Source organism: Manacus vitellinus, unplaced genomic scaffold (genome assembly GCF_001715985.3).
Source record: "Manacus vitellinus isolate BGI_N305 unplaced genomic scaffold, ASM171598v3 scaffold_5_pilon, whole genome shotgun sequence".
NCBI lineage: Eukaryota > Metazoa > Chordata > Aves > Passeriformes > Pipridae > Manacus > Manacus vitellinus.
In genome coordinates, this window is record NW_021940682.1 from 26,034,630 (window position 1) to 26,106,718 (window position 72,089).

The following is a 72,089-nucleotide window of genomic DNA, read 5'->3' on the forward strand; positions in this document are numbered from 1 at the left end:
ATTTATGGTACCTCCCTTTTACTGGACCCCGTGTTTGTTGGACTTTCTGTGAGAGGATTCACTTCCTTGAATAGAAAATTGATTCAACCATCATCATTATTTTTATGGTATGCTGAATTGTTGATTTCAGTAAAGAATCACACAGGAGCAAGAGAAGAGAGGGAAAGGAGCGATGTGCTAGAAGTGCAGAGGACACTCTCAACTGCCTTATTATCTGAATAAATATATTCTGTCATTTTCTTAGCTAAATATTGAGAGTGATATTCAAGTTTTTGGTGTTCTTTTTTTGTGACAAATAAAGAATTTCTACTGAAGTTTATATACCTGTGATAAGTATTTATCAACAGCAGCCATGGTAGGAATCAACTATGCAATGACTCCCCTTTTGTTTCTGAACAGGCTTCATAAAAGCGATGGGCAATAGAAACTGCTGATATGATGGACTACTTCTTCTGCAGAAATCAGTGCCAACTCCCATTATGAAAAAAAACACAGCCCAGGTAAAATCCCACTATATAGGTTACATTTGCATGGATACAAACATGAAAAAATATACACCAGATCTGTTTCTGTCTGTTATTTGAAGACTTAAGAGTAGGTGTTGGTCACAAAAAAAAGGAAAAGAAGGGAAAAGAATCTGGGAAAAATTTTCAGTTCATGAAATATAGGCTTATTCCATATATAATTTAGTGTAAATTCTTAGGAAAAGATATCAATGCCACATTTGATTTACATGTGATGGAAAATGAATATTCTAGGAATAAGGCTGACATTACTTTGTTCTTTTAAGGAGTTAAGGGAAAACAGATTGTAGTTTAAAATTTTTAAGGAGTGTATTCCTTCTTGTATTATAGTCCTCTTACAAACAATACAAAGTTAATTTTGCTAACAGGTGCCCTTCCCCCTCAAGAAAAATGATTCGTATTAAGTTTGTCTTCTTGTCTAAACATCCATAACATTACCAGTTCCTGCATAATACTGCATAAATTTACTGCATAAATGTGATAATATCCACAGTTACCAATAAATTCTATCAGTATTACATGAGCTCTTTTCAGTACCAGTTCTCTTATAATGGTATCTAAAAATGATTCCTTTATCACTTGTTAGTCTCCTATATTCTGTCAATTGGATATGCCTAATGGATCTAAAATGAAGGCAATAAATAAGAAATGTTCAAAGCTAGAATTACAATTACAAATGGTTTTATTTTAATAAAGTCATAAGATGCCCAGAAACCTCTGAGATTCCATGCTCTTTTAGAAATCATTTATCATCATAGAATGCTTCAAACTCGAAAGAGTACCAACGGCTTCCCTAATTTCAAAAGGATTCTAAACACTTCTTAAATAAAAATGGGGTTGTGCATTTTTAGTGGGGTTTTTTTTGCCAGTCATTTTGAACTTCTGATTTTTGCTGGACTTTCAGAGTGGTATGGAAGGATTGCTCTCACTTTATTTGTAGTCCATCCAAAGAGAACTCATGTCCTGGTTTTCCTGAATGAAAGGATGATCTGGAATCTTGAATTTCATTATGTATGAAAAGAACCTTCAACATTTTTAAATTCCCACCGTAATAAGGAATGTATATCTCATGTAGATATTTTTAGGAATCATTGTCTTATGCGGTAATTTTATTTATTAGTAAGTGAGTCAAATGAGAAATCACCTCCTTTTATTTTGAACTGTGATTGATTTCTGTGTGCTTTGAGCCAAGAAATTATCGACCATTTCATACTGTTAGCAGAATACAATACGTTAGATATGTTAATTTATGAATAAAAATCTAGATATGATGTGAAACAAACTAGAACCCTAGTCTTTATAATTCTCTTGTGCAATTACAAGATGATTGAAAAAAGACAGAGAAAAGCCCCACAATTTGTTCATAAAGATTATGGTTGTTAACCAAATTTGAGCTCTTGTTTTCTTACTCTGAAAACTCAAATGTTCATGGTTGTCTAATGGAAACTTTACCACTTTGCTTTTTGGAAATGTAGACCTTTAAATGACTCCAAAAGAGTAAGAGTTCAAAGCAGTTAATAATGCTGTAGTAATTACAACCTGGATTACTGAGCAAAAGAATGCAGTTTTACTAGGGTTGGCATCTTTGCAAGTGGGTTTCTTAGTGCCATCAGAAGAGAGTCTGGTGATTTTGTCCAACACCATTGCTCTACCTTTACACTGTCTTACTTTGATTTCTAACTTAAAATCCTGAATGACACCAAGATATTTGCTACTACTGTATAACACATTCATCTGGTCATCTCACCTGGATTAAATCTCTTTATTGGAAAAATTTTTAGAAATGTATATAAAAATAAGAAGGTCTGATCTAAAAAATATTGTAGTGCAAGAAAATATATGAAGTCTGTGGCAACTAGTGGTAAGGAAGTTAGTGTTCTCAGCCATCAGGATGAGCAAGGGGAACTAAGTAGCAGAAAGACTTTTATCTCAGAACAAAGGTTTCATCTAGTGAGTTTAAAAGGTCTGACTGAACATTCTGCCTTAATCACTTGAAATAAATGAGTTTCCCTTGATTGTTTCAACCTACCACTTTCAAAAAAGATCCATTTTGCATGGACCATTTCAGTCTGACATTCTGACATTAAATCTTGGCAATTGAATTTTTTGCATTTTTATCCTAAATCATTTAAATCCAAACTGTAAATGAAATGCCAGAACTAGGAATATAATAAGTATCTATTTCTCTAAATTGGGTAAAAGTTATTAATCAGTGAATAGAAAACTCTTGCATTTTACCTCCACCGTTCTTATGATGAAATTGTTTTAATGGTTTCCAAAAGAGCTACTCTACATTTTAGCTCAACTACATCTTATCTATGAATTTCCAGAGGTCTTGTCACCAGATTATCTTGCCTTGGACAAATTTCTGCAAGTAGTGAACACCTCCTGCCAATTAGTGGCTCTCTGGTTAGAATAATATTTCAGTCATCTGCTGAAGATATTATGACTGACATTTGGATACTGTCCCTACCTTGAATGTCAAAAAAGTTTTGGAAAACTGATGTCACACAAGTCAATAAAAAAATCTAAAATATAAGAAAGCCTGTGGAGGTCCAAAACTAATCAATCCCAGATCGGGGGTAGAAACTGGAGTATTTATTGAACACACAACATGCAATATAAGGGTCTTGGAGGCAGGACATGTTAATAAAGAGGACAGGTTATGCTAACTAGGGGACGGATTATACTAACTAGATGATTACACAATTCTCTGCTACAATTACACAAGTGGTTAATATTTTCCCGTAGAGAGGACCACACTGGGGGAGAGAACAAAAGGGTTTTTACATGTCTGACAACATCACCACAAAGTCTTTCCATATCTTGCTGAAGGAGACAGGACAATCAAACATAGCTAAATATTAATGGGTCTTGTGATGAAGCTCCTCAGAGTAAGGATTTTCTCCCAGCTCCTGCTGCCCATGGCCTGCTGCTTAATCTTATCAGTTCCTTTTCTGCTGGTATCTGAGTTTTGGATTGCAATAAAAGCCCAGCACAGAAGGACTTGAATAGTAGACCAGTGCACTGGCAGACATTCCTTTGTATGATCTGAGATACCGACCTGGATGCTTATCTTGGTGGTAGATATAGTTTTGACTTAGGGAGAATGTTTTCCAGCTGAGCACTATTCAAGTTGCCAGATGCCTGGGGCGAAAAAAACCTGCAAAGAACAGGTCAATTTTATAAACACACACAATAGAACATTTTTGCTGCATTCTGTGCAACCGCATAGCTGATGGAGTGTAATGTTCAGATTATTATGGTCAATATCCAATGTTCAGCAACAAACAACATGATCTGCTATCCTTCCTCTCTCCTAGTGTGATGCTCATCTATCCTTATAGTCTGCTTCTCTTACACAAGTCAGCTATAAATACTGTTGGCATCTTCCCTTGCTGATAGTACTCAAATCCTTTTTTTTCCATGATCACCGGACCCCATAAAATTTGTTTCTTAAAAGTTTCTGGGTAATTCTAATGCTAGTTAGCTTATAGCTGCTTTAAATATTTCATCAGGTTATGATCTGAAATGTCTAGTCAAATTAGACATCTTTGGATCTGTTGTTCCCCCATACAAAAGACAGGGGAACAGGGTATCTATATATTTTCTGTTGAACACTCCACAATTTGCTTTACTCCTAACCAATACTAGTTAAAAATTATGTATTGTAAAAGATTCAGCCTACCCAATATCAATTAGAAAAGCACGTTTGCTAGACTTAGTTAATTGAAAGTTTCCCAGCAGTATTACTCTGAGAAAATGATATATTTTCACTCTCAGTTCTTGTCAATTAGTTGGTCACAAAACAGTTCTTACTCACCATAAACTCTTTGAAGTTCAATTTACTAGGACAAGTTTCATTCAGCCCATTGCTTGTTCAAGTTTTAATCAGTTAAAAGTGCTGCTTATTATTTTTCTTGCCACAATGCATGATTATTTATAATGCATATTCATATTAGTTTGCATATCAGAGCGATCTGTTTGACTGATGCTTTGTCATCCTTTTACCAATATTTCACTTCTGTGAACAGCCAGTAAATTACATTAAACTATGTACATTTTCTGGTAGAATTATTTTGCAACAAAAAAAATGAAGCGTCCTCCCAGTGGTGCATAAAATGTTGCTGAAGTATTGGTGTATGGAGAAAAATTAAGTGTATAAAGTAACTGTGGCAAAGAGAGAAGTGGAAATAATATGGAACTAACCTATTAGCCAGGTGATTGATAACTTGACCAGGTGCCACATGAAGCACAGGTGGAGGCAGTAGTACCATACTGGAGATTCAAATACTTTACAATTTTATCCAGTACTAGATTTTTTCCACAATAGACAATACCCCTGCTTTTTTAATTGTAAATCTCACAAAAAGTCTTACCTATGCTTCATCCATGCACTTAGTTACCTATGTCTTTGAAAGGTGGACAGACTCTAGAATAATTGTTAAGATAATTGAGTAAATTAACTAGTCTTTCTCCAGGGCATAATTTAGGGTTGTTGAATCTTTATCATTCAGCAAGATTACTTTAGCAGAGAATTTAGCCCAGTCTTCAGTTTGTTGTTTCAGGAAGGGTGACAATATTGACACCTGCTCAGCCAGGAAATAATAGGTTAGTTAGTAATACACTGTAATCTCCACTGATACCCTTACAGTCTCCGCTTCCCTTCTCCAGTAACCTCTCTGTGGCAAGGATTTCCACTAACTTGTTGAAATTAGGATAAACAATTTCTTTGGGTACAGATGGTATGTAAGTGTGTTGAGAAAAGAATAAGAATGGCAACAAGGACTCTCAGGTTTCTTTGCTTAAGGTTTCACTTTAGAACCTTCACAGAGCTCCATTTTATTTTCTCACCCTTCCCACTTTATTTTCCTTATTTACTTACCACTGATGCAGACATTGGGTTTCATGAAACATATGCTAGGAATATTCCACATGCCCTTTTAACTGGAATATCTCTATTTCCAGACCTCTCACATCTGTCATAAGCTGAACCATCATCCTTTAGGCTGCACTTGCTACGAAGGTACCTTTTATATTGTGTCAATAAAACTTTGCAATGGGGTTCTAATAGCCCTCCCAGAAAAGTGGCACTACTTTGGCTGAGCTGCTAAGAAATCCATTAATTTCTTAGACACATTTTGCTGAGGTCTACAGACTGCAGCTTAGGAAGGGATGTGTAAGACAGCCTGTGTGCCCTTCTGATCTCAGTCCACCTGGCTCCAGACTGTTTCCTCATGTAACCTGAATGTCATTATCAGTTGAGCCAGTCGGCAGTGGCCTAAAAGAGCTGATATTTTTTTCCCTTTGTATTTGACCTGAGGAAATTCCTTGCCAAATAGGCCTCTATCCAAAGCCGTGGAAATTGTTTGAAATGTACTTGAAAACCAAGTTTTTACCACCTAGAAAAGACAGAGCTGTGATAGCAGATGCTCCCATCTACAGAGAATTCCAACAGTTAGGACCCTGTAAGATATCCATCAAATAGCAAAGGGACACATTGTAGCATCTTGTGGGATTTTCTTTTAAGGGCATAGAGCTCTTAAAACTGTGTTTGTACCAAAGATTTTGGACAGTCCTTTATTTCCTTATGACACATACAGGTTCTGAAAGCAGATAACTCCTGTTTGAGCTGCTGTTTCAGTTAGGTTCTGACTCTTACATAGAGATATTTTTATATTCTCCATGCTTGCCATGCACATGGGTGCTAATAACAATGAAATTCTGTCCAGAGTGATGCAGAAAACTAGGAAAGACCATGGACCAGAGACATGAGATGCGTGTTGAATGAGTGTGATTTCTCTATCAATTACATCCACATAAGGAAAGACATCATTATATCATTTGGTACTACTACTACTACTACTGCTGATAACCTAATCAGTCTTTACATGCAGGGAATAATTTTCTGATATCAACCTTTAATGTAAGTAGAAAATAGAAAAAGTAGTATTAGGTTGTAGTCTCCTAGTTGCACAGTAAATTACTAACTATCACAGAACCCACACAAACATACAGACTGGAAGCACTTTTCTGTCTATAGATCTGAGCAAATACCTCCACCATGTTCTGACTGCAAGCGAGTGGACTGTCAGTGGTCCCACTCTGGGGTGTAGGAAGCAGCAGTTGCTCAGTATGTTCCAACATGCATTTTTTCATTGCCTACACTTCAATCATTAAAAAGGTTTGTGTGTCTTCTTTATGTCTCTATTTCCTCTGGCTATATGTTTTGGTTTAATATGAGATATTATCTCTCCCTGCCTTTATTCCGTATATATTATGACATATACGTCATATATGTCATGACAGATTTGGTGCAAAAATGTGTGACTTTTCTGTGAAATACAGTAAAGCCTTTGTTTTTCAGCATGGCACCTTCTTGAATAGAAAGGTTAACTTTATTTAGATCTTATTAGTTCAGAAAATGTAGAGATGAGCATTCAGGTGGTATAATGGTACACTATATATTAAGTTTTTAATACTGAAACTTAATGGTTTGACAGCTTTTCTTCAACCAACAGATTCTTTCTATCACCCCAGTACTTTTTGAGTAGGGCTCATGTTATGTCTCTAGCTTTCTCATGGGCCTGTCACATATTCACATTTATCTTCCTGCTGTTTGGCTTTGACAATGGGATGCACTAAGCAGCAGGAAGTCAGTAGGAAGCAGAGCTGAGCTCATTTCTGCTGCATAGCCTGTTCCAATGATGGGCTGTTGTTTGCTTGTCATTTGGCAGGGATGGTGTAAACATGCTCACTCCAGTTGGAATCACCAGGTCATCTTGAAACCCATGTAAATGAGTGTTTAAAAAAAAATGGTGCTGTTCTTTGAAAAGATTGCATATCCAGCTGATAAAGATAAGAACATTTTAGCAATGCTCTTCAATTTCTACAAGGTACTTAAACTATTAAAGGATGACACATGTATAAACAAGGACTAAACAAAATAAATCTGTGACACATGAAATAGTGTTAGACTAAAAAACCATAACACCTTATGTGTTATAATTAATAAAGTAGAAGAAAATCTGAAATAAAAAAAAGTCTGCAGATGACAGATGGTGAGACTGTAAATTAGACTGGTGATATGTGATCAAAGATAAAAAATATGAAGTCTTTCTTCTCACAGTCTTTCACTAGGTCAGATATGAGCTGGACCGAGCAGAATCATAGCTGCTAGGAAGGAAAAAGAATAAGTATGGTTTTGTTTCTTACTATTTGTTCACTGGAAATATTCAAAATTCAAAAAGCTTATGTTAATTTTTTTTAAGTGGATGAATAGTATCTGTTTAAAAGATTTGTCTGAAGAAAATATTCAAATACTTACTTCTCATGGATGTCTTCAGCATTAGACATTTTAAAATACATTTTAGAATTAAAAAAAAAGACATGAATTTCAACACTACAAGTGATTTCTAGTAAAAAAAGGTATTCCAAAATATCAAAATGTATTTTTATTTTTACAGTAAATTAAACACATCAGTGAAATATGTTTATACTTTCAAAATACCTTAGTGGTATAAAATCAAAATTTTCCTAAATTTAAAATTAAGGGAATTATATATCTTTTCATACTTTAAAAAGAACATAACATTTATTTTCAGTGAAAAAAATATTCTTTTCAAGAACTACCTGCAATTAGTGATACATCAGATATATCTTACAAAGTGAAAGAAAGTTGTAAGTAGTAAACATGTTAGAAATTTCTTCATAGAAAAAAAGATTGTAATTTTCTTAAAATTAAAATTTTGTAGAAGGATAATTAATTTCTTTGAAGACCTTAATTTTGGGTCCTACAGATTAAACACCTGGTACTTACTTTGAGAAATTTTCTTCATTTTTTTTATATGCAATGATATTTTTTTTCTGTATAAAGACTGTCATAATGTGTTAAACACTTTTATAGTTTGACAAAAATTCCAAGGTCTTATAAAAAAAAGAAGATAGTATTTCTGGTATTTACCTAATATTCTGAACTAGTGAATTAACACACTTTAAAATAATTAGGTCAGAGTGACACTAATCTTATATGTTCTCCTTCAATGTTTTGCATTAAAGGATACATGTTACATCTGCTACATATGGAGCTTTGTCATTTTCTGAGATTTTCAAGGAGAAGAGAGATTTCTATTTAAAAAGAAAACACCATTCAAATTACAGTTTCCATTGACTAGCAATCCCATTATTTCTTAACATCCTGTAAACCTCATGTTAACTTTATATTGGCATCACTGTTTAAGTTACCAAGTCAAATTGTCCAATTTCCAAGTCAGTTATCGTTTATTTACATAGATGGTACTAGCAAATCACCTGTTCGGTAGGGCACACGACAGTGAAGTAAGTAGGGCTGTAAGGGACACTTAAAGAGTGTTCTTAAACACTCCATAATTTTTGTACAGGATTTTCATGGTTTCAGTTTGGGTAGAGTTAATTTCTTCTCAACAGCTGTTACAGTGCTGTGTTTTGAATTCAGCATGAGAATGATGTTGATAACACAGTGATATTTTGGTTTTTGCTCAGTCATGTTTATCTTAAGTCACCTTTTTTCTTGTCTCATGCTCTGCCAGTGAGGAGGTAGCAAAAGAAACTGGGAGTGAACATAGTTATTAAACTATTCTTATCTCAACCCACAAGTTTTTACTTTGATTCCCCTCCCCATTCCACCTAGGTTGGGGAGAGAGAGGAAGGAGGGCTGAGTGAGTGGCTGTGCAGGGCTTAATTTCCAACTGGGCTTAAACCACAACAGTGATCTATAATAGTGTTCACTTTCTTTACTGATAGATTAATTTTCTTACTGCCTAAATTAAATCCTTCTTGCTGTAATTGTTTGAACATTACTTGTTATTGTATTCAACTTAGACACACAAAACAGACAATTCCTTTATTTTCTCCAACAGCCTACCACACATTTGAAGACAACTCTCTCCTTTCTGGAGATGAATGCATTTTTGGACTGACATCTATGCTATTTGTCTATAGTGCTTTTGAGTACTAGACTTGTTTTCCCCACTTAAATAGACTCCTGTTATAAAACTGATGGTTGACTAAACACTTACATATGTCTTCTAATATTATTCATTACTCTACACACTTACAAAACAATTGACATATGAAATTAAATATACAAATTGTACTCATACCAGAACAGTTTAAATAAATGTTGCAGAATAATGCATGCATTTCAAATGTCCATTAGTAACAATATACCATTTTTAATTACACTATTATAATAGTTTACCTTTTTGAAATATAATTTATTACATTAGACAATATGACCTCAAGCTCAGTCAGCTGTATATCCATAATGAATATCTCTGCAAGTTGTAACAAACAGGTTTCTGAGCCCTTATATCTTACTGCAGTTATGTAATATTATAAATGTAAAAAAAAATGGATAATCACATCAACACTTATTCTGCATTATTAAAAAAAATACTTATATTTATTATATGCAGGTACCACATAGCTTTATTCTCCATCACAGTTTCACTATTCTTATTATTTGAGACATCTCTATCAATGTCTTTAAAGAGCTGCAAGACTTTTTTTAATATTTTTAGTCACTTTAGATCAAAGAAATTCTAAACTTTGGAGCAGAAACTAAATAATAGAAAAGGCAGATGATGAATAAACAAGTCTGAGAGGAATTTGAAGATTATGATTAGTCCAAACTTTTAAACTGCAAAACTGGAATGTAAATCTTGGGAGACCAAATTTCTTTGTAAGCTGCTCTACCTCAGAAACAGCAAAGCAACTAAATATGGGCTGTGTCTATACCTCGTTAAAGTCAACTGGAATCATTCCATTGACATCAATTGGCTTTATATAAGGTGAATTTAAACATCTCTCTCTTGAATTAGAGGAAGGAGATCAAATTGATGAAAGGACAAAAAAAACCTTACCGACTTTATTTTTTATTTCTGATAGCACTTGACATACATGAAGGAATAAATGACTTCTTACAGATAAATAGATAAGGAAAGAAAGATTTAAACATAATATATTTAGTGAGGAGAAAACTCTACCATGTCCTGATCTATCAAAGCACTGCTAACAATAATTCAAGAGGAGTCTGTGAGGTATGAAGCAACTTTAGATCTCCTAGATCTGTCAGACAAATCCTTTGTACTGAAAATGAAAATATGCTAAATGTTTCATGAAGCTGACTTGCAGTGTTCTCTATGCAAAGTCAAGTATTTGCCTGTTATAATCTTTCCTTCTGTCTCTAGAGAATAGATTTCCGAAAGGATTTATCAAAATATATGTTAAAGTATATATGATATCAATATACCAAATATGAGATTTGTATTCATATTTATAAATATTCTCTTATGTATAAATTTTAAGGATTTTTCCGTCTAGCAAAAAAATAGTCTAGATTAAGGCAGTACACATGAGTATATGTACTCTCCTTTATTTTTCCCTTCTCTCACCCTGTTAGATACGATGTCTGTAAAAGAACCAGAAATTACAGGGGATAATGTTATGGGTACTGTAAAAGTTATTTATTAATATAATAATTTCATTCTGTAATTTAGTAACTGACTGATGATATACTGTATAAAGAATAGGACTTTACTGCTCTTATTAAGACAATAAGAAAAACACAGAGGTATTTGGAAACACACAGAGGTATGCAAAACAGTGTCTTTGCATATAAAAAGATCAAAGTATAAAGTTACAGTAAATAGATGAAATCTGGTTGTTAAATTAGCTGATATCTTGTCTTTTACTACAAAACTTCTTTTCTAAATGTAGAACCTATCAGAATTAAAGGTTAACATAAATTCACCGAGTTGTTTTATAAAAAATTGTATAAATTTTAGGAGTTCTTGAGGAATGTCCTGCTTTCCCTTGCAAGGAGGCTGAACAGGATTCTGGAAAACTCAGAGCTTGAGAAGTTTCAGAGAAACAGGGGTATATGTAATAAATTTGTGTCTTCAATGTAAAAGCACTTGAAAGAATAAAGTTCCTGAGTTATGTCTATGGGTGAGTTAATGAGAGCTTACCTCCAAGTCCCTTCACTCTAGGAGTTGTAACAATAATAATATTTGCTTTCTTCAACTAAATATACCCTAGTTTCATATATAATATATTAGATATAATGTACCTCAATAGTGCAAAACACTATTGTACCTAAAGTAATTTAACCCCCCCCATACCTTCTCTAAAATCCTTGAAAATTCTATGAATAATGCTACTGTATTGACTTTTAGCTCCAGGAAAAACAAGGTGATCTGTAATTCTACCTGAATTAAGAATTTCAGTGGTTGAAAGCATCTTCTTTTTTAGTTTATAAGTGGTATGTTACCACAATTCATGGTGGTCAGCAGTTTTAGAACTATGCAAAATAGCAGTTTTCAGGAAAATGATAGTTGCATAACAGAAAGTTTCAGGCAAAAAATTCAGTATTCACATGGGTATATTTTGTTATTTAATATAAAAAACCTCACGTAACTCTGTGAAATAGAACACTGTTCAATATTAAATTTGGACAATGAATCATAATGGATATTCTATCAAATAGTAGTTATTTCTTTATTATTGCAGACTGTAGTTTTGAATTAATTTTGATAATGTGAATGACCCACAGATAAGTTCTGTAGCTCAGCCTTTTACCTCTGTTTTTTAGTTTGTTAATCTGTTCCAGACTTACAGCATAGAAAACAAAAAGGGTCTATCTGGACAAAAAAAATCTTCAAATGCTATTTTCTCTTTGAAGAAAGGAAGACACAAGTACATTTACTACCTTTTTGTTAATATCAAGACAGATCCTCCACCATGATAAGGATATTGGATTCAAACTACAACAGGGTAGGAAACATGAGTACTTAAATTCAGATTTTGCCTTTTTTTTCCTTTTTTTTTTCCTATCACTGTGGAGAAAGAAAATCATGAAAATAAACTTGAAAATAGAAATTTTTCAAGTATTCACCTCCTATTATCAAATATTTTAAAATATTCTATATTATTAGTATGATTTTTTTCTTTTTTCTTTCTTGAATAAGGGTAGCACCTGTACAAATTCACTTCCCACACAGAAACTATCTTTTGAAACCCACATATTTGGATTATCTGTAATAAACTTCATTATGGTGTTCTTCCCTTCTTCCTCCATACCACAGGTGAACTGTGGGAAACATCCTGAGATGTTGAATTAAGAAGCAATAAAATATTTTATCATGTCTTGAAATGAATATGCTCAAAGATGACCCAGTTGGAGCATGAATTAAGAAAGAGTAGCAACTATGAGAGGCCTTTTATTGTGAAAAGAGGAAGATATAAATTATTTTTAAAAAGGAACTGAAGAGGAAATAATGTGAGCACTTTCACCTGCTAAAGATCCTTATTGAATACATTACTTTGCAGTTTGAATTAATGTATATGGTAATAATTGCCCTTACTGGGATGTCAAGTTACTCTTAAATAGATAAAATGACAGTGCAGTTATGTATAATGCAAGAGGTTTTTAGTTTATTAGATAACTCTATAACAAAAAGCAGGTTTGAAATAGCTTAAAGCTCTTTTGCAATATTCTATCATAAATGCAGATATTGGTAGTTAGTGTCTTTTTTTTTTGCCTCCAATAAAAATATAGCAGCTGTCAATAAAACGTAAAAAGTGAAGGAAATAAAGGAAAGAAAGGAAATTTAAAAAAAAAAATAAAGGAATAGTGTAAATAATTCCACAGCAAAGAAAATAAAGGAGCTGTAAATGAGTAGAGTTAAGCTTGTATAAAATATTTGGAAAATGTAACCTGCATTTTACAAGACCAGGTATTCCAATGCATATTTTTCAGTGGCAAATGCACTGTAGGGTTATTAATAAGCCTTTAGTGGTACCTCTGCCAGATGAACCCTTTCCTGTTTCACACAAAGTTACGGCAAAGCAATTTGCTTTGTGGAATGAAAGGGAGTCTGAAAAGTCGAGACAGCGAAATCCAATTTCATCTCCAGACAGCCACAGTGCTATGTGCCTTCCATTTTAATGATTGGCAGACTCTATTTCTATTTTCCTGGCATCGCAGAAGACACTGGCTTTTCTGCCTAGTGAAGAATCAGTTAAAAAAATCAGTGTTGTGTTTTTGGGGGACTATTTTAGTTGAACAATGCTTGTAACGCATGCACATTCATTGCTTCCTTCTTCCATTAATTCAGCTAAAATACAGTTGCCAGGTTAATGAACTATAGGCTTATATAAATTCTGTCTCTTGCTCCATCAACCTTTTCTGATTCTATGCCATTGATCCATAAAGTGTGAGCTGATTGCAGATTTCTAAAAAGTAAAACACCTCTTACTGGAAGACTAAAGCTGTATCTAAGTCTCTGAAACACCCATGAACTTCTCTATCAATCTATAACACATTTTAAAAATATATTTTTATTTTTCCTTCTCCTGTCAGAAAATCTCACATTCAGGGATTTTTAGATTGATCAAAGTCGATCCTCAGAGGAATGACTCATTTTGCATGCTAGTTCCAATAAAAGAATCAAATTTGGCCCAAAGTTGAAAACAATTTGGAGAAAAATTTACGGGTTTAGGAGGCAAAAATTTAATTTGTTTTCATATAATGAAGTGTCTTGATCTTATAAGTACATTAAAATTGAATTATTTAATTGCTAAATATTGGAGAAACTTTTTATTCTTGTTAAAGGTGTTGTTTTACCAGTAGTAAAGGCTCTATTCTTCTACACACTTCAGAGTTTGCATATACATCTGTTTGTGTGTTCAGACCAGAAATAATTGAACTCAAAATTTTCATTGCAGTTTGTCAATTATTTGGTCACTGAATAACATTTCTGCTTTTTTTTCTAAATGCTTCACTTTGAGCTACATCAGTATGAAGAAAGACATGATCATTTTTTAACTATCCCTAGCCTATGCAGAAAGTAATTTAATATCAAGTCGTATAAAATACTCTTATCAACTATTTAATTGCTCTACAAAGTCAACGTACTTGCACTGGAGTCCTGGAGTATACCATGAACACTCCGAATATTATTCATTAACTACTATGCACGTGTGAAAGGAAACTCATCCAAATTAGTAGTATCTTAAGAGATATCAGGACATTTGTGTTTGAAATATGTTTACACTCAGCAACCAAAGAAATGTTTGTATTTTAAATTAATCTTGTGATTGTTTCACTCATTGTTTCTTCTTCTGGTTTTCTGTTCTACTTCCTGACTAATAATTTCCTATTTTTTTCTCTATAACTGTAAGAAAAGCACTCTGCAGGTCATTGGTAGTCTTCATTTGATTACTCACCACATGAATTTTTCCCTGCATGTTGGTTTCACAGTATATAGTTTTTGAGCATTGTATTTTTTAGCCTGGGAACTGATTGCTAGAACTGTACTTGGAAAATCTCCTATCTGCTCAATGTTTTTGAAGTCTTAAGAAAACCTTTTTTTAGTAACATCATCTCTTTTGGCATATTCTTCAACAAATCTTGAACGGTTAATGTTATTTGTTGTTTTTATTTATCTTTGTGGTCATCATCTGGAGAAACGCTTAATCTTATCAGCTTTGTTTTGTTGCCAAACTCCAGTTTCTGTGAAACAAATCAGGGGTTTGTTTTTTTTACTGTACTGGGACAGAAAATTGACTTTCAATTGAAAAATCTTGGCAAAAAGGAGAGGTATGAGAATAAACTCCCAAGCTGGTGCAAGTTTTCCTAAAACAGGATCTTAGATTCTTAACTCAAAGCTCATCAACAACTAAAGTGGTTTTAGAACTAATCAGGCTTACTGTGACTTAGTGAGACTGAAACTCCCAGCAAAACCCTCCATTAGCAATTCTAAGCTAACAGTGATCACTAACGTGGTCTTCTAGGAGTCAAGGAGTAGGCTGAACTCATACACCAAAATTGGTCCATGTAGCTGGTGCTGATATTATTCTCACTTTTCAAATGTTAAGATTTTGAAATGGGCACAGTGGCAAGCAGTATCTGTGGGGAGTTAAGGATTACTGTTTAATTAACAGATTGCTTGAGTTATTGATTGCCAGCAATTAGTAGACTGTATATAATACTCCTATAATACTGTTAAAATTACTATATAGAACATCCGTGATATTAAATCCCTGATTTGCTTCAATAGGTGACTCCTTGAAAAGACTGAAATTATGGACTGGCAATAGCTGAGAGTCTTACCTATCATGTTTTCTAAATCCCAGACTCATGGTCTTTGCTGAGTTTCAGATATCTTAAGGGGCATGATGCATCAAGCTCAGCTTGTTACTTCATAATACCATCACTGTATTTAGTAACCTATGACACCCTTCTAAGATATCCTAATGTTTACACATTTCAGAAACTGATATTTTCTAATCAGAGTGTTAAATATGCACTAGAGTAGGGGAAAAAAAAACAGAAAGCACCACAAAAAACCAAAACAACAAGAAAAAAACCAACCCAAAAGATAAAACCAAAACAAAAAGCTCCTCCTACCCTGACTTCATGCACAAAATGTTGCTAAGATGTATTAGAAGTATGTTAAATGGTTTTCTGCAAACTTTCTCCCAATTTATCCTGTGAGTGGGTGGTGAAGAGCCTTTTCATTTTGCTTTGAGGTATTATGATCAAAATAAAAGACACTATCTTATGTTTTACTACAAGTGTAGTTTCTCAAAACATGATTGCTCCTAAGAAGTATTCACCACACAGTTTCCAAAACAAGCTCCTAGTGATCATGGCTATATTACACTAACATTTTAAAACTATCAGCTTTGCAGTTCCTAAGGAGTAAACTTCATGTTGGCATCACTCTGAAAGATAATTAGAAAGTTCAAGCATGTTTTCTTTTAAAATTGTTGCTTCTTTAGTGTGATTTCATAGGGAAATTTATTTATAGAAATGAAAAAATTAGTAAACCTCTACATTATTTTATACCTTGTTAGACATACCGAAATGAAAAATACGAACTGTTGTCTACCTGAGTTTCCTACAACCACTCAAGACTTGAGTATATGTGCTTTGGTTTCAGGCTCTGGTCTTGATCCAGCTACAACAGTTTGAGTGTTTCTTTCAAGGGAATGCAAAATGATTATGAAAAAAAACTTATTCTAATAATTTCATTGTCCACTATGTTCTGATCTAGAAATACAATAAGCTTTTAAAACTCCATAGAGCTGAAGGTGACAAGAAACACACTTTAGGTTTCAAACTTCCCCTGTAGTTCTTTTTCTTTTGGACAGCCTGAGCTCACTAACTGAAGTCTCCAGGTGTCTGAGTTTTACAAAAAGCAGAAATTAATATCAGCTTAGCATGTAACAAATGTAACACTGCTTTTAATAACAGACCTATTAAAAAAGCAAACAAACAAGTTCAAGAAACCCAAAAAGATAAATGAATACTTTATAAGACTGAATTGGCACAAGTTATATATTGTCTAATAAATCTTTTCCTCATAAAAATCTTGAGTAATTTCTTTTCATCTTTAGAGAGAATCTAAAATGTTGGCTCTTAATTATGCAGCCTTATCACTACCTTTATTGTTGGCCCAAAGTACTGAGTGGTTCTGGTCAAATCTCTACAACTGCAAGAAAACATTCAGTAGAATTCAATAATTTGTTTTCTGTTTTTATTATTTTTAAGCTGGAGTGAGTCTAATTACTGTAAAATGTTTCTATTGATGTAGCTTCCAGCTGTTAGTTCTGGGGGATAGATTTTTACTGAGTAAATACAGTATAGGAAGTAACTCTGATTATCTTGGATGCTGTGAATTTCATGCTTTAGAGGTCAGTTCTATTAATTCCAGTCCTGTACATCTGAAGCTTGAGACTGACTGCATAGTCAAATATCTATGTATGTAATGAATTACTCCCCTCAGGAAAAATTTTCAATTGTTCGTTTGTTTCTTTTTTCTTTCTTTCTTTCTTTTGTTCCTTCTTTTTTTTTTTTTTAAGGAGATGGTTTTCACCTTAGATAAGATGAGATTGCTATCATACTGATAATGCCTTGGCCTTCAAATGAAACTGATGGCAAACAGGGCAAGATCAAGCACAATCTTCTGTGAAATGGAAATAAACCCATGTATTATTGATCGACAAAGTTAATTTCTATGGCTCAAAGCACCTCTGATATATGCATATATATTTTTTCTTCCTCTTGAATACTAAATTAATAATCCTGGTGTTTCCAGAGCAACAGAGGTGATTTCCTTGTCTTTATTAACCTATGCTTAGAATTCACTGATATTTTTCTACAGGGATGCCACAAATGCATACATCTGACTGTATGGATGTAAATCATATTATTTTGAAACATTTAGTTCTATGAAATGTATTGCAGTCTGGGAACAAATAGAAGGTGCAGTTATTTGAGTTAGAGAACAGACGCATAAAACAAACAAACAAACAAAAAACCAAGACCAGACCAAATTAGTTTTAAGTCTCAAGATAATGGGCTCTGTTTTTGTTATTTCACAATTCTGAGGTTTGCATAAATGAGAACTCTTTGCAAAACCTGGATAATAAGGATGGCAGTTGGTTAGGATTCTTTTTTTAAATAGATTTTTTTTTTTGGAAAATGCTGATTTGGCAAAACCCAAGCTTTTTATGGGCCCCTGCCAGTTTCGACGAATATTAGGTTAAAAAACATTTCTCAGATCTAAGAGTATATTTCTCTTCAAAGTGAGAGAACCAGAAAAACAAATCAGTTGTGGAATTCACCTGGCAGTCCCAGATACATCTCTCTCACTGCCCTTATTCTGGTCCAATTCCTCTCTCTCATCTCCCCATTTTTTGATTCACAGTTTCTGAGTTCAGAAGGATATTATAGGAATGCCTCTACTCGAATAACTAAGGAGTTTTCATTAGTGGAACTTTAACACATTGATTTAAAAGAGAAAGCTAACTGCTTTGAGTTTTTAAAAAAGAAAAACAAAACAAAGTTATCTTCTACATGAAATTTTGAAATGTTGGAATGCCCCATGGTTTCATAACTCCAGTTTCCACCCATCTCAAATTATGTGTTCACATGGGAGATTCTGGTTACATACAACTGGGGATAGACAGTCTGTGGCAGGCAACTACTTTGGTTTTGCAAATTCATGACAGTATGGTCAAGAATTATGATAATTCTCCATAACAATGATTAAAATGAAGACCACAGAAAATCAACTCCCCAACAGTTAAATATCATCTATAGGGTGGATGCTGAGCTGGTGTGGCATGCAACTGCTTTTTTGCTTAAAGACTTTGTTGTAGAAAAAAATTAATGTGATAAATATTTTCCAACAAAAGGGAAGGTTTAATATCCATCTGTTTTAATATCTATTTGTTACAGAAAATCAAAACTTATTTGATAGATAGCTACATTAACTACAAAACCAGCAAATATATTAGTCTTTTTTTAAAAAAAAATTGAAACTGTTGTAATCCAACATCTGTGCAGGACACAGAATTTAATGACTCAGAAGATGACCTACAGTGAAAGTTGCCTTAAGACACCACTAAGCCCCTGCTGCAAAGAAAGCTACATGGAGAAAGAAACAATTGTGGACTGACCTATAAGACCTCTAATCTGTGCAAAAAACCAGAGGAGAATACTGCAGAGGAGAAGAAAAATATGGTTATACATATAGACCTGGAGATAATAAAATAAGATAAACACTCCAATTTACATTTTTCATTTAGTTTAAGAATGAGAAATTGAGTCCATTATTTACAGAATTAAACTATTTTCAGTCAGCAAAAGCTTCAAAATTGTTCCTGATAAACTAATTTTAACTAAAATTAATTAAGGGATTGCCTGAATTTTCTTGTGTGCTGGCATCATGTAAACTGCTATATATACAAATGTTGCTACTTTTACCTATTAATAAGTGGTGTTAGGACCAGAGAAACTATGAAGATCACAGAATAAACTTGTATGCCTCTGCAATAAATAACCTCTTAATGTAATAGAAATAATGAAAGGTATCTATCTAAACAGATACATAAGATCTAACCAAGAATTCCCAGTCAGGGGCCTGACCTGGAATAGGACATAAGATTTGCATTCTGTAATGAATAAGTAACCAATTGTGAGGTAAAAGACATATAGAGTTGCTTGCTTTCCAAAGATGGAAAGATACTCATATTAATATGATCAGTAATAAACCCAGTTATAGAAATATATGATTAAAAACTGTGTTTCAGAAGATTGTATTTGGAGTTTTGAGGTACCCTGTGCTCTTTTCCTGCTTGAGGAGTCCAGTTTCCCAGCTATTTGGAGTCAAATTTCCCAGTCATTTTGATTTGTAACATGAAGGTGCTTTCTTGTTAAAATAGTATTTTTGTTTAAACTGTTATAATAGAAAACTACAATACCTTTTGGAAACAAGAGAAATTCATATTAAATGTGGGAGAATAAAAATACATTAAGGCATATTAAGCTGTTAAGAAAATTTTTATGTGGTAAAATGGGGAATAAGTGACAGAAAAAAAGTGTGGGTAAAGGTAATTTCTACTGTTTCCCCTGGGTAGATCTACAGAACACATAGCATATGCTAAGAAAGAGTTAAGTAAATGAGCTCAGTGTAACAGTTTTTTCCAGCAGTCTGAACTACTATGATTATTTTGGCGCTTTATTACAGTGTACTAAACTCTTTTATTTCTTAAAACAGGAGTGGTATGAACCTCAAATGAGAGAGAGCACACATGTTCCCAGAAGACTTAACTGTGGTTTGAAGACACATAGGCTTTAGAAGCATGTTAGTCACTGAGTATTTTGCCAAAACAATACAAGATTAGAAAAATTATCGTTCCGTTTTCTACATCCTCTGACTTATGTACTCTGTAGTTTATACAGGCACTGAGCTGGCATCAATTAATACTTGAGCAAAGAGTGGTTATGGCAACTTGTCCTACTTTAACTGCATTAAATAAAAAGATAACTCTAGTTGTCCTGGAAATATAAAAATCCCTCAAGAAAAGTCTACAAACAAAATTCTGTGAATAGGTCATTCTGAAGACCACAGTGGTTAGAAAAATGATTTAGCATGGATGCTACGCATCTCTGAGGTTTTTTTGTAGTTTCACTTGCCACTAAGAGTTTGAATTTTCAACTTCCATCATGTAGGTTTCCATTTTTCTTAAGCAATATAGTAGTCCCTTCTTCTTTGAAATGAAAATTTCTTACAGAGAAAATAGGTAGGATGATTAGCCATTACAATTTTGTGAAATTTCACATCTTTTTAAATGTAGTTTACTTAAATAATTCCTCCCTATCTTGATACTACTAGTCAGAAATAGATTATTTTTTTCTCTCTTGATGTATTATTTTGCCAGATTTCTAGCAGAAAAGTTAATAATGGAAATGTATTTTTCAGTTTAATTCTTTTTCTCCTACCTCTAAATTATACTGTATTTTCTGAATGGCATACAAGATATGGTGTATTCAGCTCTTTAATTTCAAGTGGACAAATATTTGTTAAAACATACAGAATTATACTCTATGATAATCCAAAAAGTTTCTTGGCAGAAATGTCATGGCACTTCCTGTAGTAAAATAGGAAATATTAATGATATGGTCTTTATAGCAAGGAAGACATTCTCTTACATATTTTAGAAATATATCTTTGGTGATTTATTATATCACAAATGGTGCAGCAGAAAATAGAAAGGTACTGTAGATGTTTCATTAATCATATATTTCTAGGCATTGCATAAATAAGTAATGATCATTTAAGTGCATTTTATTTAGTTGTCTAATCATTGCTTAACTTAAAATGCATAACGTAACTTCAATAGTTTGTTTCAGTGATCCCTTCTTTTGCCTCCTTTTTTTTTCAGATTTAAATTATTTGAATTAGTGTTCATAGCTCTCTCTTCCCTCTCTTCTGAAGTCCAGTGGGCACACATTGAGTTTTTTGTTTGTTTGATTGGTTGTTGTTTTTTTTTTTTAAACAAGCTACCTGTCAGTCATTCTTTCTGTTTTCAATATATTAAAACATACTTTCTTACATAAATTTTAGCAGGTAGAATTTACAATACTATTTTGGCTTTCATCTCTTTTCATCCAACTGGCAGTTCTCTTAGCATTTTTAAACCATGGCTGTGTAAGATTCACACAAATATTCCTATTTACTATTTGTTCAGCCAGTTGAGTTGAAAGTTTGTAAAGGTGCAGTACTTTAGCTTCCGGAAGAAATGTCAGTACATTACTTCACTCACAACCCAGCAATGTAAATTGTCTGTAATAGTTGCAACATTTAAAAATTGAAAGGAGCTTTCTTAGGGTTTACAACTATGGTGTACAATTTGACAGTGTTTATGGACCTACCATTTTTATTTAATCAGTTTCCAGAAGTTTTCAAAAAGGCAGATTCTCTTTTTATCTGTTTCATATTGGTTTTCTTATAGTGTTCATCTGTGTCTTGAAAGAGCATATTTAGTTACATTGTTAGTGTGTGTCCCATACACAGAGAAGGATGAATAGCGTGGGTGTTATTACAGTGGGTTTTATACACAGTTATGTTTACATGTGTATGTCCATACAAACAGTACTGTTATATGTAAGTATGCATCTTGCTGAATTTTATGTTTTAATAATACTGGAACAATGTGTTTTGTCTCTAATGCAGGATGATGCTCTGTGTGTGTGTGTGTGTTTGTGTGTGTGTGTGTTTGTGTGTGTGTGTTGGCTGGGTGCAACAGTGGTAAGAACAGAGGGGAGAATGAGAGAATGGAATATTTATTTTGCATTCAGTTAAACTTGTAACAGATGTTGTCTGCCACTGATGACCATGATACTTAGCACAGAGTTCAATTTTCCACAGAAATTAAATCACCTACTGTGTTTTTCGCTTCTAAGACTTTTAAAAGTTATTTTAAGTTGCCATGGAGGGCATAAAGACTTTGACTTCATATTCCATGAAAAGCCAGTGTGTGGATCAGAAAAGAGGATAGATATATTTGTTATATCCTGGACCACTGGATCAAGATATCAAGGTGTTCTGTTCCTTCTCATAAACAACAGTAGGGTTCCCATCCACAACATTACTAGTATCTTCAAGTACTTCTGTGTCTTAGGCTTCAGCAGTTAACTTAATCTTCCCAGTATACTTAAAATGACATCATTAACTACTTTTCTGTATTGCTTTTTGTTTTATTTTTTTTTACTGTTTCACCTAAAAAAAAGGCATATAGGATTGATTACAGTTAAGAAAGTATCAAAGAACAACATAATGTAAACAGGTTAAAAGACCTGCCGGATTTAATTTTTGAAATGCTGTATAGAACTTTTTAAACCTTCTTGTACATAAGGGCATATTAAAATGATGTGTTTAAACTTTGCATTTAAGCATTTCTTTTTATTCCTTGGGACCATGGACACAGTATACAAAAGAATTGGAATATCTGAAGATCTTTTGATTCATGAAGTTTTCTCTTCAGATCTGTTACGTTTTAGACAAAAGTGAAAATAGTTAGAATTTTAACATATAATTTTCTAAACATCTTATAAAAAATTTTTAAAAGTATACTGATTTTTTTCTTGTGCTTAGGCATATTAATCTGTGGATTATATTGTTTCTAATATATTGAAACTGAATTCAGGGTTTAATCTTTCTTAGCCTACAATTTCTTATATTTTCCAATTTTTTCCCTAACAAATAGTGATGAAAAATGCATTACTTTAAAATGGTTATTTAAAAACCCTAAATCTGCCGTGTCTAAGTGCTTACTTGTGAGGCTGGCTGGGTATAGAGCTGTTAACTCGAATGTATTTGCAGATTGTTGTTGAGTTTCACAAGGTAATACATAGCCTGGTCTAATTCCTTTACTTTAAACACATACATCTGCACTATGTTTGTGTGCAAACAGTTTCATTTATTTTAGTATCTCTATGAGACACACAAGGGACAATGAATTGCTTTAAAGAGGCACAATCTGCCTTTTGTCTCTCTTCTCCATTGCACAGCAGTGCATCAGATACTGTATTTTAGTTGCAAATCCACATTTATTTCCAATGGCACTGAAGAAGCAGCTATTCAACTTGCAATGAGATGTTCCAAAGACACAACTGGGAATCAAAGACTGGTAGATTGTGGCCTTTCTCCTTTGCTCGGCATAAGAAAGTAAAAAGAGCTGTGTAATAAACTGAAGTTTTAACGCTGTAACACTGACAGCTTATAAGTTAACTTTTTGGAATTGTTCAAGGACCTCCAAAAGGAAAAAAAAACCAACCACAAAATAAAGGAAAAAAACCTTTGAACTGTTATAGTTGGAATTTCAGAGCATATAACTGGGGATTATAATAACTCATATTCTCTGTTCTCAGCAGTTTAAGACAGAAGCATTAAGTTATGTACATGCTCTGGTGTGAAAAAGAGTAAACAAAATTTAAATGCTTGAGTGCATGCAATTACAGTCAGAACTCGTGAGGTTATTTTTCCACAGGAAGCCTTTGTCATTGTACAAAACAAGACCACTGTAAGATTGTCACCATTTAATTGACAGGAAGGCAAAAAAAGAAAGAAGCTATATTTAATGTGTTGTCTTAGAACAAGATCACTTTCAAAATATGTGATTTCCCACGGACAGGAGCTCACCAGTTTTACTGCTGGCAGCTGAGGTTTTCTGATGGATTCATATCTTCTCCTTGCCTACATCTTTTTGGAGATTGCAGGAGTCATGTTTCCTGTGATGAATAAGAAAAAAATTTCAAGGCACAGGAGATTGCTCTGTTCAGATACAATGGTCAGCTTACATCATATTTTCATAAAAGTGTCTGTCCGCTTTTTATGACTCAAGTAAATGAAAAGTGTGCATTGTACACACCTTTAAGGTATTCAAACAAGATTTTATACATTAAGATGAAAAATTTATGTGTTTAATTCAAAATTCAGTTTTCGTTTACTGCGTAGAAAACTTACGTGCAAAGTGCAAAAATGCTTTATTCTGAAGTCAGTTGTCTATTTATAAGAAAAAGGGTGCTTGGAAAAGTTGAAAAGTTTAGCAAAAATATTGATTAGTATAATATGAAAAAGATGTTTGAAAACAAAACTGTTTAAAGAGTAAGAGAAATAATACATAGAATATTTTCTAACATCCATAGGTATTGCATCACATTGCAATTTTTCATTCACATTAGAATTTTGTGGGTTCTTCAGGAGCTGAATTTTTTCTAGTGTGGCTAGAAGGTGAAGTGAATTAGGGCAACAATCTAGAATTACACTGTAAGTATGACAGTAATGTAGTGCAGGGTAAACATGATCGAACACAAAATTAGAAAAAATATCTGAGTAATAAATAGCACCATGGCACCTCATGGGATACCTTTAACAACTTGCAATATGTGAGCTACTGATAACCACACAATGCATTGCTGAGGATTTATTTCACCCTAAGAGAGTGAGCAAGCCAGAAAATTTTGTTTTAGAGGCTTGAAGGACATCTTATTTCTAGACACTACACTGGATATTGCTGCTTTAACTATAAAATCTTAAAAGAAAATATTTTTTTCTGACAATCAAAGTATTGCCCAATCAAAAGGGATTCTTAATAAAGAATACATTTTAAATGTAGGGCACAGTAGGTTGTAGGCAGATTAAATCCTGTGCTCTGTGAAAGCTCCGGTACAAAGTTTGTGAAGTCTTATTAACACAGTGCTAATATGCTGTGTAAGCAAACTGTGGATACAATCATGAAAGAAAATTAAGAAACATTTAAATGCAGAATTACATAAATTAAAACTGAGACATTGAGAAAACTGAAAAAAACCCATGCTAAATCATCAAGCTCCAATTAATTCTTGCACTTCCCCAGCTCTCCCAACTACAGTAAGGCTTATGCAAAGGAAGTAAAATCACAGTAGACATGAAAGAGAAGTTTGTTTGTTCTTAGATTATTTGCATACTTCTTTCACAAATGCATTAAAATTCATCAAAAATACATGAATATGAATTCTTTGTGCATGGACTAGAGAAACAATGTGAACAGATTAGGAAAGGTATTTTAGACTCACTTAAGCTTCTTTTTATAATAATATTTTACACCTCACTACACAGCCTGAACAAATCACATTACTCTTGAAACTCTGTATAGGAAGGAAGGACACAAAACAAATGTTTAATTTTTAGTAATGAAAAAGTGTCTTTACAAATAGTACACTCTTTTAGAGGATATAGATGTCATAATCATAGTCAGCAAGAAAAGAAATCAGATTTAGGTATACAGAAGTGTGGAAAGAATGGTATAAATAAAGTAAACAATATTTATTTATATACCTTGCATCCTCAGGGGTACCAAGTCCTGCTTCATTTTGCTGCTCAAAGTAACAGGAAATACAAATATTTCTTGACAATAGACATAAGATTTGATCTCATGTCTCATTTGATCTCCCCCTGTACTCCGCTTTCATGAGACCCCACCTGCAATACTGCATCTAATTCTGGGGCCTCAACTATAAGAAGGACATGGACCTGTTGGAATGAGCAGAGAGGAGAAAAACAAAGATGATCAGAAGCACCTCTCCTATGAAGACAGGCTGAGATAATTGGGGTTGTTCAGGCTGGAGAAGAGGAGGCTTTGGGGACGCTTAGTAGCATGTTCCAGTACTTAGAGGGACCTACAAGAGAGCTAAACCAGTTCCTTATTGGCACAGGCAGAAAAGTGTATGTCCATAGAAGTTTTGTTAAAATGGAATGGGGAGATAATAAGTTATTATCTTGGGCAAATCTTTGCTGTACATGAAAAAGCAGAGTTCATAGAGCCTGGTTTTATTCTCTTTGCATCCTCTCTTCAGCTATTTATACATGTTGTTGAGGTCCTTTCTGAGACTTCTTGTCTCTGGAGTAAACAGTCCTGTGCCTTTCCTCATAGAAGAGGTGTTCCACTCTTCAGTCATTTTTATCGTCCTTCATTGGACTCTCTCCACTATGTCCTTGCCTCTCTTGTAACATAGACCTCAGAACTGGACACAGCACTCCAGGTGTTGCCTCACCAGAGCTGAGTGGAAGGGAAGGATCCCCTCCCGCAAATTGCTGACAATATCCAGGATACCACTGGATCTCTTTGGTGCAAGGTCATACTGCTGGCTAGTGTTCAACTTGGTGTCTATCAGGACCCCCATGTCTTTTTCTGCAAAGCTGCTTCCCAGTTGAGTGGTTCCCAGTACATGCTGGTGCACAGCATCAGTCGTAACCTGGTGCAGGACTTTGTACTTCTCCTTGCTCAATTTCATGAGGTTCCTGTCAGTCTATTGAGGACCCTCTGGATGGCAGCATGCCCATCTGGTGTATCAGCCACTCCTTTCACTTCTGTGTCATTAAATCACTAAAGGTACACTCTTCCCCATAATCCAGATGTTGAATAGGATTGTATTCAGTATTCATTGATAATTAGTAATCTCCAACTACGCTTTGCACCACTGATCACCACCTGCTGCACCCAGTTGTTCAGCCAGTTTTCAATATGTTGGGTAGTTTCTGACCTTCTCAGCCTACTCTTACATTCAGTCCCAATACTCTACAGAGTAGAGACACAGCCTGATATTCAGGTTTGTGTTTTGGATGGAAGATGATTTGGGGTTTGAGTTTACCTCCTGCATGCAGCACAGGCATTCCCAAGGAGATCTCAGCTTTGTTTGCCATGAGAATGCTGCTTCAAAATGTTTGCCTGTAGTTTCTACATCATAGTTCAGTTTGAGTAAGTGAAAAACCCAATTACATTGCTAATTTTTTAAATCCAAGTATCCACTACTCTCCCCCAACCATGGTGTCATACATTTTAGTATGTTACTCATGAAAGAATCTTGCACTAACAAAAGTTCCTGTTTGGTGAAATCTTTTGCAAATAGGGAAAAAAACTAAGAAAAGTACTCTACACACTGATACTTAAAGCTTTTGGAGACAACAATCATTTCTCTTTTCACCCTTAGTTAAGAATGCTTTCCTTAAATTTCACTGTCTTGATTGGTTGTTGTAAGTCCATATTTCTACTTGAAAGTATTTCACTGACTGGGAAGGTGCTTAGGGTCTTTGGGAGGCTACATCTGCAGTTTTCCACTAACCACTTCTTCTTCTTAATCCTTTTAGACTGTGGGATAGAAAGCAAGCCGAGGGCCAATCCCTGGTGTGGCATATAGAGAAAGTTTAATGTTACTTTCCCCATTTTATAGTGACAAGATCTGCTGAGTACTTCTGTGTCTGCTGCTTTTGGCCCTAAAAAACTTTAGGGATCTCTGGAGCATTTTAAAATCTTCGTTCTCATATAAGACATTAGGTAATACACATAGAAAACAGAGAATAGAGTAATGACATAATTATTAATTTTGTAGCATTTCTCCACTTAATGAAAAAAAACCATTAGTGTTTTCTAACAGATAATATTTATCATTCACAATCTGTTCTCATCAGAATTATTTGAAGGAAAAGACACAATTTATGTTACATTTAGTACTCAAAAAAAATGTGATCTGTAGCTTCTGTTTGGTAGGCTGTGTGCTACACAGTGTTCAACCCTGCTTATTCTGGACAGTTCATGATGCCTATGGCCTGTAACATAATTACTGTTTTCATTTTTTTCAGTTCAAAGTGCTTAAAATAATAAAAGGTCCTCAAGGGAAAACAAACAAACAAACAAGCAAACGAAAAAACACCACAAAACCCAGACGCAAAAAACTCAAACCCCAACAAAAACCAGAATGATTTTTTAACAGCATGAAGCTGAGGGGAAGAGTTGCACATACTGGTTTAAGGCATGAAAACTGAGGATATTTGAGTGAGGAAGATGCAATGAGATAATGATTTGGAAGCACATAGGGGATGCAGCGAACAAAACATTCAAATACTACCAGAAAGCAAAATTGAGTAGAAAAAAAAATCCCTCAAAAAAACCCCCAAAAAACCAACCAACCAACCAAACCAAGCAAACAAATAAGCAAAAAAACCCCAAACAAACCCAATGGTGTTTCTACACTCTAGACTACTGTTGAATGTATTTTACTACACTTTAAGGTTTATGTGCACCAAAATATCAGTTTTCTCTAAAAGTTTGTTGTCCGGAGTATAAGGTCAGTTCCCTTCCTTAATAAAAGTTAAGTTAACCCAGGCTGGCTTTCTAGCATTCTAAGAAAAATGTGGAGCACTAACTCATTCTCAATTCTAAAAAAAAGTTTCAGTCATCAAATTTATACCATCTCTTGTTGTACTCAGGCTTTTCTTAAACCCTTTTGTTCTATCAAAGACTAGATAAAACCTGCAGGTTATGTTCTTACCTAACTTGCAGAACCCACTTTGCTCAGAGTTCAAGGTGATAATTCTACTTATGTTTGATAGAATCATAGAATGGCTTGGGTTGGAAGGGACCTTAAAGATCCTCTGGTTCCACCCACCTGCTGTGGGTAGAGATACCTTCCACTAGACCAGGTTGCTGAGAGCCTCATCCAGCCTGGCCTCAAACATTCCCCAGGATGGGGTATCCACATTCTCTAGGTAACCTGTTCCAGTGCCTCACTAGCCTCATAGCAAAGAATTTCTTCCTGATACCTAACCTAAACCTACTCTCTTTCAGTTTGAAGTCATTCCCCCTTGTCCTGTCACTACATGCTCTTATAAACAGACTCTCTCCATCTTTCTTGTAGGCTCTCTTCAGGTACTGGAAGATCACAGTTAGATCACCCCAAAGCTGCCTCTTCTCTAGACTGAATAATCACAATTCTCTCAGCCTTTCCTCTAATCATCTTGCTGGTCCTCCTCTGGACTCACTCCAACACATCGATGTCCTTCTCGTACTGGGGAACCCAGAGCTGGATGCAGCACTACAGGTGGGCTCTCACCAGAGCAGAGCAGAGGGACAGAATCCCCTCTCTCACCCTGCTGGCCATGCTGCTTTTGATGCAGCCCAGGATACATTTGGTTTTCTGGGCTGCAAGTGTGCTTTGCTGGGTCATGTCCAGCCTCTCATCCACCAACATCCCCAAGTCCCTCTTGGCAGGGCTGTTCTCAATCTGTTCATTCCCCAGGTATTGACCCAGGTGCAACCAGGTGTTTGATATGCTACATTATCTTTAGGAACCATAAGTGTTCCAGTATAACTTTTGAGATTGGACTATAGTGTGTTTCTGCTATATGAAAATGCAAGGAGAGAATCAAGATTGCCAGAGAAAAGCATGGACTTCCTACTCTGTCTCACAAGGTCTAATTATTTTAGCAGGCAATAAGAGAGAAAGGAAAGAGAAAAATAAAGAAAACTTCAGATATGCAATGAAGTCCTGTACATCTGGGGAAACATACAAGCTATTGCTTGAAGCCTTAATTGGTCTTTGCCAGAGTTCACAAACAGGACAGGCATTGTATAGTTATTCTGCTTTTGGCCTGAGGGACTTGACATTTCTTTTTCCATGGCACCTCTACTGAACAGTAAAAATAAAAGAGACTTAAAATCAGCTTCTAGAAATCATTTGGTCTATCAGAACAGATCCAGGATGACATGTTCTTTCCTTTGATGCACACTTGCCAGTACTGTTATCAAGACCTACCATCACGCAGAGAAATTTCTTTGTTTGTATTTAATTGTTGGAGAATCCTGCCAGGAAAAATAACTATGCCAAAAATTGTCAATTTATTCTTCTGAAAGAGTTTTTAACCAGGACATATTCCAAAAAATCAAAAAATACACATAGCTGAAAAAAGAAGGTCCCAAATCAACATATGAAAACAAGGCTCTTTGTTTATGTCACAAGAATTTTCAAAATTGATTCATGTATTTTCATTTTAAAAAATGCATGTGTGAGGATTTGCCAGGAGTTTTTCTGGTTTTATTTCTTTATTAATTAGAACATTTATTGTAGCTATAGTCATTATAGCTATAGAAAATTATATACAATCATTTTGTTCCATGGAATTTTTTTTTGTCCCACTTCCCAGTCTTTCCGTGACTTCACGCAGAGAAATCAATGTTTACTTTTAGCCTTTTGTGCCTTTTCCTTTTTGTACAACATACAATATTTCTATGAGGATAAATTATGGCTATCCATAATAAAGTCCAAGATATTTATTTTTCACTAAAAATTTCCAGTATAGCAACTGGTGTACTAGATTATGCTGCACTGCTCTCAGGAAGAAAAACAAATAAAAAGAAAAACTTTGTTAAGCTGCAATAGAAAATTATGTATTTAATAAAATAGATGATATTTTAATATTTTTAATGACATTTAAATATATTGTTTAAATTTGGATTTTTTTACCTTTTGGCATATTTTACCTTTAGAAAAAATATCAGTTTTCATTTCCGTTCAATATTAATGGTAATGTCTACAGTTAAGAAAGACTACATTAAGCAAAAAATATGCTCACACTCAGTAATGAAAAAAAATGAGTTTCATTTTCTGAAATTATCTCAAAAAAGAACTTCTGTGGGTTTTTACTTGTTTATTATATTTGAATATTTATTTTTCCACTCACGTGGAAAAACCTAAATTGGCATAATCTTGCCAGTTATGTCCAATGACTCATAATACAGTTGTTTATCTCTTGCAAAGTACTTTTTGTCTCCACTCTAAAAGGGTTATACTAACCCTTAATTGTCATCTGTAACAATGAAATTAATTCTGAATTAGTTGTTTAAGGTATTCTAAAAACTCAGTATGCATATGTGCTCTGTAATTTTGAGCTTTGACACAAGCTTCAAGCACTAGCACCAGGCTTCTTCAATCAAATCAGTATGGACCATATGGGGTAACATCTACCTTGGTATGTTTGTTTACTGAAATTTGTGATATGGTGACACAAAAAAAAAAAATCAACAGGTTAAATCTCCCTAGATGGACATTTTACAGATGGGTAAAAATCCCAGCCTTCCAATAAAATATATACTGTCTTTCACCTACGACAAATGTCTCTACCTAAGCACTTTTGTAATAAGTAATAACCGTGGTGGTTTTTTCTTTTTTTAAAAAACAGGCAGTCAGACCTAAGATTTTTTGAATGGCATTATTATAGGCAAAATCTTGAGGGTTTTGAAAAGGCCTAAAAGGTTTTTTTACAAAGAAGTTTTTTTCTGGATAAGAGAGTTTGAGAAAACAAGCTGTGTCAGCAGAACTTGAAAGATAATAGTCAGCTATGTCACATCAAAAAACCATCAATTTAAAATACAAGGAATGAAGCCTTGTGCAACAAACCCTTTTCATGTGCTCATTTCTGTAGGAAAACTTACAGTTCAGGTTCCTCTTTCTTTTTCTTTTTTCTTTTCTCTACATATGTGGGAAATCTTTGTGAACGGATGTATTCTTGAGTTAACTCTTATAACTGTAGATTCATTAACTATCATCAGCTTTCTACAAAGAGAAATTAGACATAAGCACAGCATGAGATTTCAGATGTAAATATACAATTGTATATAAACAAACCCATACTGCAGTCACACCTTTAAATCTGTCAGTGATGGTACATGGAATGGCTGAACCACATGAAGTGCTTTTACTTAATACCACTGCTCACCTAATTGATTGGTTACTCATGTTAAAATCTCTGATGCTGTTTTTATTCTCAGCTCCACCTTTGCTTGTGTTACCTCTGGGGAAATACCTGCATTTAACAATCTACAATATTTACTTTTTTTTCCATAAGAACTTCTTCTAAAATTTTAATTTTCTTAAAGATGTTTTTGTCTTTAACATTCCAATATTCTACAGTCAGAACTGTAAGCTTTTCAAAGTTAGGTCTTGCATTTTAACATATGTTTATTTGTTTGTTTTATTTAAGTGAGCTTATCGCTGTAAAGGTACTACAGAGTCTCACCTCAACCCTGTCTTAAGTGACAGTCTGGCAAAAATTCCATTTTATTCTCCACATTGTCTTGATTCTTTACCACTCTCAAATTCTTAGTCTCTTTTTTCATTCCCTTTGGAAATAAACCACCTCCAAGAACAAAAGAAGAGTTAAATGAGAAGCAGAAATTAAATATCTCTATCTCCTTAGCGCTTTACTTAACAAAACTATTTTTTAAGAAATTCAGGTTTCCATAGTTTTTTTTTAATTATAAAAACATTGATTATGTGTTTTAACTGAAAACAGACTTCTCCTTGGCTAGTATTTGAAGTCATGGAAGTTGTAACGCTCATACCACCAAACATAAGCATATAATAGAAAGTCTTCAGACTCTGAGATTATTTTTTCTGAAAGAAAAAAATAAATTATATATTGCAGAAAATAAACTGCTTAAATCCAAATTAATGTCTAGGTTTTTTTCTTTTCCTTTTGAATATTATATCTTGACTTCAGTGGACCTTAATTAATCAGTTCTCTAAGTTAATAGGAACACTTCTTAAAATGCTTTTAAACTGTCTCTCAATTTAACCTAAACTTCCTTTTTTCTTGTATTATTAGAAAGAGCAAAGAAGGCCCCAGATGTACCTCCTATATCTTATCTATTGGTATAACTATAGTTTCCCCTTTGGTTCCTCCCTCACAGGCCTGCTCCAAAAATCAGATTTGATGAAAGTCTTTACATGACTTCAGGGGCCTCTGGCTCAAACCAAGTCTTTCTAGTCCCTCTTAACAGCAACGAGACATAGCTAAAATCACATTTATGTTTCTGTTGAGCTGAATTAGCTGTGTTAGCTGTGTCTTTCTGCTTAGTTCAATCCCATGGGCTTCAAAATCACTTCCTGGAGATAAACTTGAGAGGATACAGGGAAACTTTCTCTCTGAGTCTTTAATTTGTCAATGATAGATATCCTCTGTCACAATCACATCACATGATAAAAACACTAGGAAATAAAAGGACACAATTTTCATGGAGAATACAGGATGTCCAGCTGCCCTATAAGTTTGCTTTTTTATTATTTGTTTAGAGTAACTATAAAAATACTGCATGGAGTAAAATCCCTTTTTTTAAAAAAGCATATATTTATAACTTACAAAGCCTGTGGCTGCTTGAGGGCTCTGTGTTTTGTAGTTAAATTTTTAGTTTATTTGATGAAGATATTTTAATAATATTCCTTGTGTGACACATGAATAAGGCTTTTAAAAAGCCTTTACATCAGGAAAAGAAAAAAAAAAAGAAGAAAAGACAAAAATAATAGTTAAATTCAACTCCATTAATTTTCCATAGATTGTGTGTTATATGAAAGCACTTGGAGGAAAGCTGCTCCTGCTTCTTATATCTAGTTTTATTCTGAAGAGTTTTTAGTCAGGATCTTTAAGAGATACTGAAATTTAAGACAATAAAAATCTTTCACTGAAGTGAGTATAAGACATTATAAATTAATTTTTCTTTAATTCAAACAGAATTACTAGAAGTGCCCAGTTGACTGTTTAAAGACATTATCTCACTCAGAAAAGAGATTTTTCCAAGCTTTATCCTTCCGAAAGTTATGATACAGTCAGTACACTGAGATGCATGTGTTAATAGCATTGAACTGATCCGCAAGTATGATATAAGGAAGATTTTCCAGAGATTTCCACATGACTGTCCTCAAGCACCATGCTGTGAGGATGCTGGGTTTGTGTGGGCTGGGAGTAAACACTTTCTGCTGCTGGTCAAAGGGTGGCCAATGCAGAGCTAGGAATGAAATGCTGATGAGAGTAGGGGAAAGGGGAAAAGTCTCCCTCATTGCACTCAAATGGAGTTGGGGGAACATCTGAGGTTGCAGCTCCTACTCCTTGGAACTACTTCCTCTGCATAAACATTCATTAAAAACCAGGAGCAATTTTGGAAGCAGGAGCTCATACTCTACAATTAGTGGTTTAGCTAGAAGGGTTCCTTCTTCATTTGCTGTTCTGTTTACTCCTGCTCATTTTAGCGCACTGCAGAAGGGGACTGCACCAGTTGCAATCTTATGGGCAAGACAGTCTTGAGTGTCAGAATCTGAATATGAAATGAGAAACTAGGACTTTCACTTCTTGACCCAATACCTTGATATGTCACTCAGAATAGCAATTTCATGATCACTTAAGAGCAAACTTTTCTTCTGTTTCTTGATCATGACTAAACAGCTGACGAACCTAAGCAAGACCTTTCAACAGGAACTCTAACCCACTGGCTATAGCTCCTATAACAGAGACTGGGTATAAATCCTCCACATCTGTTTTTGCCACCAACCTAACAACAGCCATCTTAAAAGTTCTCTATGTAGTTTAGATTTATCCATAGTAAGCAGCTTCAGTGACTTTATCAAATGAAAATGAGACAGAATTAAATCCTGTGGAACAATTCTCATTGACCTCACTGGGGTTGAGATGTGAGTTCTAAAGGTGAAGCTAGACATTTAGTAACCTGCAAATCCTCTTTAAACTTCTCATTGGCAGCATCAGGGGTGTTATATATGCAGTGCATGTGATGCACATGCAAATGGAATGTGAGAACATGTGCTGCCCTTTCTCTTAGTGTTTCTTTCCCTGTAAGGATCTGTCTTTCTCTCAGGAAAAAAGATAATCTGGGCTACAATTAGTAAGCTAAGTTAGGAAGTCAAAAGCTAAGTGCTGTAGTTATTTGCTGTAATACTAAATAGGTAATTTATTGTTTATCCTGTGTCAAGAAAATAGAAAGGAAAAAGAGAGGGAAGAAAATGAAAGGGGAAACATCTACTCCTCTGAGAAAAAGTCTTACCTGAGGAATGATTCTTGTTTCTGGTGCTAGAAGTTTTCTTAAGTTTGATTTTTGCATTGTTTCTATTTTTTTTCTTTTTATCTCTCTTTTCTCTTTTTTATTTTTCCTTTGCCTTTGCCTTTACCTTTTCCTTTGCCTTATCCTTTTCCTTTGCCTTTTCTAACAAGTGCTATGATTCCAAAAGGCATTATCCAGTGTGTCATCACACACAAACTTATGCAGGTGCTGCTTGTGATTGGACTTAAACCAGGAAGGTTGAGACTACAGAAGTGAACTGCTGCACCATGCAAATACTGTCTGCAATTGTCTTCATGGCTCCTTCTTGCCTGTTGCCCCTATGATGTGAGGCCCTTAGTGGCATTCTTGCTTTAAAATTATCTACCCAATAGTCTGAGAAGAATATTCTGGAGGTTAATATTCTGTGGATAAAGTAGACCTAAGTGGCAGTGCACTGTTATCATGGTCATTCAAATTATTGTGGGAAAACAGTCACACATTGTTCTTCTGTCTTAAGGGGTACAGAGAAGAAACGATCCATGAAACAATCTACTGGGATAGGTTACCAAGGGATCTATTATAGCTGTCTACCTTTCAGTCTTTGATTCCTCTTCTATCTATGAGTCCATACCATTCTGAGTCTCAATGAACACTACTGTCTTTGAAATGCTCTAGTTCAAACATAAAATCCTTGGGCTGTTATAGAAATCAGTAGATGAAACTATGTGGCCTCCAGGGCCAACAAGACTATTACAATGGTTCCTCCTGGCCACAGAAATCTGATAAACTCAAAATAGCCTAAAGTATCTTTATGTATGAAGTGAAGCCCAGTATAAGGGACTTTAACTCAATTCCTGAGCTCTGGGACTCTTGCCTAGAAAACTCAAATAAAGGTTAGAGAACCATCACTCTGCTCTGTCTCTGATCGTACAGACCCCTGGTTCTGGATGAAATTACCAGCCACGGGAACATAACACAGTCATGGGAATACACAAATGAGCTTTAAGTTTCCTTCATTTACTTCTTCTTCTGGCTTATGTTGTGTTCATCTTGGCTATAAATTTACAGGATTAATTCACTATGTGGAAACAACCGATATCAGAATTATGAGCTAATACTGGATCCCTTTGCAGTTTTTACAGTAATATTGACATAAATTATCAATATCACATTAAAAATAGATTAGATTTTTTTCTTTTCTGAAATATTTAATAAACCATTGTTTCAGTTATGAATTCTATAAAAACAGTCAAGAAATCTGTGTGGCCAAAAATACTACAGAAATATGAGAAACTGAACATGCACTTTGCAAAATGGATTGTTAATGTTATTTCATTTGTATATTTTCCCCTTCTTTTCACATTCAGAAAACTTACACCTATACCTACGTCTTGCATGGATAAAGTCACTATGAAACCAGTAAGAACTAGATATATGCCAAATGGAGTTTCTTTTTACTTCAATTATTTCCTCCGATACCTAGCTATCTTTTATAGGGGTTTTACCCTTCCACAGCAATTCCTAGTAGAACATGATGATTTTGACCCCACCTCAGGAAGTTCTATCCTAGATTTTATTACACTGTCTTATTGAGTTTCAGGCTTCATGAGAGTTTTATTTGGCACACATTGTTGTGTCAATATGTGAATGTATTCAAAATGAGGTATCTACTGGTTATTGTATAAGTTCACATGCTTCTATGCTTTCATATGCTAAAGGGTATGTTTTTATACATACTTGATTTTATTATTCCCTGATGGAAATATTAAAAGACTTTATTATTTGTTAGGAATCCAGGTTTTTCATGGTGTCTGGTTTAAAATCTGTGAGGATGAGATAGGAAATATAACTCAGTCTGTCTGACATCAGGACAGGGTAAGAACATATAGTGTGACAAAAAAAATTGCCCTTAATTGTTAAAAAATATCTGCTCTCGGAATTAGCTCACTTGAGTAAATGCAAAACTTTTACCTCTCCCATGTCCCCCTCCAAAAGAAGGAAAATCACATTGATCCTGGTAAGGGTACCTTCCTATTCAAGTTCCACTTGTAGCATGTTTGATGAGCTCTTTTTTGTTCTCTTCGACATGTGAAGTTGGAGTCACCTTTTTTTTATTATGTGGATATTTATATCGCTTAGAAGCAAAAGCGTTCCATTCATACGACAATAGTTTATTGTTATACGTTCAGCACTCAAAGCTGCTTCTCTTAATAATCAGAACCAGCTGGCATAAGTACAACAATGATGGCAGTGGGTCATGCATGCCTGAATTAGATGCAATGCAAGCCAAGAAAGGCAAACTCTTTAACTCTGTCTCACTTTTTCATGACTGATGTCTTCTGCAAGGAAAGATTGCACAATCTTGTACCCTTGAAATTCTACACTGACATATAACAGATGCTGAAACAAAATATCCCATTGTACACTTTTTAGGAAACTATATTTCATACCATCAGCAGTTACTGTGGTGAATAGAAGGTTTTATATTGGTACAGCAGATATAGCATAGGGAAAGAAAAACTGATTTTAACAGATTCAATTAAATGTGTTTGGATAGGAACACATTTTATGCAGCAGAAATCCATGCCCTTCCCACTATATAAATGTTTGACAACTATACTACATAAGATAAACAGAAATAATAAATATGCACAGATAACAAACCGATCTTTCTGAAGCAATTTTTATCGTCTTTGATGTATCCATCTATAAAATGTAAAAGTATAAAATTTCTAAAAATTAAGAATCTCATAATATCTCATTTAAAGGACTGTATTTTTGAAGGCCTTTATAAATCACAATTTATATTGCACTTTATTATTTTTCCATGCTAGTAAATTTCAGTGGGTACATTGCCTCAAATTTCATAGCATAGGTAAGGAAATTTTTTTTCTTACCTTTGGATGGATAAGTGATTTGCCAAAAGTCACAGAAAAAAAGTAATACCAGAGGCACTGTCAAATCTTTGGGTCCTATTCTGTAATTCTGTACATTCATACTGCCCCTGGCAGTATCCAGGGGTAATAGTTAAAATTATGGCAATCTTTAGTATCAATTTTACTAAAGCTAGTGATTTACTTCCTAAAGAGTAAAGCATTCACCAACACTGTTTATCTCCTGTTCATCTAAATTTGGCCTTCTGATTTGCTTAAATTTACTACTTTCACAGGTGTATATGACCTTCCAAATCTTACCCCTTCAATATGCAGTACATTGTATAATGGGTGCTTCTGCTTCTCCTCTGAGTGCAAGTCGATAGCCATTAAGGTGGTAAAGCACATTTGAAATCCCCCAATTTCCCAGTGGGAAATCTTAATTTTGTGAACTAAGTAATCTGCATTCAAGGCCAAGAACTAGTTCCAAGAGACACATTTACCAACTGCTTAACTAGGTCTTGGGCCAAACCACAATGACATACTTGCATAAAATATCTTTTGCTGTTGTAGATAAATGTGATGTCATAGGGTGGCTGTATAATTTATAATCAGTATTTGTATTTATTCCTAAAAACTTGAAATCAAGTATGCTATTCAAAGCTTATGGCCTATTATGAGTGTATTTCAGTCATTTAAAATGTTAAGAAAACACTAAAACCACTTTGTGTAATAGAGATGGTTAACATGTAGCAAACGATAACAATGGAAGAGAAGGTTAAAAGAATGCACTAAACACCTCTAATTAGATTAATTTTATTTAATCTTAAATCTTCTAAAGCTTCCTGAATTTAGGTGTATTTCAGAGTGCTGAAAAACACAGAATTTTACAGTATCAGGTGGGTCTGGAAAATCCAAGTAACTTGATTGCCAAAGATTTTTAAAAATTAGATATTGACTTCACCAGTGTAAACAGCAAAGAACTTCAATTCCATGTTTTCTTTCTTCCTAGCAGCAAACTAGAGAGTACATCTCAAATCCGTGCTGGAGCCAAAACAAATCCTATGACATTCTACCTCAATGGGAGTTATTTTCAGGTTTGAGATTTAGGTAATTTAGAGAGTATCTATTTCACACAATAAACCCTATGTTTATAGCTTCAGATGCAGCCTAAACTAATTCTTTCTCTTTAATTATTGTTAGTTTGTCATTTTTATATGACTTCTTACTTCATGAATAGTCATTTCCTTTAGCTGAGAGTTCACTATGGATATGACAAAAAATAATAAATCCCCTGGAGTGAAGCAAACTGAGGTCAAACATTAGAAACACAAGAACAGTCTTTTTTTGATGGCAGTTACAGAAGGTACACGCTTGTCACAAATGGTTAAGTCTTGATAACCCTGTCTTGAATAGGGTGAATGAATCTCTTGAAGTATATTCCACACCTAGTCTATGCATTCTATGAATAAAAATAAGATGAGAAATGATGATTTTGATTTAATTTTGAATATTTTTATTGTTTTCTATTATGATAGATTATAAAATATAAGTTTAAATGTTGAAATGGCTGTTCCCCTAAACAGTCAGATTTATTCCTTAAAAATGCTTTTAGCAGAAAAAAAGGAACTTTATATTCCATCTTAATTATACTCAGGTGTAGAAATGCTTCTTTAATGAAAGTCGAGGTCAGGTTTTTAGTAATGCCTTGTGAGTGGAAGACAGATCCTACTAAAGATTTATATATTACATAGGGTATGTTTTATTACCTGATGGCCAATATGTGAATATACTGAGGCACTCTGTATTAGTGGAAACTTGCTGTGTGGGTTTTAAATTAATAGTTAAGAGCTCTCCTTTGGCCTGCTTTTCCTTGCTTTCCTTGCATTGAGTTAATATCACACTGGTCTTAATCCCTTTTAAATTACATTTCTGATTATAGAACAGAATTGCACACAGTTCTCCTACTGAACTATTAATACATAATCTGTGAGCTTATTTCCAAGGCCAGAGCTTGGTAACTATTACTCTTAGCAACTCTATATAATAAAATCAATATTAGAAAGTTTTTTGTATGTTTATCTTCTGTTCTATTTTCTCTTATTTTAGTCTGTTAGAAGTCTAAAATTATAAACATAGCTTAAAATCAGACACTACCATACTTAACAAAAAAATTCTTTATATCCTATCATTATCCATTTCTGTGTTGAACCACCATAAGTAACTAATAGAGAATCAAAATAAAATATATATGAAATACATATAGAATTTTGATCAAAAACAAAGGGCAGAGAATGACTTCATGCTGTTTTTCCTTCTTTCTGTGTTTTGGAGAGAATACAGAACATTCTTTCTTGAAGTGCCACAACTTTCAAAGGTAGTAATTTTAGTAACTAGCTAGGAACCCAAAGGACCTCATCCCAAGAAATACTAAAAAGCTACATTACACCTACTTAGTACTTTCCTTTTGCTTCTGTTTTTGTAGCAGTTCGGCATCCCTGATTGTTAATGGTAATTGACACTCCTCAGAATCTTTAACATTAGTGATTTTATGAGTAATGTCTACTAGTTCTTTGGTATATCTTTTGTTTAACTGCTGACTGTAGAAATGCTATGCCAGAGGGTTTATAATCCTTAAAGATAAATCTGAATAGGCAAGGCAAATATGTAATGTATGCTCTGCTTGCTGTGAACCTCTAGTATATTAGGAATAGAAAAGTGCTGCTTTGTGAGTAAGGAACAATAACCATAATTCCAAGTTTCTGAGAAATTATCATTTGAAGATGAGATTATGACATGAAAGTCATGTTCCTTTGTGTTTCTGGAACATCCTGCTGTGAATCATCATTATGGTTTAAAATTAACAATTAAACATCTCCTCCTATGGAAATCAGAAGAAATGAAACAATGTCAGGTGTAGGTTTGGATCCAAAGAACACTTCTGGCTTCAGTAGAACAGCAAAGTAGTTTGCAAATAGATTAAACAAAAATTTTCAATTTCATTAACAGTTTATAAAAATAGTATTAAAAAAATAATCAAACAAGCTTTGGAATTTCTGTGCGTAACCTTTCTGTATAGAAAGAAAAGAACAATTAGGAGAGAAAAAGGCTTACATGAAGACCAAAGAGCATGTGACAGAGATGAAGGAAAGCTGTTCAGAAAGAAACATCTGTTCCAATTTCTTTTTCTTAATTAATTCATATTTACTTAGCTCTACTCCTCTAACAAGCCTTTTTCCCCGAATTGGGTCTTTCCAGATGAGAGGACAATTTCTCTACATATTCACAGAACTATAGTCCTTGCCCTCCTTCAAGTCATCTTTCTAAGGCTCAAGTCTTCAACAATCCCTGCATACAACAAGGGGGAGGTGGTAAATTTGATTGCCACTCTCTCTTCTGATAAAAAAATTATCTGAAAGTTACTATATTTATTGTTCTGTATTTCTTACCTCCAGGAAAAATGCTTTCTAGATAAAAGACAATTCACTATAGTCAAATTAGGCCTCTCAAGGAAGTACTACTGGGCTATAGGATCTGACCTTGCTGTATCAGCTACTTGATACTATGACATAAGCTGTAAAAATAATAATGAAAAAAAATCAACGGCAGAATGGAATGAACCATATGAGATATTGATCTTTGAAATCACAGAAGCAAAAAATTGAAGTATACCATGGAGTTTTATGCCCCAATGGGCTTATTGGTATGCAAAATATTTTTGCAGTCACAAATCACTGTAGAGCTGTCTTGAACTTGTTTCCCTCTGCTGGCATGCAAGTGGGACCTTAATGGCACATAAAGAACTGATATGACACACCCAGAGCTGCTGTCATGGAAGAAGTGAATGCCTAGAAAGTTGGCTTGAAATTAAGGAAATGAATCAGGGACAAAATGCAGATTTCAAGTTAAGTGAAATGTTTCTTGCAGTCTATAATAACTTTTTCTGGTACCACTTCTTGTAAAATTTCATTTCAACACAATTTACAATTACAAATGTTAATAATTTCCTTCAACAGATATTAGTTACTAAAAAAAAATCTCTGATTTTTAATCCAAAAATAGTTGGAGGGCACGTCAGAAAAAATATAACAAAAATGAATACCTGTGACATTTACTCCTTGTGCCTTAAGAGTCAGAATTCAAAAATCAAATTTATGATGATCAAAATAGAATAACCTTTTGCACATATATCCATTTAGAGCCAAATGGAATAGACAGTACAGCATTACTATTGTAATTTTTATTAGCTTTGACACAATGACAACACATAGAGCACGTGGAGGTATGAAGATTAATATATACTACTAGATTCTTTTCACCATGACAATCGTTTCAAGATATAATTTAGCTGGTTGAGCTCTGAACTGGAAATGTCAGAACTGGGTTTTTACAATGTATGACACCAAATGTGGTCCCTATGAAGAGCTACATTCCCTCTTATAACAAAATCTAGAATTGAATTTCAACACTAATGGGGTGTTCCTGGTTGCAGCTAGTCCTCATTAATGTCCACCTGTGAACTGATCACTCTGCTATGAGTAGGCTTTTCCATCCTTTGTTAAAATTAATCCATTACTCCTTTCCATATTTGAGTCATTACTGAAGACTTCTTTTCTCCAACCCTTTTATGTAATCTAGGTGAGCAATATTACACTTCTAGTGGGATAAAAACCGTGTCTTCAAGATGATGTAGATACAGAGCAGGAAGGTGACATTTTTTTATGAAGAATATGTCTTCCTTTGATGGTTAGAGTGATAGTGAAAGAAATTAAGAAATACAACTGAAGACAATAGAAAGATAAATACATCTAAATGAAAGATAGGAACTGGGAAGCAACCTACTGGAAATATGTACAGGGATCAAGGTGGACAAAGAAATACTTTTTTTTTATAGTGATAAGGTTTAAAGGCAAAAGAATCTTGATACAGAAAAATAGATCCAAAAGTAGGGGATGAGGCAGACTTGATTGCAGAAAACCATCTTCTCAGTCTCTGAGAAAGCTGATTTCAAAAGAGAAGACACTGAAAGCTCTAGACCAATCAGGAATGACCTTCTATGAAGGTCAGAGGAATCACAGTGGGAAGCGAAATGAGAAAAATAAGAGCTGGAGTTCCAAACTCTTTGTTGTAGTCTGATAAAGAAAAAATGAGGAAGTTATCTTTTTCTGGCATCAAATCTTCCATAATAATCCTGTGGAAGAGAAAGCAAATATTTAGTTTCAACTTTTTCTTGCTTATATTATTATCCATTGATTCTGTTGGGACACATCTGAGGAGGAAAACTGTTTATTAACCTGTCATGTGTCATCAAGCATGCAGTCATCTGTGCTTAGCCTGCCTAGGCTTCTTTTTGAACTCAGTGATACATACCTTGCATGTCACATGACTCTAGGGCCCTTTAAAAGTGGCCTTGATATTTTCCAGCACAAGGGGAAAGGAAGATGCAATCCAAATTCAGGTTGCATTCACTCTCTAGGTGGGTAGCTGAACTACAGCTGTTACCATGGTTGTGTATAATTGACTGTGTAAAGCAGCCCACCTTATTTTGTCCTACTTTTTTCTAGCCCAGCCACAGCATGAATTGAATTTTTTTAATAATCTGCAGCTAACTTTTTACTCAGGGGTCTGGTTCTGAAGTTAGACTGAGCTGGGCACTAAAGAATTTTGATTATTCCACATACACTGACAACTCTCTTGGCTGTGTCTTTGACAGGTTTTTCATATGTGAGACACTGGGTTATTATATTAACTATTGGTTTGGACCAATTCAAGTGTGTGTGTGGGTAGGGGAAGGGACAGGTCAAATTTCATGAAGGTGAAATGGTGTTCCATATCCCAGCCCCTTGAAACCTCCTTGGGCAAACTGGATAGGTTGGATTTTGCTAAGTTATATGGGTTATCATGTGCTAAGTCATTGTTTTGTGAAAAGCTTTATTTTGGTTGAATGTTTCCCTTTAAACTTTTGCCAAGTTCTCTTATTTTCTAAAGTTTGCCAGTAAAGTGTGTTATTTTATCTCCTATAAAATCTGCAGCATCTTCTCCCATGCACTCTCTCAGGGTATAAAAGAACTGAAGGCCCTTTTAATAAATTCAGCAGGCAGATTTTTGGAGCCTTGTATATTTTTAACATAAAACCCCTTTGATGAGATCATAGCTCGAACCTGGGATCGTACAGCATAGCTTACTTACTGCTTAATAGCATTAGATGCTATAAACAAGATCAGAGGAATGACCACCACTGAACACTTCTGAAACAACTCTGAAGGGGTTTTTACTTTATTAGATGGGAGAAAATAAAGAAAGATGCAATTGATTTTGTCATTTGCTGAAGAGAAAAGGATGATTAAGAAAGGATTAAGAGACATAATGTACATAATCTTCTGCAAGCCTGAAGACTCAGAGACATCAAAACTTCCTCAGGATTTTACAGAGGAAAAGAACGACCACCGAGTGCAATGTATGCATAGAAGTGGGCTATGACAGAGCTGTGCCCCCATAAACCAACACAAGGATTGACTATAAATACTATAGGTTTCCATTAGCAACAGTGGAGATATTACTTCCAAAAGAACAGCAGTTTTGCCTAAAAACATGAAATTCCTTTGGAAAAGAGCTTCCTTTTGGTGGTGCCTGCAATTCTCTCCTTTCCAAAAACCTTTAACTTAAAATGCTTATTTTATCCCTTCTCCAGTGTAATCCCAGCCCCTACAGACAACCAATCAACGCTGAGCCATTCTAGTTTCTTAACTATTTTCATCTGACTTACTGTTTTACTAGTGCTGCTGATAGTGGACTAATTTGTTCCTCTTTGCTTAAAAGTTTCCATTTACTTCAATTCATTTCATTCAAGATTTGCAAGCCTGGGCCAGCTCAAAAGAACTTTTTCATTATTGATTTTTTTAAACAAGTTTGCTCACCAGGGACTCTCTCAGCTTATTTTACTCTCTCAGTATTATTTTAAATAAATACCTCTTTCCTCTCTTTAAAAATAAAATCATAAAATGTGGGTGTCCATTTATCTGTGAATATTCTGCATGCTCATTAATTCCACCTTCCCCCCAACCTTTTTGTCCCCCTATTTTAACGTAGTTTACATCTGCACATTCTCAAGCAAGTGGGGACAGGAGGGAAATGATTCTATTTCTTATACTCTTGACTAAACTGTACATGTTCTGCTCTTTTTCACATTTAAAGTCTGGAACACTCTCCTCTGCTTTCAAACACATGTATTGGACTGAACTTCCATCAATCCCAACAGTGCAAATGTGCTGTTACTATGCAGACACCAGAAAGCTGTTAGTTGTCAATGAACACCTTGATGTATTCAAGTTTCATAAATAACCCAAACTATTTTGCAAGAAAGAAGATTGAAAGACTCATTTTAAAAGACTCCCTCCTCCACCACCTAATTTCTCTATAAAATAAGGCAGAACTGATTTTTGCTGTGGTTGAATGGATGAAAATAGTTTAGGCTAAAAGGCATTTTTCAAACATACTCCATCATAACTTGTGACAGGGAATAACCACAACTACAAATTACATAATTCCCTTGAACTGAATTACCTGGGGTCAGAAGCAATGAAATCTTGTCCTAAGAACTTTTTACCTCCTGAATTTAGGCTTAAATAATTCAGGTTGCTTTCCATATTTTTTCCTGCATCCTCTCCCATATATTAAGTGTCTTCTGTGCTATTCAGCTCCTATGGCGCCAGAAAGATTTAAACTCATCCTACTGGGCAAAGGGAACCACTGAGTTGCTATTTTCTTTTAGGATCAAGGTGTAGGCAGCAGGACAGAGAGATGGTAAAGAATTCCTCATAACTCAATGATTTTAGGTAAGGTAATGTTAAGATTTTACATATTCCATTCCTTCATTTATTTGTCAACATTAAAAACCAGTAAACATATTTTGAAGGTCCATCTTTCTTGTCTTTAATCAGATAAAGTCTCCCAGCAGAATAGAGAAAACTATGATTGCATTTTTAGTATCTCTTATCAGCCACGTGGTTCCATATTGACAATCTTTGCCAGAAGTCAGTCTCTGTCCTACACTTAGTTATCACATATAGAATAGTTCCTCAGAAATAGAATATGGAGGCACTAACCTCCATAATGGTTAATCTTCAATAGAATTTTGTTCCCATTAGACCCTCCCTAATATAGTGGTACACTGCTAATGTGACCTACAGACTAACTTAAGTCTATTCTATAAGCTCTGATGTACAGAAACAGGGTTTTTGCTTTGCTCATATTGTCTACTTTATTTGCTGCAGAAAAGTCTGTAGACTTACAGACAACTTACAGACCACTGGCTGTTTGTCATATAAGCAAGTAGAAATTCTCAGCCTTACTTTTCTTCCCCCCGAATATCATTTAATATTTCATGGATCAGTAAACATATTCTTAAGAGCTGCTAGAATACTGCATTTACCATTTTTCTGCTTGCTGTGGGTTATTTTTTTTTGAAAATTACTCCTTAATAAAGTCTGGTTCAATAATTATATGCTACTACAAACAACGTAAAGTGGTTTAAGAAGTGAAAACTCTTATTTCGGTGCCAAGTAGGGGCGTTGACTGAAACTAAAAATATTTTCTAAATTCTAGGGAAAAAAATTCTGGATGCTGATGTTTGTAAGTATCATACATACTGAACATCATGTCAATAGACAGGACACTTTACTACTACTCACTTCATCATTAAGAACAATTGAAATAACTAAACAACCGGTTTAGGTGTGCTGTAGCTATGAAAAAAAAAAAAAAAAGAAAAGAATGTTTATTGCTTTGTGATATTTTGTGGGAAAAAAAACCAAAACAACAAAACCCCAAATCATCCACCTTCAAAATTGTAGTCCACATATACTTCAAGAAGTATATGCATGCAGGAAACCTAATAATAAAATAAAAATGAATAAAATAAAAAAGGGGGAGGGAAAAAAAATCCACAATGGTGGAAGAGAAGTCATGATTCTCCTCCTGTCCATTCTTCACTCAACTTTCTAATTTGTACCTCACCATTGTTCTCTTTGGGAACAACTACCAAGCAAAATGCGTTACACCTTCACCTTATAGTTGTGTTGAATGATCCACACATGTTGCTCAGATAGGTATTGCTATAATTAGTCTCCAACAGGCCACTTACAATTTGTTGGCAGAACTCTACATTGCTGCAGAGTGTTCCCTGACTTCAGGTCCTGAACTCTGTGTCAGAGAACCTAAGTTTCTCTGTTTGTCAGCCACTTCTATTTGTTTCTGTAGTTGTTATATAGTTCTCTCTTATGATTATGTCTGGCAGAAGAGATTAAAATTATTTCCTTTTCCTCCTTGCCCATTCACACAAAAAATTAAATATGCTTTCAGTCTCACATTTCACTGCTTCTTAGCATACATAGATGTGGATGTAATCCTGTCTAATGCTGAAGCTACAGACACTATTCCACCATTTGCAAGACATATTGGTTTAAGTATCAATAGGACTTTTTTTTTTACCAGAATAGAAACTGAAGATCTTCTAAAAATCTACGTTATTTTTTTACTTATTGGTACAACACTGTTTCTTGTTCCATGAAGCATGTTCTTATGCCACGTTCCTTGTTTTGGAAGAACCCTGCATTTTTAGGATGTTAGCTATCTCTGTGACATTTCAGATTGAATTTTTCCAAAGAAAATCTGAGAAAGAAGGTACCCTTACTCCAACACTTTAAAATTAACCTTGGATTCTACAGGCAGAGGGAACTATTACCTTTTTTTCTTTTTTTAGAAATCAATCTAAACTCAGACATTGAATATAGGCATAAGCACTTATACTTAAAAGCCAAAGTTTCTAAGTGTATTATAGAGAAAAAAGAGATGCACTGATGTGCCATTTTGAAATATCTAAAGTTAACAGGCTCATATTAATGAATCTGGTAGTCTTATCTGAGATTCTGTATAAAAGGATTTGTCTTAGTGTCTAGGTAACTTTAGGCTATGGGCAAAGATTAAATAAATGAGATTTCACTAGGATGAAATTAGCATAAAGTTAGAGGGAATATGAAAATTATCTAGGAGATATAGTACAGAAAATTATGACTTCATGTCAAAGTACATGGCTACTTTTCACTATTGAAAAAGGTAAGAATCAAACAAGAAACTACATAAGCAGGAAGCAATACTATAGTTTTAATTTCAGAAAATCTCAGATTGCTTTTTAAAACATTAATAGTTGCAGCATCTCAGAATAGTATCTTGGATTTTTCCCTGCTTGAGTGTTTCACCTAAAAGGAAATGATTTCTGGAGAATTGAGGACAGGCATTTAGTAGGTATTATAATTCAATTTTGAGAAATATTGCAACTAAAAATGTCACTTGCTGAAGGAAGTAATAAAGACAAACTAGAACTTATCATTCAACACTCCAACTTACTATTTTGGAGGAATAGTTTTTTTCCCAGATTAGTTTTCCAGTAAATCAATTAAATAACCAATAAATCAGACCATAAAATTTAAATCAAAATAAGTAAAAATCCTATTTCTTTTAAAAGGTTATCTCAGGGATGAAGTTTTTGCAGTAACTGATCAAATAAAGGCATGATTTTAAAAGTTTGCATGGATATTCACAGAACTCTGACTTATCTTTATGGGAGTCATGGCTAAAACTCCTATGTAACACCTTAAGAGTGTGCTCTATGGTGTCTCAGAAAAGGGACTTTACATACTGTAAGACTGCTCAACAACACATGTGAGGTTAAATCAATAAGACATTGTATGAATGCTTTATTACCCATAGCAGATAAAAATACATTGCCTAGAGGCTGTTTCCAGTTCTTGTGTGGCAACAATAAATTAATCAGGTCTGGTTTGTTATTTTAGCTGCATGTGATTAAATGTGCAACAGAATAAAAGGGAAGCTTTAAAGGAAATGTAAAGCTCCAAAGGCAATGAAAACTGCAGATGAGAAATATCTCATTTAATCCATAGGGCTTTGATTGAAAAAAGTAGATGTAACATTCATTAGCTCCTTTGAGTTTTTTGAAGAGGGTATCCAAAGAGCAAAGTGTTGACCAACTGTCACCCCCGCTACTCATTTAACTTTAAGGTAGAACGTCAGAAACCTTTGCATTTGTCCCAGTGTCTACACATAGCTGACCAACTGCTAGTGAGCATGGGGAACAGTTAACTTAGATGAGGTAACATCACTGTAAGAAGAATATACCCTAATTCACTACATTATTCAAGAGTGAGCTACTAAAAAAGAATAAAATATATATAATTTTAATTTTCCGTAAGATTTATTTGATGATAGTGTTTTCTATCTTTATTTTGTGCATCTATCAGACAAAGACATGATGTTAAACTATTTAGAACAGGTGGAAACATGAGCCAGCAGGTTGAACAGGAGCCAGCAGTGTGCCTAGGTGGCCAGGAAGGCCAATGGCATCCTGACCTGTATCAGGAACAGTGTGGCCAGCAGGACCGGGGAAGTGATTCCTCCCCTGTACTCAGCACTGGTGAGGCCACACCTGGAGTACTGTGTCCAGTTCTGGAAGGATATTGAGGTGCTAGAACAGGTCCAGAGAAGACCAATGAGGCTGGTAAAGGGACTCAAGCACAAGTCTTCTGAGGGAGCTGGGGTTGTTCAACCTGGAGAAGAGGAGGCTCAGGAGAGACCTCATCACTCTCTACAACTACCTGAAAGGAGGTTGGGCTCTTCTCCCAGGCAAACAGAAGTAGGACAAGAGGGCACGGGCTTAAGCTGTGCCAGGGGAGGTTTAGGTTGAATATTAAGAAGAAATTTTTTACAGAGAAAGTAACCAGATATTGTAATGGGCTGCCCAGATGGTGGATTCACCATCCCTGGAGATTTTTAATATGAGACTGGATGTGGCACTTAGTGCCATGGTGTAGTAACCACAGCAGTGTTAGATCAAGGGTTGATCTTGATGACCTCAGAGGTCGTTTTCAAACCAGTTGATTCAATGATTCTATGAAATGACAGCTCATAGTTTTAAGATATCATATCTCAATAACTGCCATGTGTGTCCTTATTTCTAACACATCTTAATATCACTAGAACATGAATCAGCTCATGGATGGGAAAATCTAGTACAATTCATAATAACACTTAGATAAAATGAACATTGTTCTTCTCAGGACAACATAAACCATACTGCATATTCACTAAACTGGTAAGAAAAAGTCAGAACTTTTTTCTCAATGGAGCATTTACAAAATCCTCACTTGGAAGATTAACTTTGCAATTACTAAAAATTAGTAATAATTAGTGTTTGGTTAGCTATAATTCAAAGGAAGCTTAAGTAAACAAAATCATTATCTATCTAGGGGAAACGACTAACATCATATCATGATGTGAAAAATGCCATATGATTTGCTCAATCTGTTCTGTAATCACCTAATTTATCTGAAAATCATTAAGAAGTATTAAACAAGCAGCAAAGAGAGAATTCTATAAGTAAAGAAGAAAATATTCTACTATATCACAATTTAATATCTGTGTATTTTTATCCTTACCCGTGTTGTCTTACGAAAATTATCGCAGACAGCCTACACCATTTGAGAAAGCATATGTGCAGCATGTCACTTTTTGCTGTACCTGAAGTGTTGCTATACTGAGACTTTTATTCTCTTTTGTGAACTCTGGATCAAAAAAACTAAAAAAGTTTCCTTCACTGGAAATAATAGAATTATGGATCTCAGAAAGTTCTTTGAGGGTGATCTGTTTAGTCAATTTACAGACAGAAAATATAAACGAAAGCAAACAATTTGCAATGCACATTCTAAGTGTTCTTTCATTACTACTGTTTCTATACTTGTAAAAAAATGTTTCTCTTTTTATGTTGAACATAATATACAGTTAGCATAAATCCGTTGTGACAATGCACTTCTGTGGTTTGATCTTTGTAGTTTGATTGTACACCCAAGACCCAAAACATCAGCCTTCAAATTTTTTTGCTGTGACATGCTCCCGTGATCTCCTAATGAACATTGTTTCTCCTGTGTTCTTGTTTTTGGTTTTGGGCTTTTTTTTCCTGCAACTGACAGATGCCCCAAGTGAGTTGGTTTCATTTTTCAGGCAAAACTTCTTGGAAACCTCAACTGAGAACATGTGCTGTGAAAACCACTCGAAAAGCATCTATGCACATATAGGTACGACACCCATGCAGCATGCAGCTGGCAACCAGGAGAGGCAGAAAAACAAAAAGAAAGGTTAAACTACAAAACAAGTAGAAGGCTTTGTCCCTAGATGGCTGTTTTCATACTACCTACAAATGCTTTTGGGCAGTATCCTAGGTTAATTCCAAACTCTTTTGAAATTAATTAATCAGTCTTCAATATTGCCTATAGTACGGTTATAAAAATCATACACTAGCCAAATGGCAAATAAAGTAGGATAGATAACATACAACTGAAGAGAATTCTAGGCAACAGACAAGCAGGACTTTAAACTTAAGGGTCTATTATCGCAACTTTCTCTGTGTTTTTTTTACTTTTCATTTCTTGTGAGGATTTTGGACGAAATAATTCTCCTATATAAGCAATGTTTATGTAGCAGTAATAACTCAGTATTTTAGATAAGAAATCTGATAAAGGGCTGAGAGTTGAAATATGCAAAATCATTCTCTTCAAAATGACAGCAAAAAGAGGGAAGCATTTACTTTTTTTAATGGAATTATTTTTCATTTTGAAAAAGATGTGATAAATTGAAATACAGAGAAAATTTTGTATGCTTTTATATTTAATTATGAAGGGCTATTCAATGATCAAATAAGGAATATATCCATTCACAATGGAAAAATCTCAAAAGATTAATTGTTTAAATAACTATACTTCAGAACTTTATGAATTTATAAAAACAAGCTTAAATCTGTTTGGAAGATGATGCTTTCATGCACAGTTCTCAACAGCCTGTCTTTTAAGTTAAAAGTTAAAAAGACATTTTAATGACATTTAACTATTTTGGCTTCCAGGAACAAAATAGAGGGCAAGTATAGAGGAGTGTATGTACAACAGAGCAGTAACAAGAACTTTAAGCATACTTTTACTAACAAGGGAAGTTTTCAAGTTTAGTTCAAAGGTTGTTTTGACCTTAAACTTGTTTGAATTTTGCTACTTTCAGATAATTTATCTATCTTTCATTGAGGCTCGCTTTGTTGTTCTATCACCACTGATTAAAGAAATAGAAGCTGCTGATTTCATTGTTGAGGTGCTTTTGTTTCAGTGATTTGGAAAAAATATAACATTTCTCTGGTCATTTTATTTTCCCCAGAAAAAAAAGATACAATTTGTAACCTTTATACTTCCAGTCTGGAATTCCATCTAAAACGTACAATTAGTCACATCTGTATGGCAGCACTGATATCCCCTTTAAAAGTGTGTATTTTATGGACCAGCTGAAGTTTGAAATATATTTTCTGAATAAAATAAATAGTAAATAACTGCAATATATGTTATACTGTAGCACATATATTTTTTCCTATGATTCAAAACTGTAATGACTACAATATCAAGGTTTCTATAAAAATAATGCAGCAAGATGGTGATTTTAAAGTAAAGTTAAAAACCATTCAAATCATTCTGAGACGGCTTCTTCAGATCTTGGAAGAGGCCTCTATAGATCTTTCTATCAATAACATAATTTTCTGTATGAGTGACATCTGACCTCATCTTTACACACAGGATTTTGCATTCTCCTAACGCTTCTTTGGCTGAGTCACCATGAAAAGATCATTTGGAGACTAAAAATAAATACAACACTTAATTCACACACCAGTTCATTTCACAATATAAACCACAACCATGGTGTTTTGGCATATTAAACTCTAAGTGGCCTTATTTTCGTTATTCCAAAAATAATTTCTTCCTCTCAGAGGAACTCTTTTGATATTGGTCTCTGATTAAATTGATGGCATTTCTTGTAGGGAGAAATTTTCAGTAAAAATCTCTGCAAGATATTTCTCTCATGACCAGTTTTAAATTTCAGAGTGATATATGATGTATATTTGTCTTATTCAAGTTTATGTATATTTACCATCCATTTTTCAGTAGTTAGGAAGCATTAACAGAGTTTAAATGAAAGTAAGAGCTAAGAAAGAAATAAGTATTTACTTATTTTTGTAGATAGAGGATGGGAGTAGACCTCAAACTTTTCCAGTTTTGGAGGATTTTTTTTTAATACATCAAGAAAAAGAATAAGAAATGTTTTGGAAACTAGTAAATAAAAAAATCTAGAAAAAACCTAATATTAATGGATTTTTTTAACTCTTTTCTACATTCTACAAATGCAATCATTGCTCAAGACTCAGGAAACACAAAAGTCAGCACATTTTAAGTATATATTATAATTTATTTGACTGTGTTTTGAGCACACTGTCTGAGAGAATGAAAATGCATAGCACCTGCCCAAGATAATGGAAGGGAAAACTCCTAAACCAACCCTCACCTTGATATTGCACAAATGATAGGCTTTTTTACATTCTTATTCAGGTACCACAAACATATTCTAACTGTAGCAATTGACATGTTTCTGCTGTATGGATCTTCTGCAAGTGGAATTCAGATTATAATGTCTGTATGCATGAGTTTGAATAAAAAAAAAAAAAAGGCAAATGCAGAAGAGTTGGCAGTTCTACCAGAAAGTTTGTTGCTTTGAAAGAGAACAAGTAGGCATAAATTACAGCAGTAGCACTAACAGGTGGGACAAGCATCACCTTAAAACTCAGTTGGGCCTACCTTAGTTACCTGAAAACACCGTGTATTGATTCATACCATTTAATGAAATAGTAACACAGAAATTTGAAATTTGGACAGAAATGTACCTGATTTAGTAATTCCATTGACAAAATATTTTCACTTGAGGTATATGTGCAGTGCATTACTCTCCAGCTTTGTATGTCTTTTTCCAGCTGCAGAAGTGTTGTCTTGTCTTTTCCAACTCAAGCTGTATTTAGATATAAACCCCACACATTTCCTCACTGCTGCTTTCTCATGCCACATCTCCCCATTTCTCTAGGAACAGTGTAGGTACAATACACGAGGCACACAGAGGAGTGACAATAGCAAATAACGTCGAGGAACCTGATAAATGAGAAATGGCTTTTAGTTAGAAATCACTGCTTTTGATCAGATCACATCTTTGTACAACTGCAAAGTGGTAGGCTAGCTTTTGATATTTTTCACATTACAGACAATAGCTCATTAATACATTTCTTTTCTTCATTTAAGAAGATGCATTTTCATACAAAAGAATTTATGTCTAAAACTTTTCAATATTATATGTAAATATTTTCTCATAAAATAGAAATGTAGAAATTAATTTTTCATACAAATTTTGAATAAGCCCATAAGTAACATATATCCTAAAAGATATTTACTCAACCTGCATTGGAATTGCTAATACCTCTGTCTGAACACTTTCTGTGTAAAGGATCTATTTTCACATTTTCATACTATATTTTCATACTTATATGATGTAATTTTTTATTTTAAATTTGCTTGGTTCAAAACCTTACATTAAAAGTAAATGTAAGACATTAAAGTTTGCATCTAGGAAATGCACTACTTGCAAGTGAGAAAATTATTTTCCTGTGATAAAGAAGCTGACACTCATTAAGAAGATACTTTAATTGTTATAAAACCAAACTGCTTTTCAGACTGTAATTTTCTCAATGAGTGCTACATCCTCTTGCCAGCTCCCATTGACATCACTAGCTGCCTTGTCAAAGTGAAGATCCTCCTGCCTTCCTAACCATCTGGGTCTTCTGGTCCACATAGCTTTCCACTGTTCTGTGTTTCACTATCTAAATGTAAAATAAGCAGATTGACAATATATCAAAATCCTCTTTCAAGCAAAAATAAATCAGTCTTTAGTTCTATAAAATCAAAAAGTCTATCCAACACAGATTTTCATGGATTTGCCAGTAGTTCAACAGTAAGATAACGACATTCAAGGAGAATTATCTGTGTTTTTTCATAATTTCCTCCAACTTATAGATGCAAACACTCTAACCCCATTTTTTTTCATCTCTACTTTTTCAGGGAAATCCTAAATTTTCATGTACATAATAAAAATTACAGAAAAGAGATTTTCCTTTCAGATGGGTTTAATTTGAAACCTATTATCTTTTAAACTGCATTGTTAAATTTTGTAGGTAAGTTCTTTTTCATGCATTTTAAACATTTTTGAAGAGTTTATTTAGTTTCAGAACGAAAGTCAAATTTATGTAAGCATTCATTCACTTTTTTCCCCCCTCTACTTCAATTGGTAATAAAAAAGCACTAGCTGAGGCTTGATTTCCGTAGTTACACTGGTTTTACCCTGCCATGGTTCCATTTACTTTAGTAAAGTTACATTTAATTTGCACCAGTGTAATGGAATTATTCTTGTGCAGTCCTTTTCCAAATCTGTATATGAGGCAACTAAGCGTTGCCTCATAAAGCTTAGTGTAATAGGAAGTATGCATTCTTTCATTGTGACATTTTAAAAATTTTATTCAAAGTATGGGAAAAAAAGAAATATATCTTTGGCAAAAACAGTCTCCCACTTGCAATTTATGTTCCATTACACAAGTCTGAAGTGTCCGGGAACTGTAGCATATATACTATTTACCCAGCTGGTTTTTGTTTGGGTACTTGCATTGGCAGCCTCAGCAGCAGGAACGAGATGAGACTCACCACCTGTAGCAGTCATGGTGGGAAAAGCTGCTGTCATCATCTTCATTAACTTGTGAACCTGTCATGGGACATATGTTGTTCTGAAAAAGGTTAGATACTCAAAGTGCTATTCATACCAGTGTATAAGAAACATTGAGATATACCTTATGTCTGTTTTACAAGTCAGTGCAATCTAAAAATAACCTTAACAGATGTAAAAGCCAAATTCAAATCCATTAAAATGCTGCAATTAAAAATATGAAGGTGAATTACTAAAAATCCCTATGTGTTTTCTTTAATTCTGCTACTTTTATAGCAGCTTTTAATAGATTTTTTTCCATGTAAGCAGAATTTCTGATTCAGAAATGGTTTAGTTCTATACCTACATGTTCAAAGATCATGCAAATTAGTCAGAATATAAAATGGATCTGGAGTGTTCTCATCTATTATAGGTATGAACTGTTGTGGCATTTTGGAAAGCTATATGGGACTTGAGGAGACGAGGCAATGGAGCAGAAGTCTTTCCTCCTAAAATCTTCCAGACATTTCCACTTTAAGGTTAAAGTACAAAACAAGTTACTTGATCCGCCTTTTGAAAGTATTACTCTATTATCTTGGAAAGAATCTGTTTTTCTAGAAGGAAAAAAGAAAAAGAAAAGAAGTGTCCAAAATAACATTCACATTCTCTTTGTTTTCATATCCCACCTGTCTCCAGCTTGTCTGGTCCTTTGAAAGACTGACCAAATTTAACTGCTTGAAACAATGAATGTTTTCTACTAGATTAAAGAAAATTAAATCAATATGATGCTTGGTTATAATGCCCAGAAATATAACTTAGGATCTAAGCTCCATAAAGAAGAATGCATTTCAGTTTTAGTTGTATTTATGCTCATCCTTCTGTTGTGGGAACTATTTTTTTTGTAATTTCCATGTTTTTCAGTCTTTACACCTTAAAATAAATGATGATGATGATGACAATAATGTCACCGAAAATCATGAAATTAACTCTCCAACTAGTTTATTAGGTTAGAAAGACAACAGTACTTTATTACAGGGCTCATTACATGGCAGACTGCTCAACCTAATATGCATACTCAGCTGCCTAACAGAGCAGGTTATATTCATGAAGCTAATACAGATTCACTATATTTTTGTTACATCTCCATTACAATTCCTGAATACATGCATATATGTTAATTATTCCTGTGGACTTATTTGGATATGGTTTCAGATCTTCTGTGGAATCTTTTCTCCTTGAGAGTTTCTAAAGTATGTGGTCAGATCATAATACACTTCTCTTATTCTTTGCTCTGATCCTTGTTCTCAGAACTAAGACTTCTGCTAGTACACATTAATTGCTGATATAAGGCTGAAGCTCTATTGTACTAAAGTTAAAAAAATTTTCCAACATATTCCCTCACTGCTGCATACACTCCTTTTTAAAGAAATATAACCCCTTCAGTAACACCACCACCAGCACAATAACAGTAATAATGAAAATTAGGCAGTTGTCATGAGGGACTGATGGTTTTATTTTGACTCAATTTCTTCTGTTTTTTGTAAATAAGATCACAGTTCCTGAACTTAAGAAAAGTCTGTGTGGAAAGCACATATATTGTCCCCCATGCAACTGCATGGGTCTTAATAGAAAGCTGTGGATTAGTCTGCTTTATGTGAACAAGGGAAAAACTCAATTTCCCACATTTGGGTCTGTATTTTTGCCACATCATGATTCCATCTTGGGACAAAGCCCTCCTCAGCCTGTAGTTTCCCTGAAGCAAAAGCAAGATGTGCATCAGATGCAAAGTATGACTTACATTATCTGTTCGATCTGAAAAAGGAACCAGTATCCTAGGATCTCCTAAAGTATTCTCCATCCCTCAGACAGACAGAAGTACACTGTCTCTTGTTTTAAACTGAATTTGTCAGCAATGCTGCTGCCCTGGTTTCAGTTATACAAGTTTACTGATCTGAATGTCATGTAAATTTAAGAATGAAACATCCTGACATTGAAAGAGGACATGTATTTATAAATAATTTAGAGGTTTTGCAGCATAATCATAGTATAATGAATACACTGTATTATATAATATAGAACATATATGGAGGAAGAGAGGTGAGTGAAATGGAGAGAAAGAGAGAAGAGGGGACAATCTTTCTTCTCTCTCTTCCTCCTGTTCTCTTTCTTAAGGATGTTTGTTTCTATTATGTCTGACTCCTGCAGTGCTCTCACACAGAGACCACTGACAGGGCACTATGAGATCTAGATTTCAGCTTTCACCTGAAGTGCTATGACCTGCATCTCTCTCTGGATAGAAGAGAGTGAGTTAAGTAGCCTTAAACACTGTGTTCACATCTGTTTCACACCACACAAATAAAACAGTGAAAGAGTCTTTTCCTGAAACAGAGGGTAATATATAGTTGTCTTAGTTTGCTGGTATGTAAGAATGATGATACCATATGTGTGTCCAAATGCTGACAAACTGAATCCTTAAATTCTAATATTAGCTTAACTCCACCCATTTCATATAATTACTTCAATGTTCATTGTGCCAAAAATCACGTATGTGAGAAAGACTGTAGTCTGGTAGTTAGGATATTCATAAAATAATTGAATCATCTGCTTTTAATCCATGTTTCTGTTAACTGCTATTTATTCATCTGAATAAATGCAATATTAAGATCAGAGGGTGAATGACATGGATTTTGGGCTAACTGGAGTGAACTCTTTATAAGTATGGGACCAAGATTTAAACAAGTGGAATATGGATGAGTAGTGTTGTGCTGAATGCCAAAGGCACTGGGATATTATGTAAAAAGATGCTCCTCTAGCAGTTCCACAAATCTAGCGTGGAAAGGTGAGAAAATGGTCTCTAAATATTGTAAATTCTTTCATAGTTTAATGATGACTAAATCAATGTTGAGAGGTAAATTAATTTTTAATGCTTTGTTAAATATGTACAGGATTCCTGCTTTCCAGAGATCTAAATTTAACTAATTTCCTGGATATTGCCATATTCTTGTCATTCCTAAATACTTATTTAACTATTTAAAGTTAGCGAGCACACTGCTTTTCAATTCAGCTTCTCGTTCTTTTTCTTCTTTTTTTGTGTTAAAATTCTTTAAATTTATTCTGGAGGAATAGTAAAACCAATAAACACAGTAAAATTCATGGTTACAATTTTCTTCACATAATTTGTCAGTGAAGTCTGGACAGTTGAGAGGGATGTATGATTTGAAGTATATGTAGCCCACTGGTGACTCACAAATGAAGTGTAAGAGCCTTTATTGATTACAGCGTCTGAATAATTTGAAGATAGCATGCTGATAATACTGAAAAGAAATATAGTCTATATTAAAAAGCTATCATCTGTCTAGCCACTGCCCTATATAATTTTAAATTAATATCTTCTTAAACAAAGGACCGAAATTCACTTTTGCCATTCATCTCCACCAAACTGAAAGAAGTTTTACAATTCTTTTACAGTGCTTGTTGCTATCACTAACATCACTTTGTCAAAGAAGATGGTGAGGCTCTCTAAATGGGTGTAGATGTTGCTGTTGTGATCTTAACCACCAAGGGGAAAGTACACAGCCCTACGCTTAGATCTTGATGAGATAAAACCTTTATGATTCATATTCTATATTTACTTAATAAAAATCAAAGCACAGAGTCCTTAATAATGAACAACCAAATCTTATTTTAAAAATATAAAGTGCATTTAACTTGTAGGACTTGCTGCTATGAGGCAGTAAATATTTTTTTCTCTATGGCACCTTAATGGAGAAATAGAAAATGGGCTACAAGTTACGAATATGTATTCCTAGACTATGAAGTCGTAGATGGACTTGCATCCTTGAATGAATCATTGTAACATTAGCAGACCCTGCAAACTGAAAGACTTTAATTTAGTACCATTTCCTGTTGTTACAATTGTAAATTTAATATCATGAAATTAAGTCTAACCCACATTATACATTTGACACATGCTGCCAAAAGGAAGGAAACGAGGAGATAGGGCCTGCTTTCCAGCTGTTTCATCTGACGGCATAAAAATTTACCATCTGAGCTTGTTTGCTGACACAGAATACAGAGAAGAATACAATGCTAAAAGTCTGTAAAAAATACTGTTTTCTCCAAATTGGCAATTCTTGGTAATTGCTTTAAAAATATTAGAAAAGCTCTGCAGCTAGTTCTGACTAGATATATGAAATGGCAGATACCAGTATTTTTAGCCTCATGGTCTCATCAGATCCCTTTCAAACAAGTAAAATTTTTTATCTTCAGTAGTTTAAAGAAATTTGCCAGAAAAAACCCAAGCCAATCCTGTCTTATAACAGTATAAATTTCTACAATTCTGTCTTATATCAGTATAAATTTCTACAATCAAAATTTTGGTTTTGAGTTTTGGGATACACTAAAAACTTCTACTGGAGGAAAATTATGGAGACCTTGTCAAAATACTTCTGAAGCTAATATAATTTAGTGAGTAGACTGCAAAATTCTCTACAGCCTGTTCAACACAGTACACAGACGTTGAATTAACATGTTCTTCAAAATAAGAGACTGAGAATATTTAATAACTTGAAGTAGCAAATCCAGTGCAGAAGTACTTGAATTTGTGGCAGGTCATTCTCAAAATTTTTCTTTAAAAGGAAAACATGACCTAGAAGCTTGGTCAGGCAAGAAATTTTAATAAATTATGGTCACATCAGGAGCTGTTAAATGACCTAAAAAATCAAAAAGGTATGATACAGAAGTGGAAATTAGGCAAATTGACCAGGGAATAGAATAAGTGCACAGAGACAAAACCAGAAATCTTGAAATACAAAGTAAGCTTTAATTAGTAAAGAGTACAAAATAACCAGGAAAAAATTCTACTTACGTGTTAAAAGGAAGATAAAAGCAAAGCAATATGAAAGTTCATTAATTACTCTGACTGATAAATAACAACAAATGATAAAAAATGTTTGAAATTTTCAAAATCTTCAGGCTTCAACCTTCAGAGGAAAGAGAAAGTGACAGTCAAGAAATGAACAAGAAAGAACAGTGGAAGTAACAGACCAGTTGGCATTACTTTCTCTTCTACAATGTTTCTGGAACAAGTTATTAAACAATTTGTAATAAAAAAGCCCATAATGAATTAGTAATGGTAGAACACAGTCAATATACACTTTTCAAGAGTGTACAGTGTGAAACTCCCTACTTCAGCCCTACCATTGACCTGATATAAAGGATAGTCCAGATTTGTACTAAATCCGAAATATAAAAAAAACCTTTTGTTGTTAACTTTTTTAGAAACACACCAAAGTATTATCTAGATGTAGAAATCATCAGCAAGCAGACAAATACAAGAAAATTGATTTTCAAAGGACTGTTAAATCTGTGGTTTAAAAGCACAGTGGAGGGATAATGAAAAGTGTAGATATATTTTAGGTTATGCTCAGGTTTCGTTTTTGTAAATGGTCTAGTTATTGAAGAAGACAGAAAAATTACACCTTTGTGCACCCAACTAGGCTGGTTTCAGAAGGATTGCAAGATATTTGGAGGACAGGATCGTAATATGATCTTTTCAAATTTAGACTTCAAATAAAAAAACAATATACAATATAAAGAAGAATTTAAAGAGTTATATTTAGGAATATGAACTTGATTCAGCTAAAACAAAGGAGGGAAAATATCTACCTAAGTACTTACAAAACAAAAACACCATAGTGTGATACATGAAATCAACTCTGTAATGCTACTGGAGAACATGTATGTGCAGACAGAAATCTCCAACTTTCCTCAGGTATGGTTATCCTCATCAGGTATAGCTGGAATGTAGTGTCTAGTTTTGACCATTATAGTTCAAAGATGTTTTAAAAAATGGGAAATATTCTAGAGAAGAGCCAAAAATTTTAAACAGTATGACTCAGTAAAAGATGTTGGAATAAAGACATCAGTTTCAATTTAGAGAAGAAAATAGAGAAGACATTTCTTTTAAAGGGCTCCCACGTAAGAATAGCGAGAAACTGTTTTTGTGGCCTTTGTGAGATGCAGGGACCAGCTTTAATTTTCTGAGACTTCTTTTGTTGAAAGTTATTTTTATTAAATAGTGAGATAAGCATATATTAAGGAACAGTTAAATACTTGCTTATTATTCAGAAACCATATTGATGATATTTAAGCAAACACAGCGCACTTAAACTAGATGATAGTTTAATGTCCTTTCCAGTCCTATCATTTGAATCAATAGTGTCCTGAGAACAGTAAGGTTAACAGATCAGAATATGAAAAGAAGTTCAAGAAGGAAGAGAAAAGAAAATATTTTACCATTTTTTATTGCATTGAACAGCATCCAGTAAGTGTTGGTAAAGAACTGGATAGCAAATAATTTTATGTGAATACTTGTCTCATTTTAAATGGAAGGGCATAGACAAAATTCAGGGCATAGACAAAATTCACTAATACAGAATCATTGGCAAAATAATGGTGTTTAACTTGTTCCTACATCTGGCTACTGTGAAAACAGAAAATGCTTTGAGTTGTTAATTAAACTATTACACTAAACACAAAGTTGAATTACTCATAAAATGCATCTTTACTTTTTTTTTTTCATTTCAGTCCCTTGAGTGTTGCATTTAAAATCTTTAGGACTAAATATAATTGTCCCTTAAAACTGATAACTAAAATACTACTAAGAGCAATCACAGTTTCCCCAAATTTATGTTATATAAGAAAGTATAAGAGGAAAATGACAAAGTAGATTCAACACACTTTTTTTTTTTTTCATGGGAAGCATGAACTAAAACGGGGAAGTTTGTTTAAAACTTAAAACCATGCTGCAGCTGAAAGATTTTATCCCATTCTCTTTTCTGTCCCCATCTATCTATTCTCAGTTGTCTGTGCATCTTCTGGTAATCTTGAAGCACAGAGTAAGATAAGTCATCTTTCTGATGTGATTGAGAGTATTTTTTTTCTTATAATATTTGAAAAGAATACAGTGGGATTAAGGAGCTATACCACTTGTCTCTGAAATCAGGTTGTACTGAGAAAAGGATGCAAATAAAGAAACAAGGGTAGAACTGTCACTTTTAGCAGCAGTTGAATTTTATAGCAGCTTAAAACACCATCCCAATTCTAGTCTTAATTTTTCTTGCAAAACTACAACAGTTCTTTTGCTGCAAAAGCTCTACATATAATCTCATATAATCTAACTGATCTTCTCAGAGGAGCTTGACTGGTCCTAATAACTTCATCACTAATTTACCACTCATTACTCCTTCAAACCTGTGGTTATGTTCCTTAGAGGTCAAGATCCTAATAGGTTGTACCTGTGCACCAGTGCCTCTACTTCCCTAATGATACAAGATAACATTCCACTAGTTGGAGCGAAATGATACAGTGCAGATAGCCTGCTTAAACGCCATTATAACGCCCCTTGACTCAAACATTCAAAACAGTCTATTTATTGCTCTTCACCTGACCTGAAAACCACATTAAGACTTCCTGATTCTGTGCCAGTTTTATAGTCAGAGAGAAAACACTGGCAAGCAAGAATATTTAGCTGATCACAGACACACACTTCCTGGATATGTTCCACAAGATTTATCTGGAAACTGGCTGGCAGTTCAAGAATGATGTCATCTGTGTTTCATGTATCTTAGTCTATTGCACAGGGAGACTTTCATATTCTTGATGCCAAATTTTGCAAATGTTCAGTCACGCATTTCACTTCAGCATGAAGCAACCAAAAACATCAGATGAAAGTGTCTATTCATCAGAATGGAAATATTCACACCTCAATAATGAGCCAAGAAGAGATCTGGTATTGGAGCAACATATGAGGAAGCTGCACGTTATGACAAATATTCACCAACGGTTTGATCATTTCTTACTTTCTTTTGGCATGTAAGTTTGTGAATGGAACAGGAAATACCCATTATAGAATTGTCTCCAGCTAGTTCTACATTTACCATTCCTAAGCAATTTCATAAACTAGGCTTGACTGACGTGTCACAGCCACATCTCTGATAGGTCATTTTATTAAATCATAACCATGCATGTAGCATTCCAGGAATTTATACAGTTTATATCACTTCCTTTTGGAAACAAATCCTTATGATCAATATCGAATAATATATTTGCATGATGCAAATGCCCAGTGCATGCCTTCTGTTGTATTAGTAAATATTTTTGTTAATACTTTGCATAGAAAACTTGCCCATGTTAGAATATTTTGAATTATTTTTATGCCTATTTTTCATGTTGCACTTCACTATTGCTGGTTTAGCTTTTATTTAATGTATCAATAGATGGAGATACTATTGCAGAGGTGTAGTCAAGTCTATGTATGTCAGGGACACTCAGCTGGGCAAATGACACATCTGAAAACTCAGGTCCACACCACTGTGAAAAATTCACTGAGATTGTACCTTCAAAATGGATATTGCAGAGGGAACTGAAAATCTAGAAGAAAACACAGGTGATTCAAAACATGAAATGTCTCTGATATAGAGAGAAACTGAATAAGATTCTTCAAAAGCCTTGGGAAGCACAGACAAGTCCATGCGAGACATTATGAATGGCAGATATAGATAAGATATAGTGTAAGTTAACACTCCTTTTGAACACAAAAAGAAAAACAAGAGATGTGGAGATGGCTGTTTTTCTTTAAAATGAAGAGAAAGGGTCTAATCTGAGGCAGGGAGACTATGATTAGAGTTGTTGCACCAGTAGGAATCCTTTTAATTCTAAACATCTGGTTTTGATTCTAAGTGTGTTATCTTCTCTCTGGTACACTTATACAATTACTATTGATTTTAACAAACAGAAGAAGTGCATGAAAATATTAATCTTGTCTCAGAAAAGAAAATGTTTAGAACATGGTTATTTACTGGGTTTGCTGGAGGGGTTGTTTGTTTGTTTGCTTTTGTTGTTTTGCTTTTTTCCCAAAAGAGAACAAAAAGTTCTAGTAAAATCAGAAAGTAACAAAACAAAAATCCCAGAAAGATACCTTTTTTTTTTTTTTTAATCAGGAAAAAACATAATCAAACTGTATTTTTCCAGTTTTCTACTTACTTACATAGTGGGCTTTTATGAGTTTCATGCTCTGTCTATTGTCAAAGATTATACTATAAAAACCTTTTGGCAGGTCTTTTGAAAAGTAAAAAGTCTTGCTATAGGAAGGGGAAATTTCTTTTATGCGTGTTTCAGATTTTCTGCCCTCTATCCTTCCATCAAACTGCGGCTTCTCCCCAGTTAGTTGTTTCAGAGGGATGACAGATTAAGTTTCTCCTTGCAAGCAAATAAAACTTGACAAGCTGTAGATATGGTCTTGTGGGAATCTCATTAAATTCAGCTACAAGTGCAAAGTCCTAAACCTGGGAGTGTATAATGCCATACAATGGTGAGGCTTTGAGGCCACCTACCCAGAAAGCAGCTTTATACCAAAAGACCTCTGAACCCAGCTAGAAAACAAGTAGAATAGAGTCAGTAGTGTGCTCTTATGTCAAAAAAGGCCAATGGCCTTCTGGGCTGTGTAGGCAGGAATACACCCAGAAGGTTGAAGGACATGATCCCTCCCCTCTTAAACACTTCTGAGACCATGTCTGCCCATATCACTTTGAATTCCCAAGTAGAAGAAAGGTATTGGCCTTGTGGAGTCCAGAAGAGGAGCAGAATGATGAGGGGGCTCAAGCACATGACATGCCTTGAGAGACTGATTGTATTTGTTCAGCCTGAAGAAGGGATGGCTCAAGACACCTAATTCTAACAAGAAAAGAGGAAAAAACCCCCTACTTTACAATGAGAGTCATCAGGCATTGGCACAGGTTACCCAAAGAGGCTGTGGAGTCTCCCTCCATGGACACATAAACCCAGCTGGTCAACAGCCTATATAACCTGATTTAATTGAACCTACTTCAAACAGGAGATTCGACAAGGGGACCTCATGAAGTCCCTTCCAATATACATAACTCTGTGGTTCTGAGGTTTAATGATATGAAACAATCAGAGCTTTCTATTTAGACTGTAGAAGTCTGCAATTTCATATTCCTTATGAAAACTGAAAATTTCAACCACAACTTCAAGCCATGAAGAAACTCCTACATTATTACCTATCTACATATCAAATTACCAAGTTAGGTAAATTACCTAGGAAAATTACCAAGTTAGAGCATCTAGGTGATCCTACTGCCAATACATATTGCACAGTGTAGAGGATAGTAAAAGTTTTCTGAGATTTCATCCATCTCATCAGGAAGTAAATTCGTTAATCTTAATCTAGTTCGATACCAAGCATATGATTAAAACAGTTCAGAGCTCTCCTTACAATCCCAAACATAAGTCTGTATCAGTGTCCCAGCTTCAATTAGCCCATTTATGATGACTAATAAAAATGCATGAATTAATAAAAACAAAGATACAATATAACCAGTGCTGTTTTATCACCACTTCATTAGAAGCCTTTTTAATGATCAGCAAGTGACAATAACACACCATACCAGAATTTTATTTTCCTTTTAATAACATAATGAATGTACAAGCAAAAAAGATGCAATTATAAATATGTTGCCTAAAAGAAAATTCAGGGAGAAAAAAACTCGGAGGCAATTTAGTTTTGAAGGTGAGATAAGGAAAGGGTTTTAATTTGTGCTTCTGAGGCATCAGGTTACAAGACCGGGCCTCTCTGTTACAGATGTTTACAATTTATAATACTGCCTATCCAATCCAAGATTTTTCCACCTCCTGGCTTTTGCCCTGGACCACCCTCCATCCGCCCCTTGGGAATTAGGGCTGGAGTCTTTTGAGACCACCTCTTCAATCTAAATCTTCTTCAGAGCACAAAGGGTACACGGTCACCCAGTTTCTGACCATGTTCTGTGGTTTAGGCCAAGATACAAGCATTCTCCAAATAGAACAGGCCTATCTTAGAGAGAGACTAAACATGTTCTAATGGAATCCAGAGGTAGAATTGATATGGGGAGCACAGAACGGGGTTAGAGGGTTGGTAATCTATGTAGCTTCTGTGTTAAGGGTAAAGGAATGAAATGCTGCTTCTTCTAAATCTACTTCTGCTATATAACTACTTATAAAACTTATAAAACTTAGAAAAATCAAAAAATCTAAAAGGGCCTTAAGGCATCAATATTTTCTTATTCTCAGGGGTAGGGATTTTTTCTCAGTAATGAAAACCATAACAAAAGCTTCCTTATTTACTCATTTTGGCATGTCCAACATGACAATAGGTATCTAGGCAGACTGTAACAGTGAAAGCCCTGATATAATTTTAATCTAAAGTAAAAACATTCTTCTAACTAAACATAATTTTATAATGTTAATGGATTACCAGAAATATTTCTAATTTTTTTACCAAATGAATTACATGCCCTGTCCTTGGAGTTACATTTTGCTTTTGACATCTTTTTTTTTCCCTTGTGTTTATTAAAAGCCTTTTGCATTTCGGCTTATAAAGACGATATTATTTGTCTTTTGAAATCCAAAAATACATATAAATAGATTTTCAGATTCTACTTCAATGTTTCATTTAAAATTCAGAAATCTTCCTTGGAATACAAGAGCAGATATTTCTTGTTTTGCTGCCTTTTATAGAAGCTGTTAAAAAATCCTCTAAAAGCTGCAGTCTATCTGTTTTCCATTGAAATAGTCTAAATTATTTACTTTTCCCATTCCATTTTCTATAGTCTCTCTTTACCTATTCATATGATTATCACCTTCATAGACTATGTCTTCAATTCTCTCTTATATTCATTTTCTCTTCTGAAGAAAAAAAAATTTTTCCTAAAGTTTGGTTACACCTAGCTTTCCCTACATAACAGTCTTTAAATATTTCATCTGAATTATATCGCTCCTTTTTTTTAAATCTTGCATCTAAAAAATATTTATGTAATAAACCCTAGTCAGGAGGAAGTGGGACCTGATTCTAGCTTTGACTACATTAGTAAACAGGTAATTAATACAGAATAGAATCACATTGAATCAAATTGAATTGAATCAAAATAAATAAATATAATATTTTCATTTGGAAGGGACCCACAACAATTATCCAATCCAACTGCCTGACCACTTCAGGGCTGAATGAAAATTAAAGCATATTATTAAGAATGTTGTCCAAATGTCTATTAAACACTGACACGCTTGGTGCATCAATCACCTCTCTAGGAAGACTGTTCCAGTGTTTGACCACCCTCTTGGTGAGTAAACGCTTCCTAATGACAAATCTAAACTTCCCCTGGTGCAGCTTTGAACTACTCCCATGAGTCCCATCATTTGATACCTGGGAGAAGTGATGTCCCTTTCTCAGAAAGCTGTAGAGAGCAATGAGGTCATTCCTCAGCCTCCTTTTCTGCAAACTAGACAAGCCCAAAATTCTCAGCCGCTCCTCACTGGACATTTCCTCCAGGCCCTTGACCAGTTTTGTTGCTCACCTCTGGACACAATAAAGGACTATCACATCCTTGAATTTTGGGGCCCATAACACCATACAGTGCTCAGGGTGAAGCTGCATCAACACTGAGTATAGCAGGACAATCACGTTTTCCTCGCTGGTGATACTGTGTTTGATGCACTCAGGATGCAGTTTGGTGTCTGGGCTGCCAGAGCCCACTACTGATGCATGTCAAGCCTGCTGCTGACCAGCACCCCATAATCCCTTTCTGCAGGGCTGCTCTCCAATCACTCCTCTCCCAGTTTCAGAATCTGGCAGTTGTTCTTTTTAAATAGCATTATTGTTAGGTCATCAAACTAAAAGTAAAGCTTACGATCTCTGTCAGGTTCCTTCATTAGCTTCCTACCATGTTCATGCCCTCTAAAGAGATAGATTAGCACAACTGAATGCATAATAATGATTTCAGAGAAAATTTTAGAAAATTAAACAGTTTTAAGTTATATATCACTTTTAAATGAAGGTGGCAACTCTCTTCTAGTTTTTGTATTCAACAGTGATGTATTGAATTTTCTTGGTTCCCTGATCTAATATTCTACAGGAGATCTCCTAATCTGACAATACACTAATCAATTATATGGTGACATATAACTTGTACTGAATTCTGATTTAGCTCTCCCAACACTTTATTTTATTTTTAAATGTGTAAGAAAGACAACTTCTATTTATATAAAAAGAAATTATGCAACTTATAATTAAGTTTTATTGAAAGCTATTGTTTTTAAGGTTTATATATTTTGCATTTATTATTAAGTTAATATTAAGCACAGAATCACAGAATCAACTAGATTGGAAAATACATCTGAGATCATCGAGTCCAACCTATGACCTAACTCCACTTTTTTGACTAGATCATGGCACTAAGTGCCACGTTCAGTCTTTCCTTAAGGTAGATGCTTAAAATGTATACTGTTAGACAACCTAGATTCACTGATATGCACTTACATTTTGATGTCTTAGTTGTCTGAACTAGAGTTATTGAAAGAGAGAGAAGATGACTACAGAAAACTACATTATTCCAGGTAAATCTGATTATGAATACTTGCCTGCTACTGTGTTCTGCTTTGTCTAATACTATTACTGTCAAAAGAATTTCTATGTTAAATGCATGCAACCTGAAGCTACTTCTGCTTGTTCTTGTTCTTTTAAGTTACATTCTTGGTTTATTGTCATTTATGGTGAAATCATGCACATGTAAATCTAAAGAATGCATTCTTTAGCTAGCAAGAACATTATTCAAATATATGAACTCACTGCTATTAATGCTGATATGGTCTCAAAATACTTATATATTACAGGGTCTACTATATTCTGATTTACATTTGAAATACTACCTTTTATTAAACTGCAATAGAATTTAGAAAGGGAGGGAGAAATATTATAGAGACAAAATTAACCATGTTGTAAAACATAAATAATATCCTAAATGAGAGACCAAGTCTAATAACTTTTTAACCCATATTTATGAAATGTATACAAATACCTTCTGCTTCTTAAACCTTTGATAGTTTGCAATAACTAAGATACTTCATTTTCTTAAGAGAATACATTTTTAAAAAATGTTATTGAACAATATTTCTCTGCCTTTTAATTACATTCACCCTATTTTCCCTAATATTTTTCATCAGACAGCATTGAAATGAAATATCAAAGTATATCATATCTTAGGGATAAAATACTGTATTTTTATAGTGTATCAGAAACCATGTACAAGATTTACTTGGTAGAAGAGTGTGAGAATTAGCAATGGAAAAGTACTTCTACACCAAATGCAACAAGAGGCTAGGGTCATGATTCACCGTAGTTCATGTTGGTGGGAAAGAGAATAATATTTCTCAAACAAAGTTCTCAAGTTAAACTGATACACACTTTCACTGTAATTCCCAAAGAATTTGAATTTGAAACTGGCAGGAGTTCATTCTATTCAACAACCCTGTGTAATGGGATATCCAGGCCTTGGTTAAAGAACAGTAAAAATTTAAGACCCAGACCTATCCCTGACCATAATGTTATCTCCAACCCTGACTCCAACCTTAATCTTGAACCCAGATGACATTGATTGAAAAGAATCAATCCCACAAAAGAACTGCAGGTGCTTGAGGAGGCCTTTCCCATCCTTCTTGTCTGAATCATCTCATACACTAGAGGAACTTCTCTTTGCCGCATCATTAAATGAAAGCCCAAGACTCATCTGGGTTTTAAGTTCCAACTTGTTTTTTATGTCATGGTTGGATGGCGTGCCCACCAATGTATTCAGGAGAGGTGACCCACAGAATCCATCCAAAGCAAGTCCCTGAGAAAATTTTGGGTAAAAAGGGTGTGGTGAGGAAGAATAATCTGCAAGCAAAAGAGAGGAAAAGGATTATCAGTTCCCTTCCTTGTTCTTTGTGATTCTTTGGTCATCCATGGCTGATGGGTACCCGTAGATACCTGGGCTATCTACCTGCTCCTCAACATTAACATCAGCAACAAAGGTTGATGAAGATCTTCCTGGAAAGGAACCCTAGTAATGAGAAACATCTCAGACTCCAAGAGGAGACAGTGTTGCACAAATATGCGTGGGCAGACATTTAGTTAAGTAATAAAAAAATAAATAAAATAAAATAAAATAAAATAAATTAAAAAAAAAAAGACACTCCATCCCCAAAGACAACAACAGTCATTTGTTGGGATCTTCTGCACCGAGTAACACTCATGGGTACTGGAATATAAGTAGTATGGTTGGGTTTTTTCCAAATAGCAACAAGTATTTTTAATCAATGGATTTTGTGGCCAACCTATTAATCTTTTTTTGGTTTTGGATTGTTATTTCTACTCCAGCAACTGATTCAAGAAACTTCATTATCTGAATCCCCTGTAGCATACCCGAAAGTTTGTATATGTTTCTTTTGTTTATCTGCTGTGGAGACAGAAAAGATAAACTGATTTTTAATCTGAATTAGCTACAGAGTTATCGAAGTAAGCAATGTTTTCACTCTGTTATTGTGAATGTGTGGATTTCCTTTCTGCAGAATGGCTGTATTTTGAAATACCTTTTGGTAAATTATGTATGAGCTGCTAAGCTTCTGTAGCACATTTAGAAATCTTGATGACATCCATTGTACTGATGACTGCTTCTTATCAGGTGCAAATTCAGGTCAACAGTTACTTAAACATTAGGTAAAATATCAGTTTCATTGTAAAGCGCTATAATGTGTTTGACTGATTACAGCTAAAAACATTGTTTTCTTAAAGACAAAACTAAATCCACTAGATGACAGATAGCTTTTAAAATATGTACTAAAAAGATATAGTCCATGAATTTAAAATGTGCTATTCTCACAATTTATTAAAATACAGCTTCTGTGGGGCATCTTCTAATACTGGTTTTATAGTGATAGCACACATTAGACAGTAGTAATATAGCTCTGCAGCAATATTATGTCTTTTTAAAGTAACTAAAACCACTGTAAAACTGAAGAACAATTTTTATATTGTACAAGATAAACTATGTAACATAATTAGATAACTGAATTTGATTCCAGAGCATGTAGGTGAACTGATGCCCGTGCAGCTATCTTGCTGTTGGCTAGGCAAGTGTGTACCAAGTAAATGAAAAAGCAAACACCATTAATGCGATGTTTTCATCAGCACTGCTTTCTCATAAAGCAAAAACCCAAAAGTGTTTATAATTATGAATCTGAGTCCCTAATTTACATTGAACTTTGAATCAGTCTTATTTACTTTCAGAGAATTTAAAGTTGTACTGCGTGTTCTGTTTGTTAAATGTTACAGGTATACTTGCATTTAGGTGAGGCAAGCCTTTCCTTCTTTGACTAATTTGTCCTTAGGGTTCCTAAAATCAGACAAAATAACAAAATTGGTGTACACAGGTTTGGAAAGTTCTGTGAGGTACACAGAACATAGTGGTAAAGTACTAGAAATTAAACACCTAATACTAAGGGAACAAATACAAAACACAGCATAAAACAGTTAATTTACATTAGGAATCAAAACTTCCTAAGAATATCAAGACAGAATTATTTGATATATTACCAGATATCATTGGATATCAGATAC